At 39.0% G+C, this 72,089-nt stretch overlaps 2 protein-coding genes and 1 pseudogene across 4 annotated transcripts in view; all 3 read right to left on the bottom strand.

Moving 5' to 3' along the window:
• ACAP2 (ArfGAP with coiled-coil, ankyrin repeat and PH domains 2) overlaps positions 1-13,618 on the bottom strand; it is a 119,346-nt gene extending 105,728 nt beyond the window's left edge. For 2 of the 3 annotated variants that reach the window (XM_016200028.2, XM_087818225.1), the window contains exon 1: positions 13,404-13,614. In XM_016200028.2, coding sequence (XP_016055514.1) covers positions 13,404-13,456 — 53 coding nt within the window. In that variant the 5' untranslated portion in view covers positions 13,457-13,614. Of the gene's footprint in view, positions 1-13,403 lie in introns of all 3 variants that reach the window. The other variant, XM_087818226.1, reaches the window with a different exon arrangement.
• A 30,369-nt stretch (positions 13,619-43,987) lies between these two features.
• Positions 43,988-69,733, bottom strand: PPP1R2 (protein phosphatase 1 regulatory inhibitor subunit 2). Its single transcript, XM_016200025.2, has 6 exons — positions 69,311-69,733; positions 56,303-56,410; positions 53,300-53,377; positions 52,726-52,817; positions 48,296-48,463; positions 43,988-45,849 (listed from the first exon to the last, which is right to left on the bottom strand). The coding sequence occupies exons 1-6, from the start codon at positions 69,433-69,435 to the stop codon at positions 45,803-45,805; spliced, it is 618 nt and encodes a 205-aa protein (XP_016055511.1). The 5' UTR covers positions 69,436-69,733; the 3' UTR covers positions 43,988-45,802.
• LOC148092906 (U6atac minor spliceosomal RNA) lies at positions 52,174-52,289 on the bottom strand (annotated as a pseudogene).
• Positions 69,734-72,089: the final 2,356 nt, after the last annotated feature.

The raw sequence follows: 72,089 nt of genomic DNA, 5'->3' as shown, positions 1-72,089 counted from the left end.
AGTGGGTTGAGCACATCCATCCACACGAAGAAGGTGAGTCACCTCAACTCCACAGGGACAGAAGCTCGTGCACTTGGGACTCTCCCAGACCTCACCCTATGTATCTTTTCATCTGACTGTTCATCCACATACTTTATCACATCCTTTAATAAACTGGTAAACATAGGTGTTTCCCTGAGTTCTGTGAGCAAATTATACTTGGACCTGAGGAGGGGTCGTGGAAACCTACGATCTATATAGCTGGTCAGAGTCACAGGTAATAATCTGAATTTATAACTGGCATCTGAAGTGGGAGTGGGGAAGGGCAGGCTTATGGGACTGAGCCCTTAACCTGTGAGATCCAAAGCTATCTCTGAGTAGACAGTGTCAGAATTTAGTTAAATTATAGCTAGTGTGGGAGACTTGTTTGTTTTGTGGGGGGAAACTCACACATTTGGTGACCAGAAGTGGAGTGTTCTGTGTGATAGTAAAGGAGGCATTCAGGGAAGAGAGACATAGTAGGGCAGAACTGAGATTTTCCCTACACAGGAGGAGAAAAACAGTTTTTATTTTATAGACATTATTTGCGCATTTGGAAAATTTTGAACATGTGATTACTGTGTTATAAGTGTGGTTATAAAGGAGAATGTCCTTATTTTTAGCAGATGCATGCCGAACTTTCAAATGATTCAGAAAAAAAATGTACTTGCTGTGTGTATATATACATGGGTGTATATGTGTGTGTAAAATACAGCAAACAAATGTGCCAAAATATTATCTGGTGAATCTTAGGTGAAAGTTAGATAAGTGTTCATTGTACAATCCTTTCAACTTTTCTGTAAGTTGTGGGGGGCAGAGGAGAAAGGAGAAGAATGTATTGCCTCCTTTCCCACTATTATGTTTAGGATTTTTTAACCATTGGGTTTTTCCCCCACCCATTTTGCTTACTCTGTGTTTTGTGCTTTTGTTTGTTTGCTTTTTCTTTTTTGTTTTTTACTGATAGCACTGCTTGTTGTAAATAAAACTTTAAAACTAAAGGCCAAAAAGCATGCTCCCTTTTGCCAGATAAAATATATTAGTCTCTCCAGACATTTTTATTTTTTTTTAGCTGTTTCTGGATTATTTTTTTTAGTTGTGCTTTTTGTTTTTTTTGTTTTTTTTAATTTATCTTTATTGATTTCAGAGAGAGGAAAGAAGAGGGAAAGAGAGATAGAAACATCAATGATGAGAAAGTCATTGATTGAGCCCGCAACCGGGCATATGCCCTGACCAGGAATCGAACCCCGATCGCCTGGATCCCAGGTCAACGTTCAACCGGGGAGCCACGCCCGGCCGCGCTCTCCAGACATTTTAACACATAACTATTTTGACATATGCAGTGTTATATTATACATTCTAAATTATACTCTGTATCTCACTTTTCACATAATATATCATGGACATTATCCCCACAAACTGAGACCTACAGAGTCATGTGCCACTTAACAATAGGAATATGTTTTGAGAGATGCGTTGTTAGGCAATTTCATCCTGTGAACATCATAGAGTGCACTTAAACTAGATGGAATAGCCTACTACACACCTAGGTTATATGGTATAACCTATTGCTCCTAGATTATAAACCTATACAGCATGTTACTATACAAAACAACCTATGATTACGTCAAGCACAAAAGAAAATGCAACCCAGAGATGCAGTAAATATGAGATGTATGAGGCTGCTGCCAGTGTAACATAGCATATGATTTTACAGCAAACTTTGTTTTTATAAGTAGAAAGAATACACTCTAAAATAACAATAAAGAGTACAGTGTATAAATATATAAACCAGTAATAGTCATTTATTACCATTATCGAGTATTATGTACTATGCTGTATGTGCTATACTTTTAGACAACAGTGCAGTTACTTTGTTTACACCAGCATCACCGCAAACAGGTGAGTAATACACTACGGCATTAGGATGGCTGCAGTGTCACTAGGTGTTAGGAATTTTTCAGCTCTATTATAATCTTATAGGACCACCCTTGTACATGAGGTCCGTCATTGACCAAATGTCAATCTTAGAAAGATCCTAGTATATATTAAGTGCTTTCTAAGTGTCAGCTATCATTATATTTAATAGCTAAACAATATTGTACTTAGCCAACATTCTACTTGCACAATTTTTCGTCCATATAAGCAATCTGATAAATATCTTTGTTCACATAACTTTGCACACTCTTCCTATTATTCCTTAGGAGAAATTCCTAGATGTAAAAATGCTGAAACAAAGTAGATGTATTTTTAAATCCTACAATACTTTACTATTTTGCCTTTGAAAAAGCTATACCAAACCACACTCTTCACAACAGTATGAGGACTGTTTCCCTAAAGCTTTTCCCAACAATGAGAACTTTGACAGAGAAAAGTAACTTGCTTTAGCTTTAAATATTCAATCTTATTGCACCTTAATAACTTTCTTCATCATGATTTCCAAGGCACTTTTGGACACCATGTATAGCAGATTGTATTTTCCAAAGGGGGCCACACATGGTCTTCTGCAACACGACCTTGCCATTCTACCATCAAGATGCAGAGTCTGTTTTTCTACCTCCTTGAATCTGGGTGACCCCTGTGACTGCTCTAACACAATACAGTAGAAATAATGTTTCGCCTTTCCCAAGCTTAACCCTTAGCTGGCCTGGCAGCTTCAACTTCCTGTCTCTTAAAAATGAGCTGTCATTAAGTGTAACCACCCTAACACTAACATGGCCCAGAAAGATGAGATGCCATGTGAAGAAAGGACAGAAAAACCAAGTAGCACCAGAGCATGAGACATGTGAATGAACAAGCCCTTATGAAAGTGAATCTTCCAGCCTCAGCCACCCAATTGTCAAAACATGGATCAGAGATGAACCATCCAGCCAAGACCTTTCCAGACTCCTGACTCACCAATCATGAGCAAAATAAAATGGTTATTTTAAGTCACTAAATTTTAGGTTGGTTTTTATGAGCAATAGATAACCAGAACATGATTTAAAGTAAATAATGATAAAGCCCGGCCGGGCGTGGCTCAGCGGTTGAGCGTCGACCTGGGATCCAGGCGATCGGGGTTCGATTCCTGGTCAGGGCACATGCCCGGTTGTGGGCTTGATCAATGACTCTCTCATCATTGATGTTTCTATCTCTCTCTCTCCCTCTCCTTTCCTCTCTCTGAAATCAATAAAGATATATTTAAAAAAAAAAAAAAAGAAAAAAGTAAATAATGATAAAAATTTTAAGATCATATATCTGCAAATCAATGTGTATTTCAAAGGTTACCTTAGAAAAACACAATTATTCCAATGATTTTGGAATTGCTAAAAGCATCTTAAGAACAATTATTTTATAATCACTTAAAGGTCCTTTCTTATACATATATTTTCAGATATCTCATTCTGAGTCAGGTGGTTCAGGGACAATAGTTTCAAAAAGACTGTATTAGATTTTCTAAGTAGACAGTCAACTGAAAAATTAAGAATTTATCGAGGAGACAGGATATGAAACCTTTTTTACTTTTGTATACAACTATGACAAGCATTAATTCTCTGAATAGTTCAGTTTATAAAATTAAATATAATATTTCCTGAGAAACCTCATATATAAATATTCTGGTACCCTAGAAATAGACTAGTCATGGAATCTCAAGAATGATGACAACTACCCAAGAGGACCTAAAGATTTTGGTTTGACTTAGTTACAATTAAGTCCTCACTTAACATCATCAATAGGTTCTTGAAACTGCAACTTTAAGTGAAATGTATCACAAAACCAATTTTACCAGAAGTTAACTGATAACAAGAGTTAAGTTCCTACAGCATATTTTTGGTCACAAAAACACTGAACTTTTAAATAAAGACTCAAAACACTTCTAATTAAACACTGAAATAAATGTGAGCTGTACATGCATTTAAGAAAGATGGATAATCGGGTGATCACTTCATAAGTTATAAAAATGTCTAATCATGGGGTTGTACACCTGAAACTAACATAATATTGTCTGTTAACCATAATTTAAAAATAAAAAATACTTTTTAAAAAAGAAAGATGAATGAAAATAAGTAAGATCATTATTTTCGAACCTGCTTATTCCAGTTCAGGGTCACAGGTGGCCAGAGCCTATCCCAGCATCTCGGCGCAAGGCAGGAATCAACCCTGGAGAGGGCACCCTTTTATCACAGGGTGCACTCAAACACACCCACACCAACTCAGACTAGGACAACTGAGTCATGTAAATTCACCTCACGTGCACATCTTTGGGCAGTGGAAGGAAACCAGAGTAAACCCATACAGACATGGGGAGAACATTCAAACTCCAAACTGACACCAACAGGGAATCATGGTTTTTCCCCTCATCAACGCTATTACAAATCCACATTGAATGAATCAATGTTATTTAAGGATCTGCTATACTACGTTATGAAAGAAAATTTAAACACGCCCTAGCAGCTGTTTCGTATTAGTTACAGTTTTGAAATTCATCAGTAATATAACAGGAAAATTCCTAAAATAAAAGTTATAGTATGATATGTGAAAATGAAGAATGTATGACTATTTCATGAAAGTATTTTTTGGCTCTAAAAGTCTATACCTGAACTATTATGTGCGAGGAATTGCGCTGAGAATGAAAGGATACAAGGATACAAAGACACTTGTGGTCTCTGTACCAAAGAGTTTATAATCTGAAAGGAAGAATGGAATGGTATCATATATGTTTGTAAGGTAAAATTACAAAAAGCTAAACAGAACTGCCAATTCAATTTAACAGCGTCACTTGGGCATCTACTTAAGTACAAAAACAGAACTCTTAATTTTTAACAAAAACCTTTTCTTCCCTTGCCTTCCCCTTATTAGTAAATAATACCTCATCTACCCAGTTGCTAAAACCAAAAATGTTTTTTTTCTTCTCTATAAAAATTCAATAGCAAATCTTATTGATTCTACCACAAAAATTATCTCCACTATCTTCCTAGTCATCCCCTGCCTGGCCAAGCCAAATAAGTAGTTTCCTGTAATGGCTTCCTTAACTGGTCTTTCCACGTCCACTTCCACAGCTCTACAACCCATTTTCAAAATATTTTTTAAATATAAGCCTTATCATTTCTCACCATTGCTAAAAGCTTTCTAATGGCTTCCTATTGCACTAATCATAAAATCCAAACTTCTTACTATGGATAACTTATAAAGCCTAACATGATATGGTCCCTACCTATCTCTCTGAAGTTATCTCCTGCCATTCTTTCTCTTGCTCACTCAGCTTCAGCCACATTGGCCTTCTTTTTGTTCCTTGAAGATCAAGTTCCTTCCCACCTCAAGTCCTCTGATCTTTGATCCATCCTCAAGCTTCTCCCTCCCTCTGGTTCCACACCTATGGCACCAGTGATCAACCTTTGCATTGTTAACAGGAAAACAAACTTCACGGGATTCCTGATGCAAATGACACATTACATCACTACCTATGAGTTTTCTTGCCAAAAATGTTTAAACTGCATCTAACTAGAGGAAACATACAAATTCAGAAAGTGGGATATTCTACAAGATAATTTTTCTACACTCATCAAAAAAGTAACATAAGATTGTTAGTTATCATATTATCTATAATCCAGAAAAGTGGGGAAACAACACATCCAAACAGGAATAAGCCATAAGTGTAATGCCATAACATCTTCATAGAACATATAATGCAACCATATTTTAAAATCATACCTTCCCAGCAATATTGAAAATTTATAACGTATTATTAAATAAAAAATAGCAAAGCGCCAGGCTGGTGTGGCTCAGCAATTGAGTATCAACCTATGATCCAGGAGATCGTGGTTCGATTCCCAGTCAGGGCATATGCCTGAGTTGCAGGCCTGATCCCCAGTCGGGGACATGAAGGAAGCGGCCAATCAATGACTCTCTCTCATCCTTGACGTTTCTATCTCTCCCTCTCCTTTCCTCTCTCTGAAATCAATAAAGACATACTTTAAAAAAAAAAAAGGCAAAGCTACCAAAAATTTGCACTTTGATTATAAGAAGGTAATATGTAAATTAATGAACCTTTGGTAATGTTGCAATCCAGCTGAGTTAAGACTTTGGGGGATGTTAGAATGGGGTAAATATATTTTGCAGGTGGAACAGAGGTGAATCTTTGGGAACCAGAGGGTGGAATGCAGTAGACAGAATAATGGCTGCCCAAGGATGTTTACATTCTAATCCCCAGAATTTGTGAATGCCTTAGGTGAATTAAGGCAGTAGACAGAATTAAGGTTGATAATCATCTGATCTTGAAATAGGGAGATTATCCTGGAATTATCTGAATAGGCCCAATGTACCCATAAGTGAAAGAGGGAAACAAAACAGAGGTTACAGTCATTGCTGGCTTTGAAGGTAAAAAAGCCAAGGAATGTGAGCAGCCCCTTTAAACTAGAGAAGGCAAAAAATAAAAGATTCTCCCCTGGGCATGCTCTAGACAGGAGTGTGTCCTCACAACACCTTGATTTTAGCTGAGTGAGACTATGTTGAAACTCTGACCTCCAGAACCGTAAGATAATAACTTTGCATTGTTTTAGGCCACTAAACTTAGGATAACTTGTTATAGCAGCAGTAGAAAACTAATAAAAGCTATTCCATGACTAGAGTAAGCTGATCATCTGCTATTCTATCTACCTAACAAAGGAAAGAGTGAACTCTCTCTCTGGAGAAAGACAGCATCATCCAGGGCATCTACAATTTTTCATATATAATGTACAGCATTAAATAAAAAACTGGGCCCACCAAAAGAACTTAAAAAAAAAAAAAAAAGAAGAAGCAAATAAGAATAGATCCACAGATAATCTAGATTTTAGAGAAGGACTAAAAGTGGTCATACTCATGAAGCTACAGAAAACATGCAAGAAACAGATAAAAAGTTAGCAATTTCCACAAAAGAACAAGAATCTATAATGTCTTGACTTCTGGTCAAGATGGGGGCATAGGTAAATGCGGCACTCACGTCCTCTTGCAATCACATCAAAATTAAAACTGAACTACAGAGCAACCATTATTCAGAACTGCCTGAAATTTGGCTGAATGGAAGTCCTACAACTAGGGAATTAAAGAAGAAGCCACGTGGAGACTGGCAGGAGAGACGGAGACACAGAACAGAAGGGTCCCACACCTCTGTGTGGAGGGTAAAAACTGAAAGGGTATCAGGCGGGTCCCAAACCCATGTGTGGAGGGTAAAAACTGAGAGGGTATCTCAGCTGCAGAGGTGCCCCAAGGAGCAAGGGGTCCCAGCCCCACACCAGGCCCCCAGCCCAGGGCTCCAGGGCCAGGAAGAGAAGTCCCCATAATTTCTGGCCATAAAAACCAATGAGGGCTGAGGCTGAGGGAGACAGAGGGCTGCTGGAGTCCCAGGCAGTTCCTCCACACAGGGAGTTACTCAGACTCACTCCCTCTGAAATCTACCGCCAGGGCAGCAGCTAGAAAAGCACCAGAGGCATACAAGGAACTGAACTGTCCAACATTAGGGCAAGAACTGGGGGAGCAGCTTTCGCCCAAACAGAAAAGCTAACAGAGGTCATTGTTCCTTTGATGAGCCCTCCCCCCACAACAGAGCCACAGACAGATACAGTATCTGAGACTCCATCAACCTGGCTTACCCAGCTGATTCCCTGAGGCCCTGCCCCACACAACTTTCAGGCCCACCCAAGCTGTGTCCAGTTGCTTTTCTATATAAATGGCCTGTCTTGGCTCATACTTCAGATTTTCCTAACATCTCTCAAACAAGCAACATCTGGCCTCACTGTGCCCTGTACCTCTCACTAAGTGGCCCGAGGCCCAGCACTAGCAGCAGCAGGCCCTGGTTCATAGCTTGGCCTTACCTGGGCACCTCCAGCCCAGCAGAAGTAGCAGCCATCTGCAGATCACCTTGTAGCTCATGCCAGGTAGCCCAGGGGAGAACAGATGGCAGTTGACCTCGGCCTGCAAGTCCTGGAAGGCCCAAGAGCCAGCACAGCCAGTAGATAGCTTCAGACCACGTCGAAGCATCACCCCCAACCACCTTCACAAGTGACACACTCAAGGGGCACTGAGTGGGCACCAGAGCCCAGCTAAAGTAAGTTCTGCTCTGTGGGGTGGGCTCATGCACAGATGATCCTTCACGGTGGTCAGAGGTTGGTGGTCGGTGGTCGCAGCCAGTCCTTGCAACTGATCAACCAGAGGGTAAATCCCTCCCATAGACATGCCAATAGCAATCAGGGTGCAACTACAACAGGAAGGTATATACAGCCTCTGGGATTGGGGATAAGGGGCACCTCAGGAGCTCATCTTGTAATCTTATAGGAAGACAAGAACCCACACACAACCAGCTGGCCCTAGGCAGACCCGTGAAGGGCCAGGTCCCCTTCTGATAACATAATGAAGAATAATTTACAAGGAATCAACAGCAGAGTAGATGAAGCCAAGAATAAAATCAGCAATTTGGAATATAAGGAAGAAAAAAACACCCAATGAGAACAGCAAAATGAAAAAAATCCAAAATAATGAAGACAGTATAAGGAGCCTCTAGGACAACTTCAAACATACCAACATTTGCATCATGGGGGTGCTGGAAGGAGAACGAGAGCAAGAAATTGAAAACCTATTTGAAAAAACAATGACAGTAAACTTCCCTAACCTGGTGAAGGAAATAGACATACAAGTCCAGGAAATGCAGAGTCCCAAAAAAGATGAACTCAATGAGGTCCACACGAAGGCACACCATAATTAAAATGCAAAAAGTTAAAGACCAAGAGAATGTTAAAAGCAGCAAGAGAAAAGCAGTTACTTACCTACAAAGGAGCTCCCATAGACTATCAGCTGATTTCTCAACAGTAATGTTGCAGGCCAGCAGAATTGGCAAGAAATAATCAAAGTGATGAAATGCAAGGACCTATAGCCCTGGCCGGGTAGCTCAGTTAGTTAGAACATCGTCCTAACTAACTTCTTCATCCTGATACACCAAAGTTGAGGGTTCAATCCCTGGTCAGGGCACATACAAGGATCAACCAATGAATGCATAGATAAGCAGAACAAAAAATCAATGTATCTCTCCCCCACTTTCATCTCTCTCTAAAATCAATAAAAAATAAATCTTTACAAAAAGAAAAGCAAGGATCTACAACCAAGATTACCCAGCAAAGCTATAATTTAGAATGGAAGAACAGATAAAGAACATCTCAGACAAAAAAAAGCTAAAGGAGTTCAATAACACTAAACTATTATATGAAATGTTAAAGGGTCTTCTTTAAGAAGGAAAAAAAAAAAGATAAAAAATATAACAAGGATCATATCTGAAATATAACCTCCAAAAAACAACCTTCAGAATAGTGTACAATAAACATTGTTAAGGATAAAAAATAAATGTATCCAATAAGGACTGAAGTGTTTGAAGGCTCGCTAATGCCGTTTTTATTTTTGAGTATTGTTTGGACCAAAAATCTTTCACAATTCAGAAAGCACTAAGTAATCCAACTTTGTTTCAAGCAAAATCTTCACTTTCTAGTGAACCATGATTATATAAAGGAAAAGCAAAATTTTTATTAAAATTTTATAATATTTTAAAAAGCAACCCCACATACAACTTATTGCCCAAACAAGTTCAAACTTCTTCAACAAAGGTTTGTCAGAATGGAAACTCTCTGCCCTGGCCAGTGTTGCTCAGTAGTTAGAGCCTCTGCCTGAGCACCAAAGGGTCTCGACTTTAATTCAGGTCAAGGGCACATACCTGGATTGCAGATTCATCCCCATCCCAATGGGCACGTGCTGTAGGCAACCAATCAATGTGTCTCTCTCACAATGATGATTCTCTCTTTCTCTCTCCCCCTTTTTCCCTCCTTCCCTCAGCCCTCCTTCGCTCCCTCCCACTCTCTCTAAAAATCAGTGGGAAAAAATTTAAAAAAGGAAATTTCCCACCTTAAAAAAGTACACTTAGACACATTTACTTTCTTGTAGATTGTTAGATGACAAAACGTTTGCCCAGCCAGCATGGCTCAGTGATTGAGCATCAGCCTATGACCCAGGAGATCAAGGCTCAATTCCCTATCAGGGTACATGCCCATGTTGAGGGCTCCATCCCCAGTAGGGGGTGTGCAGGAGGCAGCCAATCAATGATTCTCTCTCATCGTTAATGTTTCTTTCTCTCTCTCTCTCTCTCTCTCTCTCTCTCTCTCTCTCTCTCTCCCCCTCTCCCTTCCTTTCTCTGAAATCAATAAAGACATATTAAAACAAAAACAACAACAAAAACACTTTAACCTTTAGAAGGGTTTTTTTAAAAAACTAAAAAGGCAACCCAAAATTACAATGAAATATGCCTTTCAATCTAAAGAGAAACAAAAAAGGTCTTTGGAATGTAAAGTAACTATTAACTTTATTCAAATGAATAAAGACAATGTTACAATTGCAAGATCCTTCTCCCCCTATTTTAACCAGTCCTCCTCTGGTTTTCCTTATCAATTTAACAGGAAAATTAATGTTTAAAGCTAGAACACTGGTGAAATTTTTCTTCAACAAGATCTGCCTTTTGCATTAATTCTAAAACACCCAAGGCAGTTATGTCCACATTCCAGACTTAAATGCCACAAGATTCTTTTGTGAATTAAAAAAAATAGGTATTAACTTAAAACCAGCACAACATATCAGGACACTACAAGGAATACACAGGGCAGCTGCCTTCCTATCAAAAAACAAGCTCAGCCCTCATAAATCTTCTGTTGTTATGGAAGTTTCAATACATCATTCATAAAAATGCATAATACTCTCAAAAATCAATTTTCTCTTACACATAAGCATGTGAAAATAAAGACTTCTGAAATACTCTTTTCAAATGCTATAGAAATCTACTTAGTAATGGGATTATAGAAAAACTTTTAAAAATTAGGAATGTGAATGATGAGACCTTTATTTCTTGGCATTCTTCCCTCTATTGCAAACCTAATCTAGTCTCAAAAATATATACAAGATATTGGAGTTCTTTGAATTTTGGTTTTTCTTCCCAAATTGCAGCCAACAATAATTGGAATACTGGAAATAACTCTTGAAAATCTCAAATATCTTAATTAAAATAAAATACTATATTCAAATTTAACAAAACTTCACTATAATATTCCATATAACTTAATCAGTATCTTTACCTTTTATTTTATATTCAATGATTCCTTTATGTCAAAAGCAAAGATATGCCCTGGCCTGTGTGGCTCAGTTGGTTGGAGCATCATCTCGTGCACCAAAAGATCAAAGGTTCAATTCCCGGTCCCAGCACATACCTGGGTTTCAGCTTCCATCCCTAGTCAGGGCAAGTGCAGGAGGCAACCGATCAATGTATCTCTCTCACATCCATGTTTCTCTCTCTCTTTCTCTCTCTCCCCCTTCCTTCCTTTCTAAAATCAGTAAAATAAAAGATACATGGTTTGTGACCAACACCAGTGGCTAGCTTTCCAAGTCACTTCTCTCAACTTTTTTTTAAAAAAATCAAATTTAAAATGTGGAAGAAATTGCACACAAAGCCATATTCTCTAGGAGAAAAATGCTGTGATTATTGCATTAAAAAAAAAAAATAGCTGACTCATATTAATAAAAATTTCACAAAAAGCAGAACTTTATGAGGTACACTTTAAAAATTTCATTTGCCACACAGTCCTGGAATCTAACCTGTAAAGCTCTCCTACACAATCCATCTGTGTCTCCAGAGTCCTTCAATTCACACAGAACACGAGTGTTTCAAAAACTTATACCAACAACAGCAGTCAAACCAGGTGCAGCTTTTTGCAAGCAATAGCCCTAAACTCCAAATAAAATTAACAAGACCCTGGCGGAGTAGATACAGTTGGTCAGATATGCCTAGATTGGGGTTGGATCCTCCCTCAGGGCACATACAAGAATCAACCGATGAACTCATGCAACAAGCTATAGTTTCTTTCTCTCCCTCCCTCCCTCCCTTCCTCTTTCTCTCCCTAAAATTAATTTTAAAAATTTTTTTAAGTAACAACAAAACAAAAATCAAAAGTTCAAAACCAGAAAGTGTTCTTAAATTTTCTCTTAGAAGTAGGAGTTCCTTAGTTTTACAATACTTTGCTTTTCAGTGAAAAAAGAACGGGAAATGTAATTAACAGTGATAAGGATGAGAACAGTTAGTTCCCAGGCAGAGGATGCAAGAATTTACAACGCAGGCTCGACCTAGAGATATATCTCTCTCTTACACACACACACACACACACACACACACACACACACACACACACACACACACACACACCCCACCACCCCACCCCCCCCCCCCCCAATGCTCTGGGAAGCTTTCAAGAAATGTCACTACCTACTGAAAGTTTTAAGGCCTTATTTTTTTTTTTAAGGCCTACGGACAGTCCTAGTCCTGTAAATGCACTGTAAAATACAACCTAGCAAGCTGCATTCTCCAAGACAATTCAAGAGTTTCCTACGACGCCCGAAGCGGAAAGAGCATGTACTCTGGCCACCCTCGGGGCTGCCGCCTGGCACCCAGGAGGGAGGGCAGCCCATGAGAATGCGAACGCCACCGCGTCAGTTGATGTGACGGATCCGCTGGGCGCATCCCACTGTGATCCGGGGCCCTCCCGGGCCGACGCTGCTGGAAGCGGAACATAACCGCAAACTTCAGAGTCCTCCTATTTCCGTTCTCAAAACAGAATGCCCTGTTTTCTCCTACACCTCATCCCTCAACCCAATACCCCCCGACAGCGGTGCCCCCTTCAAAAAAAACCTTAAGTGGACAGCAAAGCAGAGAGTCTCCGATCAGAGTCAATAGAACGTGTTCGGTCAAAGCGCTCCAACCCCCGACTCCGGTGCAAATCACCCGCCAGCGCCTTCCTGAGCCCCTGCGGCTGGGGGTAAGCAAGCAACAGAAGTGGGCGTCCCAGTCCCCCCCCCCCACTTCCTCCCCGGGGTAAGAGGAGCGGAAAAACGCAAAGAGGAACTAGGTGAACTGCAAGGGTGCCCTGCAAGCTCTCTTCAAGATGGGGTGGGGTGGGGGTGGAAACGACGGAGCGGAAGGAAGGGGAAAGGATGAGCTACAAGAAGAAGGGGACGAGAGCGCGCGCCAGAAAAGGGCACGAGTCTTCGCGTACGCGGTGCACCCCAGTCCTCGGAGTAGAGCGGGTGCGCCCGGCCTCTGGATCGCTTCGCCCCGGGCAGAGGGCGAAGGGGGATGAGGAGGCAATGTCCTCCTCCCGGCCAGCCTCGCAGCTCAGGAAGGATCGGTCAGAGCCGCAGTGCCTTCGCCGGGTCGGGAGCGGCGACAACAGCCGCTCGCCCCGTCGAAAGGCGCGGGCTGCGGGGCCCACAGCGCGTTCAGCGGGCGGGCTTTCACGGCCCCACCACCGGGAGAGGCAACCCCGGCGTGACGCCGGCCCGGCCGCGCCAGTTACCTGAAACGGGGCGAATCCTTCAGACACTCCTCGAAATCTACCGTCATCTTCATCTGCCTTTGCCTCCGCCTCGCCTCGGCGGCGGCGCTGGAGGAGCCTAAGGAGCCGCGGGAGTGGCTGCGCTGGGTACCCAGACGGCTACGGCAGGCGCACGGCAGGGACTAGCGCTACGCTGAGGTGAGCAGGGCGCCTGGCCCGAGGGTCATAGCAGCCGCGAAGACCGCGGCCGCAGCGACTGCTAGTCAGGCCCCAGTCCGGCCCCTCTTCCTCCCACCCCCAGCACAGCGCCGGCCTCAGGGAAACGGCCGGGGAGTGACAGCCTCCGCCAGCCAGCCACAAACCCAGCGGCCAATGGGCGGGGCTTCCGGCAGCACCGCCTGCGGGCGCCCAGGCAACGCACCTGAGCGACGATCGCGCGACCCAATGAGCAGAGGGACCGTGAATGCCTTCTAGCCACATGCGTTCCGGAGGGCCAACCCGGATGCACTGGCGTCGTTAGGCGGGACGAAGCGGTTGCTGGGAGGCCAGCAGCTGAGCCTCCTTGGGAAGGAAGTCACGTGTCCGCGCGCCGCGCTTCCCTAGGAGCCCCGCCTCTTTTCCAGCTTCTCCAGCCCCGCCCTGCTGAGCTGCCAACGCGGGGGAGCCGCCTCCTGCAGGTCTGAGCAAGGAGAGTTGCTTTTTAAAGAGCTTTGGGAGAAATCTGAAGAGGTTGGAAGAAATTATAAAAGGAAGATATAGGTTAAGCCATCGATTCCTTTCAGTTTAAAGAAAACGAGGTCAGGAAAGGAGCGAGGGTAAAAGTTAATGATAAAATCCGTCTTCCAGTGATTGGCTTCATTGCTTAATAATTTGGAAATATCTCCCATGTATATATTTTTCTATAGCCAGAGCCTGCTTCCTGAAGGAGCTGGCATTTAGGGTGGGCATGGAAAGATAAGGATTCAGACAGGCATGAGAGGTAGGGCGTTGCGTGTGGAGGAACCGTTCTCGAAACCACAGAAGACGTTCCTCCCTACCGACGCCTTTCTCTCGGTAGCCTTCGCCAGTTCTAAGCTGATAGGGTTCTGAAAAGCAGACTCACTCCAACTTGCAACACTTGCACCATAGATACATTATATTTAAATGTATATATTTTAAACCGAACCTAAAAAGCATAGGCGTATCCATAAACATGCACGCCTAGGGTGTTCTAACAGCGCAGTGGCTCTGAGCAAGAGTCTGGAGGCAAACTCCCTGGATTTACCTCTTCGCTTTCTCACTGTAAAAGGTAACACCACTGATCCAAAAAAATTGCCCTGAGGCTGAAATAGATAAGACCTCTAAAGGTACTAAAGACAGTGCCACATAGTACTCATTCAATAAATGTTGACTCTTACCATAATTGTACCACCTTTTTCTTCGGTGCCATAATCAGTGGTTAGGTTTAAGCCTTCTCACTTCCACTGCCTAAAGTCTTATATAACCCTTTGACCATCTGGCTAACTATAGAGCATGAGGGTTTGTTGCTTTTCATAACCTATGGTTATATCTTGTTCTCTTTAGCACTTTTAGGAATTAACAGTATAATTTTGAGACATTTCAAAGAATACACAAGCTTTATAAATATGTCTTCTTTGGTTATAAACTTGGTTTCTCTTTTTTAATTGAATTGCATATTCCTGGAATCCACACAGCTTCTCTTGATAACTAGAAACTATTGACAGTTAAAGGTTGTGCCCTCAGACACTTTAATCAATCAAGCCAGCCTCTTCTAGATTTGTAACTTCTATTGCAAATTTAGAAATAGAGTTGGCCAATTCTACATTTAATTGCGTTCTTGATGTATAACAATTAATCTGTATATACAATAACTTATTGTTTCAGTGCTTCAACACAGTGTAACCTTTTGGAAGATGCCTAAAGTGACACTTTGGGATTCAAATTAAAATTCAACTGCATGACACTATCAATGCAACTAAGCTAATTACCAAATAAACATTTTTCTGTGGATGGCATTAAATTTACATAAACCCATTTAATGATAGCAATTTCACAATTTTTTTTTCTCTGCCCCATGGTAAAGCAAGATGTCAATGGTAAGATATGTCCTAAATTAAGAAATATTGCCCTGGCCGGTGGCTTATTTGGGTGGGGCATCATCCCATACACCAAAAGATTTTGGGTTCAATTCTGTAAGGGCACATACCCAGGTTGCAGGTTCGATCGCTGGTCAGGGTAAGAACAGGAGGCAACCAATCTCTCTCCCTCTCTCTCTTTCTTTCTCTCTCAAATCAATAAAAATATACCCTCTAGTGAGGATTTTTAAAAAGAAGAAGAAATATTAAAAGTGGGGCAGGGTGGGAATCCCAAAATGCCGCAGGTCATAAATATAAGTTTCAGAGCCACTCTGCAACTTCTGCCATATATTTCTCTTTTAAAAAATATGTTTTTATTGATTTCAGGGAGAGGAAGGGAGAGAAAGAGAGAAACATCAATGATGAGAGTCATTGATAAGCCCCTCACTGGGGATGGACCCCGCAACACCAGCATGTTCCCTCACCAGAAATTGAACCATGACCTGGTTCATAGGTCAGTGCTCAACCACTGAGCCACGCTGGCCAGGCGGCTATATATTTCTTTTCTTTTTTTTCTTTTTAATATATCTTTACTGATTTCCAAGAGAGGAAGGGGGGGAGAGAGAGAGAGACGGAGAGAAAGAGAGAGAGAGAAATCAATGATGAGTCACTGTTCAGCTGCCTCCTGCATGCCCCCGACTGGGGATCAAGCCCACAACCTGGGCATGTGCCCTGACCCAAAATCGAACCATAATCTCCTAGATCATAGGTCGATGCTCAACCGCTGAGCCACACCAGCCAGGCTGCTCTGTATTTCTTGATGTATCCTTTTAACCTATGTTCCTGGAGCTTATCCCTTTCATCTGTCTCCCAATCCTCAGATCCCAGGAGGAAATCTGATTAGCCCAACTGATTTCTTCAGGACAAGTCACCCAGTGTTGTGGCAAGCCCCGTAGTGGGGTGGGATCCCTGGAATTAATCATTTGTACAGGAATGGGGGTAGGGATGGGAGCTGCAGACAGCTGACTAGTAGAAAAGGTGGTGTCCGTAAAAGAGGATGTTGATGGTTGGGCCCCATAAAACACATCTATTAAACTTTCACATTCATCTAGGACTTTGGCCTCTGACTCACAATCCTCACCCCAACTCCTACCATTAGTTAAGGTGATTTCAACCTTCATTTGTTCTTTCATTCAATAATATCCAGTGAGCATGTACTCTGGCCAGACCCTATAGTAGGTTCGGAGGTTTATGAATGAAATAAACAGCGTTTCCTTTCTAGAGCTTTCAAACCAGAGAGGGAAACATATGATAAGTCCTGGGTGAGGAGTATGCACAGGGAGCTAGTCATACTCTGACAGTCATTTCTCCTGAGGAAGGAAATAGGGTTCTCATATCCCTATAAATATGAGGAATCTTGAAAAGTAAGATCCAACAGAAGGTGAAGAAGGTCTTTCCAAGGACCTTTCATAACAGGGAACTATGTGACTAAAGAAGTAAACAGTGACCAGATACAAAGCGACTTGCCTGCCATGCTAATTAATTTGTATCTTAAGGCAATGGGAAACCATTAGAAGAACTGAGGCCTGGAAGTGATGGGATCTAATTTGAATTTTAAGGATAGTGAAGCAAAGGGGTGGGGCTATCAGGACTGAGACTAAATGCTGTAAGCAACTTTGAAGTTTTCAACCAAGGCGATTTCAATCAAGAGATAGTTAAGAAATACAAATGAAAGAATCTGCTAGCCAACTGAATGTAAGGAAAGAAAAGGAAAAAAGACCCAACTTTAGGGTGACTCCCTGCTTTAGGTTGGGGTGACTGGTGGAAGGTGGTGCCATTCACATAAAGAAAACATTTATCTCTGTGTCTCAAAATATATCTCTTCCATAAGTCCTTAAGTGTCACCCAGAACATTCCATTCACAAGCTCAACCTTGAATGTTTCACATCTCCAAACCCCCAGTACTTTTTATCTCTCAGGCTATTGATATCTGTCTGTTTTGCCTTCCTCCCCCACTTAAACAACACTCTCTGACATGCCTCCGTACCTCTCCCTAGGTCGTTCCCTGGCAATGCCACATACCCAGCACTGGGTCGACCCAAAGATTTCCTTTATATTCCCCACTCCTAGTTGCTGAGCAATACTAGAGACAGTTCATATCTTAGAGCAGTTGGAGTCATTGGAAAACCTTCAGCAGGGGAGTATGATGTGATCTATTTGTATTTTAAAGGGGGCCGGATAGGTGAGAGTTGAAGGCTTTTAAGTCTGAGGCTCCATATCACTGTATTCAATGATATAAGACCTGGATACTCCGTACTCAGGGTTTTCAACTGTCTTTGTATTATTTATCTGTGGCCAAAACTCTAGAGCGCTTGAAACAGTGGTTGTTTCCAAACCTTGCCACCCAGCCTCTCATGATCTGTAGATAATTTTGACTCTTCACAAAGAAGATAGGAGGCCTTAGGTAGGAACACTCTTCCTAGCCCCACACACACACTCACCTGTTTCCTTCCTAGCCCAGCGATCTCAGAGGAAAGCAAGCCTCCTCCTTGTTCTCTGGACCTCGCCCCTTTCATTCTCTGAGAATGGCTCTATCAATTTTCCACTCTTTCTAGGCATCTTCAACCTGTGTCTCAAATGACCTTTCTTTTTCTCTTTGAAGAAAAGGAAAAGATGTAACACCAAAGAGGATCATTCTGTTGTAAGAAAAACTATTTGAGTAAGGGGGGGGGGGAGGGTTCATGATCAGATAGGATGGTTTTGCCCAGAACCAGATGGCTGGCTATCCATGGACCTTGAGAAGGATCTGGAACCAGAGCCTGTAAAGCCTGGATGCTCCCTCACCTCTGGCCTTTCCACACATGTGCTTTGTTCTTCTGCACACCTGAAGTTCATTTCATCTCCCCCTCCAGACTCAGCTTCCAAGAGTACCTAACCAACAAGAGAGAAAGGGTTTTCACTCTTGACCCAAATTCTAAATGTTTTGGGGGAAGCATTGGCCCACCTTGGATGATGTGCCCTAGCAAGAGCCAAGTGACTATAGCCAAGGGGTCAGCCATGTAAAACATAGCTTCCAGAAGCCTGCTCCTATGACCATGTGGATCAGGGATTAGTTAGCATAGAAGGGGAACTTATGAGTTGGATAAATTCCCCTTTGGCTATTGCCAAGTCTCCCTCCATTGCTTTCTGTCTAAGACTGAAGAGCGTAGTCTCCACAATTTTCCCTCCTATTCAGTTCACTATCCACTGCATTGTTCTCTACTCCCCACCCAGCCCCACAACTGTTCTCAGTAAGGTAACTTTCCAATTGCCAAACCAAAGGACACTTCTCAGTACTTGGTTTTCCTGACATCTTTTCAGCACTGGACACTGTTAACAACTATTTTTACATTGAAAACTCACAGTTCTCTCCTGCTTAAAATTCTTCAAGGTTTAATATCACCTAAATCTATGGTTTTTAAATTTTCCTTATCTTGGAACCCCCCCCCCCTTTTTCTTAAAAAAGAAAAAAAATTTTTCACCAATGCCCACCATCAAATGGACAAAATTGGAGCTGGTGTGGTTGCAACAGTGGTGGGAGACCCAGTGCCTGGCCACCTGGCCCCACTCCCTATTCCCAGGTGCCTCACCAGTGGATTCCAAGAAACACTCATGGCTCCACTGAGTATACTCTGAAAACCACAGATCTGTAGGATAAACTCCAAATTCCTTAATTTCATAACTGCCAACCTTTCCTACCTTCTTTGTTGCCAGTCTCTCTGCTGCAGATGGGTTCATCCATACATGAAGGAATTCTCACTGCTTCTGTGCGCTTCTTTCTCAGGCCTACCTTGGTACATGATGTTTCCTCTCCCTGAATGGACCTCCTCCCTTTGTGTTCCTGGTGAGCTCCCATTCATTATTTAAAACTTGGCTTAAATGGAATCTCTTCAGGTACTTGCCTATCACAGTGACATGACTTTTCCTTTGTGTTCTGGTTGCTCTGTCACCCGTTGCACAGAAGTCTGTTAGAATAGAGTTCAGTTCAGTATTATAATTTGAGATTTTTATGACCATAGTCTCCTCAGACCTGGAACTTTTGGGTGGTGACAGTATGTTCTTTTCATTTTTGTAGTTCTAGAACTAGCCCAGTGCCTGACATTTACTGTCTGATAAATGGTGAATACATGTATTTTTTTCTCCTGAAGTGATATTTTCCTATTCAAATCCTCATGATTACTTCTGTACATGTATGTATTTCCCCATCAGATTATAAGCTCAGATAATGATACTTGTATGTTAGGGTGATTGTGACAATTAAGTAAGATATACAAAAACTGGCAAACAATGCCTGACTTATTGATAGTTTTCATCCTGGCTGTATAACAGAACCCCCGTAGAGTTTTTCTGTGTTTTGGGGTTTGTTTATGTGTTTGTTTCAGTATAGGTTCATGAGCCCAACCTATTAAATCAGATTTCCATAGGTGAGGCCTGGGCAGAAGTCCCACAGATGATTCTGATGCCCAGCCTTCATAATTGAAACTAATTACTAGCTAATGTTCATTTTGTAACTCCAGGACCTGGCACAGAGACCAGCAATGTAGTAGGTGCTCACTAAATATAGGTTGAGTTGAAATTGAAGTATATAATGTTTTCAACATTCAAATCATAACATTAAAAAAATATATATATATCTAGCAAGCCAAGAATTTGAGGTAAAAAGGTAGATTTAGGGGCCCAGACCACAACTTGATTCTCAGTCCCTTACTGTTGAGTCTCTACTTCAGTAAACCCTCTGCTGCTCTCCCTTCCTTCCACCCCCTTCCCACCTTCCTGCATTTAGTACATAGAAAGACTTACTCTCTGCCCAACTACAATCTCCATAGATCCAAAACACCAAGGTTTCTAAACGATGGCTTCCTAAGTTCTTGATTTGGCTATGGTCTATGCTGAGAGCTTTCCTAGGGTCTCCCTCTCTCCATAATCACCATATTTAATTGAACTTCAGATCCTGTTAACTGTTTCCCATATAATAGCTCTTGAATTTGTGCCCACCTTCCAAATCTCAATGCCACTGCTTTGGTTCAGGGCTTCACTACCTCTTGCCTGGATTATTCCAAACAACATCCTAACTGGTCTCCTTGCCTGTTATGGACTGAGTTGTGTTTCCACCCAATTTAACACCCAGTACCTGAGAATGTGAATGTATTTAGAGATAGGGCCTGTAAGAAGGTAATTAAGGTTAAATGAGGTCATAAGGATGGGGCTGTAATCTAATATGACTGGTGCCTTTTGAGAAGAGAAAGAGCTATCAGGATGCAAGTGCACACAGAGGAAAGGCCATGTGAAGACACAGATAGAAGGCAGACATCCACAAGCCCAGGAATGAAGCCTAAGAGAAACCAAACCTGCCAACACCTTGATCTTGGACTTTCAGCTTCCAGAACCATAAGAAAATAAATTTCTGTTGTTTAAATCTTACCCAGCTTATGGTATTTTGTTATGGCAGTCCTAGTAAACTAAAAATACACTGCCACAATGTCACCCACTCCAATTTATTCTCCGTACTACTAACAATTATCTTTCTAAAAAGCTAATCTGGTTACATGACTCCCTGGCTCAAAATACTGTGATATCTTACATTGCTTTCTTGGTACAGCACATAGGAGATGCTCTGGCCTTTCTCAGCAGCACCATCTTTTATTCTTGTACCAGCATTTCCAAAACTCCAGTCATACACATCATATCAGTCATGGTCTTTAAGTTTAACAAGCAATAGAAACCAACTCCGGCTAGTTTAAGCAAGAAAGGAATTCCTTACAATGCTGTGAGGTGTTGTATTAGTCTGCTCAAGCTGCCATAACAAAACACCACACACTGTGTGGCTTAAACAACAGAGATTTATTTTCTTGACTAGAAGTCCAAGATCAAGGTGCCAGCAAGGTTGGCTTCTAGTGAGAGCTCTCCCCTTGGCTGCAGATGGCACCTTCTCCCTGTGTCCTCATGTGGCCTTTCCTCTGCGCACATGGAGAGAGGGAGAAACAGAACAAGCTTTCTGGCGTTTCTTATTACAACACAAAATTCTATCTGATCAGGGTCTCACTCTTATAACCACATTTACCCCTAATTACTTCCTGATGTCCCATCTCTAAATACAGCCACACTGGGATCAGGGCTTCAACATATAGATTTTAGGGGGACAGAAACATTCCGTTCTTAAGAGCATTCATAGAAGCTTTATTCATAACAGCCAAAAACAGAGCACAACCCAAATACCAATCAGCAGGTAAAATGATGAATACAGGCGGTTCCCGACTACAATGGTTCAACTTAGGATTTTTGACCTTAAAATGGTGCGAAAGCGATATACATACATTCCATAGGAACTTGCTTCAAATTCTGAATTTTGCTCTTTTCCCAGGCTAGCGATACGCGGCACCACACTCCCCGCGATGCTGGGCTGTGGCCATGAGCCCAGCTCCCGGCAGCCCCGAGACCAGGAGGGTGGGCGACTGACACTCTACCGCGTACTGTGTTCCAGCACCTTTTGGATATTGTGTTTTTTTGTGGTTTTGTACTCCATCACATCTGCAAAATGCCCATCTGTGTCTCCTGCTGCTGGGGAGAAGGCGAGTACTCGTGAGATAAACTCAAGATGATTGCCCAGCTGCAGGCCAGTGTCTGTGCTCTGAGCATGGCGAAGGTCAGCTGGACCAAGCTATGTTGTGCAGTAGGTTAGTTTTGTATTTTTTGGACTTTATATATAAATGATATAATACTATATTTATTCTCCTATAACTTTTTTTTCTTCTTTTTTAGCTCATAATCATGTTTGTGAAATTCACCCATATTAAATAAAGCCTGTAGTTCTAGATCATTCATTTTCACTGCTATATGAATATTCTTCCTAAAATTTTTAAAATTGATTTTAGAGAGAGGGAAAGAGAGAAATATTGATTTGTTGTTGAGAGAGAGAGAAACATCAATTTGTCGTTGAGAGAGAGAGAGAGAAACATCAATTTGTTTCCATCCACCCATGCATTTACTGGCTGCCTCCTGCACGTGCCCTGACCGGGGATCGAACCAGGAACCTTGGTGTACGGGGATGAGCTACCCAGCCAGGGCTGAATATTCTTTATTTATTCTCCTATGAACATATGCGTTGTTCATAGTTCTTTCTTTTCAGAAACAATGATGCTATGAGCATTCTTGTCCATGTCTCCCTGTATGCATTTACAGGAGCATCTCCAGGGCCTACACCCAGGAGTGGAATTACTGAGCCATGGGGTTTGCATATCCTCAACTTTGTAAGGTAGAGGTAACTTGTTTGCCAGGTGTTAAACAACTTTGTATTTATTGCCTCCACCCTGTATGAGCTCCTATTACTTCATATCCTCCCTAATACTTGGTGCTGTCAGGTTTTTAATTCTTGCCAATCTAATGGTATAAAAAGCATCTCACTGGACACACACACACACACACATAATTTCCCTGGTTATTAATGAGGTTGAACATCTTTCCATATGCTTATTGGTTATTTATAGCGCCTCTTTTGTGAAATGTCTATTCACGTCTTTTGTCCAATTTTTTAAAAATATCACTGGAGAGTATTATGCTAAGCTAAATAAGCCAGTCAGAAAAAGACAAGTATCACATGATCTTGCTTATATGTGGAATCTAATGAAAATAAACTGATAAACAAAACAGATCCACACACATTGAAACATGCAACAGACTGATGCATTTCAGAGGGAAGGAGGGGAGGGCAGGAACAGATTAATCAAAAAACTTATATGCATAGCCAATGGACAAAGGATAGTGGGGGGAGGGCTTGGGGCGGGAGCAGGAGAAAAAGGGGAACATTTGTAATACTTTCAACAATAAAGATTAAACCTATTAAAAATTAACTTTTTTGCCTTTTTATTGAATTTATTGGGGTGACATTGGTTAATAAGATTGTATAGGTTTCAGGGGTACAATCTATAATACATCATCTGTATATTGTACTGTGTGTTCGCCACCCCAAGTCAAGTCTCCTTCCATCACTATTTATCTCCCCTTTACCCTCTTGTACCTCCCCCCACACCCTTCTTTTTCCCATTTTTTTATTAGAGTCATTTTTTCTTTATGTCTAGATATCAGTCTTTTTTCAATTATATGTGTTACAAATATCTTCTGGTTATGGATATTCTTCTTTTTTGTGGGATCTTTTGATAAACAGAAGTAATTGACTTTAATGTAGTCAAATCTATATTTTCCTTTATGATTTGTGCTGCTTGTGTCTGCAGGAATTCTTCCATACCCTGAGATTCTGAAGACATTCTTTTATAGAATCTTCTAAGTTTTGTTTCTCATGCAAGTCTTTAGGCCCACATGGACTCAATTTTTGTGAATGGTATGAGATAGCTACCTTTAAAGATATAGTATATTGATAACTAATTGTCCCATTGCCTCAGTGCTGTGCATTGAAAAGCCCACCTAATAGCTCACTTTTTGTTTGTTTACACATCTATCTCCCCCTCCTAGCCCACAAATATTTAGAAGCAACGATGGTGTCTTATTTTTTATGTATCTACTCAGTGCCTAACATAGTACCTTGCACCGTAAACATTCACTACATATATTGTTGGGATTGTTTTTGTGTTCTTAAGCCATAACACCATAGACCACCTGAGCTAGAAAGAACCTAAAAACATTGTTTTGTCCAGCTCCTTTATTTTACTTGTGTGGAAATGGAGGCACAGCAAGAGTAATCTGTGTACTTAGGAGATCACGTGGGGATTCAGTGCCAGAGCCAGGGCTCAGCACACTATTTGCTATTTCTCCTAAGAGTCCAGACATCAAATCTAGCTCCACTTACCATGGTCATCCAGCACCTGAACAAAATCATGGCCTGGTCAGCAAGTATGGAGGGGACACTGGTGCCTGCCACAATGGATAAGAAAAGGATAGGGCATATATACCTATGCATGTTTGCTACAATGTTGTTTCTAGAGAAAAAGAGGATATAGCCTAAATTTTTACCAATATGTTAGTTAAGTCACAATATATCCATATGGTAGAACATCATGTAATATAATTTCTTAGAAAAAAAAGGAAATAAGTTCAATGTTAGCAATAACTATTTGTTTCTTTACTCCTTTATGCAATCGCTCCTTTTAAAAATAAACATGCATTTATATTTTATAATTGGAAAAAAAATTTTTTTGCACCTGTTATTACAAGAAAAGTGGATCCTGGAGAGTTTCAAATTTTGTCTGTTTACTTTATTTATATCCTGCATATCTCATGAATTAAAAAAAATAAATAATAAGGCAGTTAAAATGAAATTTTTTAAAAATGAAAACCTTATGGGGAAGAGAGTAAAAAGTTATGCCAACAACCAGTTTTTTGTTTTTGTTTGTTTGTTTGTTTGTTTTACAAGATTAAAAATACACTGTTGTGTTGTTCTAATTAACTGAGAAAAGAACTCATACCAGTATGTCAGGAAAGAGAAATATTTTCCTGAGTTCCAAGAGGAATTTAGACAAGCTTAATTTCTATTCCTATTACCTATTAGCCAACTAACGTGCACTGCCACTCAAACCTCTCTTTAATGCTGAACCCGTGGCTTTGAAAGTGCTTACACACAGGAGGTGGTATTATCACAAGGACATTTTGGTACCTCCTTTTAGTGGCATCAAAACATATACCCTATTTTCTTTGCTTTTATTATTTTTAAGAAAACTTGGTATTCCTCAATAAGAAAATGAAGGTTTAACCCAGCCGAGAGTGGCTCAGCGGTTAAGGGTCGACCTAGGATCCAGGCGATCGGGGTTCAGTTCCCGGGCAGGGCACATGCCCAGGTTGCGGCTGCAGCCGATCAATGACTCTCTCATCATTGAGGTTTCTCTCTCTCTCTCCCTCTCCCTTCCTCTCTCTGAAATCAATAAAGATATATTTTTTAAAAAAAGAAAGAAAATGAAGGTTTGATCCAAATATTAGGGAACTTTAGTTTTGTTGCTATTGTTTAGGATTTAAATGCTTCAAACGTTTGCACATGCAGTACAGGGTAGGCTGATGCCAGGGGCGCTCAAGTCCTGGGCGTCCCTGCTTCTCTCCTTAACTGCCGAGGGCCACCCACAGCCCGCAGCATGGACACACTGCTTTTCTTCTGAATCTCTCTTTTCCCTTCAGCTGCCTCTACACTCTTGGCAGAAGTGCTAGGGAAGCAGACAGCAATAGAAATAAATCTGTCTTCCTTTTCCTCTTCTTTCTCCATGTGATAAAGTTGGTACTGACAGATTAAATCAAGCTATTAACTTGTGTCATTGAAATTAAAAACATTTATTTTTTATCAATAGTAGGAATACAGCCAAATATATCCCTTAATAGAAAAGCTAAGAAGCTACCTACCCCAACTATATGCTAAAATGTTCTGTAGATGCCTCGTTTCTTAATCTCTCGTAATGACAAGATGGCTTCTGGTTGTTAAAAAGGTGGGCGGGGAGGGGGTCAGGGGGAAAGATGATTAATTCTACTTATTTATTAGTTCCTGTCCTACATCATGGTACAGAGCTACCTTACAATATGATTTTTTTTTAAAATGTCTTTTGGACACAGACAATAGAGCGGTGAAGGCCTGGGAAAGGGTGGGAACTGGGTGGAGGGGGGCAGTGGGGGGAAAAATTGGGAGAGGGGAACATCTGTAATACTCTCAACAATAAAGATTTTTTAAAAAAAGAGGTTTTGTTTCACCAGAGGGAAGTAAGTATTCATTGTGATGTTGACATTACTAATAACTATTTGCACCAAAACAATACTTGCCAAAATGCTGTAAATCCAGAGCTACATATTCAAAACACTCACTGTATGTGCTATGGGAATGCAAGGGAAAGGGTGATGTTGTAAGTTAGTAAAAACAGCCAGAACAAGGAATGAACTGTTAGAAAAGGGGCAGAGTCCTGGAGTACAAGGGGTTGGCCTCCCACCCCCACCCTGGGGCCCCAGTGCCTCAAAGTATGATGCTGTTCAATGCACTGTGCTTTCTACATGATTGGTCACAAGACAGCTAAATTCAAAGAACAGAAATTGTCCAGCTCCCCAGGTCCCAGCCATCACTATTCTAGTTCCTCATAGTTCTGACTCCCAGCTTTCTTACCTCTAGAACATTTAGAGCAAAACTAGTAGGTGGGCTAGTGTCAGTCGCATGCTGCCACTCACAAAAGGGGTGGAAGCACCACTCGCATTGGTTACATTGCTCTACACATATAATTAGCCAGAGTCAACCCTCCCCTCCACCCATGGAGCAGCTGGCCTGCCAGGCAAATTCTGGCAAAGAAGTTCTGCAGAGATGATAATCGGGCATGTGGGGACCTCCAATATTCTGATGTGCATACCAGCCCTCACAGCTCTCCTCAGCTGATTCCATAATTGGCAGCCGAAAGGGGGCAGGGTGGGCAGGGGGACTGCACTGAGCTGTTGGCAGCTTGTGGATGTGACTCTCAAAGGCAGCGGAGGTGGGTGGCACTGTGGAGATAACAACTCACACCTCCCATTCTCCCTCCCACTCCTGAGCTTGGAAACACAAGGTACTGTGGGATCCGGACTCAGCCTCCTGCAGCTGTTCTGCTATGGCTTGTGCTTTGCCAACTGCTTCCTTGGGGCTGTCCTTTAAGGAGTGGTTGGGGTTTGCCTTTTAACTCACTATGTATCAGCAAGACATTTGGCCACACACCCAAACAGGGAGGATTTCCTGCAGATAGAGTCATAATTTTACAAAGTCATGAGAACCTTAAAGATTCTGGGAGAGACTCACCCAGGGTGACACTGCTAGCCTGCAGAACAAGAATTAGAACAGGTCCCATGAAACAGTCTCTCAAACTCGTGAAACCATATTTGATCCATGGTCAGAAATATACTTTATAAGCTCACCAATGCGTGCAAGCATAACATACAGGTATGTGAGGATAAATATATCCACATATGTAATTAAAACAGAAATGACACGCAGTATTACCCTTCCCAAATGCTATGCTCCATTTTTATTACTGCTTCCTAAAAGCTGTTTTTGACCCACAAAATTGGTCTATGATCACATAAGCAAAGACTCCTTGTGTTATTTCATACTGAACCATCTAACTCACTTTGAACTACATAGGAAACATTTCTGAAAATAAGAGTAATCATCACTCTTCGTTCAAAAAAGGTCTCATTTCATGTAAAGCCCGTTTCAGGAGATAGTTCCTTTCCCTGCTAGTCATCCTGCACACGCGCACGCCTGGCTGAGGCAAGGCTTCCAAAACGTAACTTGTCAAGTGAGCCCAGTGCGTGAAACTCTTCAGCGGCCCCTGGTTGCCAGTGCTAATGATAGCTAACACGCCATGCTTACCGTGTGCCGGGTCGTCTTCTAACACTTTACATATGTCCCCCCCATTTATTTATCCCTTATAGCTCTAAAGGGAGGGGTATTTCCATGCCTATCTCACAAAGATGGTGAGCGACCAGCTCAAAGACCCACCGCTAGTAAGAGGCAGGGCTAGGGTTTGAGCCCAAGCGGCTGTCTAGTTCTCTTGGTCACCACGCCACAGTTAACAGTGAATCCAACGGCTTAAAATAGCCTCCCAACCGCATCAGGATGCCTCTGTATGCTCCAGCCTGCTGGACGGGTGTATGACCGCACACGTGCTGTTCCCATGTCTAAGAGGAGTCCAGCATTTGGTTCACTCCTGCACAAGCTTCACTCCAGGTCTTCCCCCGCTCCCTCACACTGTCTTAGATGTCCCCACTGTGTTCCCATAGCATTCTCTCTTTCCCTCCTTCCCCCTCTGCCCCCTCATTCATCCATTCAATTCATTGATAAATATTTACTGAGCATTTACTCCATGCAAGGAGACATAGTAGCAACAGTGACCAAGTCCTTGCCCTTATGAGCTCATATTTTCCAAAAAGGGGTAGGGAATAGTAAACAAATGATTCAATAATTTGTCAGGTGGCGATAAGTGTTAATGAGAAAAATAGAGTGGATGGGGTGTGCACGGGACAAGGGGCATGTGCCTGTTTTCTATTGGGTCGATAGGAAAGGGCTCATTAAGGAGGTGACATCTCAGAGGAGGTCAAAGGCAATGAGAGACAGTATGTGGATTTCTGGAGGAGGAACAGTCCAGTGCAAAGACTCCAGCTGGAGAGAGTGCTGGGAGGGCTCAAGGACAACAAGGAGGCCAGTGTGGCTGGAGCAGAGTGAGCCAGAGGGCACCAGAAGGAAGCAAGTTCAGAGAGCCACAGGGGGACAGAGGCGTGGAGCCTTCCTTGCAGGTCACTTCATCTTTTACCCAGTGTGAAGAGGGGAGCCACTGGAGGGTTCTGAACCGAGAGTAAAACAGTAGTTTCCTATTACTGCTGTAACAAATCACCACAATTTAGTGGTATGGCCAGGGCCGCATTTCTTCTGGAGGCTCTAAGGGAGAAGCTGTTTTGCCTTGTTGAGCTTCTAGAGGCCCTCTTTTTCCATCTTCAAAGCCAACCATGTACATTTCTGTGACCATTCTTTTGTAGTCACATCTCCTCTGACCACAGCCAGGAAAGGTTACCCACTTTTAAGAATTTGTATAATTAGTTTGGGCCCACCTGAATAATCCAGAAAAATCTCTGCATCTCAAGGGCCTTCAACACATATGCAAAATCCCTTGGTCATGTGGCATATTAATAGGTTCCAGAGATGGGGACATAGGCATTTTGGGGGGAGGGTACTATTCTGCCTACAACAAATGATCTGACCAGGATCACCCCACGTGCTTTGTGGGGAATAAACTGTGGGGGGCAAGGGTGAGAGCAGGGTGCCCAGGTCGGCAGCTGTTGGAGAAATCCGGGAGAGAGTGGATCAAGGCCTCGGCCAGGGTGCTGGCGGTAGAGGCGGTGAGATGTGGTTGAATTCTGGATGTTTCGTGATGGTAGAGACGACATATCTGCTGATGGACTGGATGTGGGATGTGAGAGGAGAGGAATCAAGGATAACTCCAAGGTTGGTCAGCCCCCTCTTAGAGCACTTGATGTATGTTGTGTTTACTTAACTCTATTAGACTAAAAGTTCTGGGGGAGAAGGGCTCCAGTCTGGCTGTTCATTGTTGTATTCTCACATCCATGAATGCATAGAAATACAGCTCAGAATCCTACTTATTGAGCCATTACTATGTGTCAGGCACTTTATGTAATCTCACTTAATCATCAGGACAGCCTTGTGAGGTCGGCACATTTTTTTTTGTTACTCCTCAGCCAAGGATATTTTTTCCATTGATTTTTAGCGAGAGTGGAAGAGAGGGAGGGGGAGAGAGAAAAACATCGATTTGCAAGAATTATGTCAATTGGTTGTCTCCTGCACAAACCCTGACCAGGGCCAGGGAGTGAACCTCGCAACCCAGGTACGTGCCCTTGCCTGGGAGTCAAACCGGGGACCAGTCAGTGCGTGGGCCCACCCTCTAACCGCTGAGCCACACCAGCCAGGGCGGTGGGCACTATTATTATTCCCATTTACTAAGTGAGGAAACTGGGGCCTGGAGAGATTGAACGACTTATATCGGTAAATAGAAGAGTGGAATTCAAATCCATATTAAATAAGTGAATTAATTCATTCAAATTAAGCAAAGGCTTGGGTTTAGCTAAATATTCTGACCATATGTGAGACAGGAGATGCAGAAAAGGACACAGGTTTATAAATGTTTGTTTTAGCCACAGAAAAATCATATCAAGAAACAGCAAAAGTTAGAGCCTTGAGAATTCTCGAGAGTCAACCTGTGGTTTGGTTGCTGCGATGAGTGATGTACACAGTAATTTCAGAAAGATTTTGTAACCACTCTAGAGGCAAAGAAGAGAAAAGCAGATGACATCAGGCAGACCGCAGTGGTAGTGAACAATGCCCAGGTCTGAGGGGGAGGGAGGGATTTTAGCCTTACTTTAGTCCCAACCACTTACTAGCCAATCCATTTGAGGTGTTTATTTCACCTTCCTGAGACCATTTCAGCTATAACAAGGACATAATATTTTCTGCCTTATCTACCTCATTGACTCTTAGGAGAAACTAAATGTATAGGGTGTTCCAAAAAAATGTATATGCACACCTTGAATAATTATAAAGGCAGTGTTTATTAAAATATAGTTCATTTTCAAAATTGAGCTATCGGCTAAGGCGTATGTACATTTTTTGGGACACCCTGTATTCATTCAATAAAGACACACCACCTACTATGTGTGTAGGCACTGCTCTAGGCACCAGGCGCACGTCATGAACCAACAGACCACATTCTTACCTTTGTGGAGTTTGCATTCTAGCAGAAGGCGAGACAGACACAAACAGGAACATATAACTAGGTAATTTCAAGAGTCATAAATGCTATGAAGAAAAATAAAACAAGACAGATTATAGAGTGATCAGGGAGGAGGTAACACTGGATAGAGACTGTAGAAGAGAACAAGCTATACAGTAATCTGAAGAAAGGGCCATTTAGGCATAGTGGACAGCATTTGTTAAATTCCAGAAGTCATCGCTTCTCAGCCTTTTGGCTAAGATCAAGTGAAGTTCCAGAGGTCAGAATGAACTTGGGGTTCTTATCTGAGGAATAACAAAAGTAAGGGGGGAGAGTGGTGGATGATGCTGGAGAGGTAGGCAGGGGCCAGGTCATGTATAGCCTTGCAGGCCATGGCAGGCATCGAGCTTGGATTTCATTATGCATGTGGTAAGAAGATAGAAGCAAAAGTATGCAATGAGCAACACAAACAGTAGATGAAGGGGGTGTAACATGGATTTAGGGAGCAGCACGGCACACCTGTTAAGGAGAGGATGGGCTTTCTAGAGACCGCCTGGGTTGGAATCTTGGATGCACTGCACACTGTGTGGCCTTGGACAGGTTACTTAATGTCTCAGTATCTCAATTTCCCTATGTGTGATATAATGAATATAGTCATAATAACAGCACCTACCACATTAGGGTTGTTTTGAAGAGTAAATAAGATACTAGATATATAACCCTTAGAACTTCTGGAACAAAAGGTCTCAATAAATGCTAGCCATTATTACTACTAGTTACCAAGCTGTACAACTAGTTGAGTTCACTAATATAACTTCTCTAATCTAGAATATGAATTTATTTTTTAAACAAATTTTACATATTAAGAAAAACATTTCTAAACAGAAAAACTAAATATATATTTCTTATAAAATATTGTGGAATTCAGACAACAAATGAAATTAGCCTCCTCCCAAAGTTCTGAATGATATACAAGTACTTAAATATAAAGGGTTTAAATAAGCAGTGAAGGGCTTGATCTGTGCATTGTCCCTTCCTTCACAGAGACCAGCCCTCCCTCATCCCTAGTGACTCTTCTTGGTCAGTCTAGTCCTGGTGAGGAGTGAAAATGAGAGCCAGGTCACACTTGGCCATCTGCATCCCTGCCCCTTTCCAACGTGCACACACAGTGATTGTTCCAAGAAGGAAAAGCATAAAACCCAGTCTGGGCCAAATCAGAGTCCTCCTTGGGATTTCTGCCAAACTGTAGGGGAAAGACTCTCTCTCTCACCCTAAGCCTCTAAGAATGCTGTAGAACAAGTACCAGCAGCCAACTCTACCGCCAGGTGGAGAGAATGAGGCCACCACAGAGAGGAGAGTCAAAATGTGCAGACAGCCTGGCCGAGAATTCAGCCACAACTAATGTCAGATCTACTTCTGTTATAGGAGCCATGACTTCCTGTTCTGATTAAGAATTTGGTTTCTGTCACTTGCACCAAAAGTGACACTTTTGCTATACATTCTATGAGAGACACTGCTTTTCTAAGATATCTGTAATAGTCTGTAATACAACACCTATAATGCTTTTAAGAATTTGACAAATTTTAAAAAAACAATACTGATGTTACATAATGGAAAAAGATGACAGTTAAAAATCTATTTTAAGGTTAGCTGATAAATAAGGCACAGGCTTCGTCAGTATTGTTGATAACCCATGTTTTCAAATCTAGACCTCATGCTCGTAGTGAAGGCACTTTAGGAATGACCTAGGTCATGTCAAGCTTTCACTGTATTTGTTACTATTCAGGAGAAGTGTTTTTAATCCCAGTAAAACCTAATACATGTAGAACCATGGCAGTGTTATTTCTGCCATCTGTGTAATAATAAAACGGCATCATCTGTTTTCAATAGTGTAATGTCCACAAATTCATCGTAGTTCATATTTTTATTATTTCTCCTTTACTTTTACAATATTTAGCAAAACCTACTTTTTGCTGTTTGAATGTAGGAAGGAAATTGGAGTAAATGTGTAACTGAAACAAACCAGGTTAAGAACAGAGCTGTTCTAAAACCCAGCTGCCAACCAGCTTCAGTTACCTACCTTACTTAATCTGTTCCTTTGGAATTATATAGCAGTCAAAAACAAATTCTCTTAGAAACTGGATCAAGATGCATGTGGTATGGATTTTTTAAAAAGCTATTAAATAAGTCTGCCCATATCAATAAATAGCTTAAAAGGAAAGAGGCAGAAGAAAAAATCCCTGGGAATTTTGAAAACTTGGCAGAGAGATTTATCATTTGGGTTATGTAAGAAGTTATCCTGATAATAAACAAACACACTGAAAAAGTCCTTGGGTAAATCACAGCATATTTTACCACCACTTGAAAAGTATGTAAAAATATTATTTTTAACCTTTCTAAATTCAGGCACCCAGTGCCTTCCAGAAGCTGTTTTTGGTGATGGTACAGTGTTCTGATTCCCTGAGTAAAACTGACAAATCTGCTAATAGCAACATTTTTATTTCCATGGACCCACATCACTGAAAAATATTAAATATCATTGTGTCTTTCTGCTAATCGGCATTTGGAAGCAGACAGCTGTTTAAGCCAAACCTACTCCGGTCCTCCGAGAGACAGACTATGTCATCACCATTCCCTACCCCCTTTGATTATTCTAAGGCCTTGCACAAGGCGGGTAAACTCGGCTCAATCTAAATTGAATAGATGTGTCTGTGGCAGTCTAAATTCATGTTGGAACCTGCATATAGATAATACTTCGGCAATCCTGCAGTTTGCTTGGTGTCCAAGATCTAGAGAAAAGAGGAAGGAAGAGCAGTGCAACTGTATTTATTTTTTTGCATCCAATAGAAGAACAGGTTCAAGGCATTAGAATCTAAGCAACCTTTCTTTTTGATCCCCCCACCTTTATCCAGCTGTAAATTGACCCTGGGCTCTATGATTACAGATTGGAATCATATACTAGTGCTTCACTAGTCAATATACCTCAAGGCTCAAGAATAATTAAACATTTGTCATGCACCTTTGTATGTGTTAGAAAATATAAGAAAGATATCGTTAGTCCAGGGGAAGAAAATACAGGTACACAATTATAACATAGAGCAGAGCAAGATAAGGGAGAAATAAGCATGGTGTACTAGGGAATCAGAGGGGGAAAAATCACATATGAAAAAGTTCAATGAAAGAGTTGGAACTTGACCAAAAAAAAGAAAGGATCATGATGATAGAGGGTTGATTAAAAAAAAGGAGGGAAGAAAGCAAGAGCTATGTTAGAGAAAAAAGAGCAGCCTAGCTTCACGCAAACCCAGGGACATACAGTGGGTAGGAATACGGCTGGAGAGGTGGACCAGCACCACAGCATAAAGGACCTAAGAGCAAACTGAGTTTCAATTTTATCCTGCAGGTGTAAGGAGCTTCTAAACCAGGAATATTGTAATATATGATTACATTTGTTTTAGGAGGCAATTAACATCCAGGAACAGGATGGACATAGATTAGCAAGGGTGACAGAGGAGGGGCTGAAGGAATGAGACTTGTTGGAGGGTGGGTAATAAAGGATCAGAGTGAGAACAGAGAAGTTATATAAAGGACAGATTTACTGAGAAGCTATAAAAAGGCCAGATTCATGTGTTATTTTGAAGGTAATATTGGCAGCTTAGTAATTTATAAGATGTAAGGGTGAAGGCAAAGAGGACATAAAAAATGACTTAGCATGGTAAGGTGACAGGAGACACTGCTCCACAATTACGGCATCGTTTGGTAGGAAAATTTTATGTTTAGTTTTGTACATATGGAGTTCAAACAAAAGAATGTAAACTTAAAATCTGCTTTTTCTCAGACATCATTTTGAAAAATTTTGCTTTGACCACTGAGTTCCAAAATTAGCTCCAAGCTGTCTAGCTCTGTGCTCAAGTGTCTTGTTTTGGGGCACTGGAATATCCCTTCTCTAAGACCTACCACTTTTACTGTCCAAAATTTCATTTAACAAAAAATAGGGGGTGGTAATTGTAAATGTTTTTCTCAATAGCCTTTTGTTTTCTTTTTGTAGATATTTTAATTTTTATTATAACTAAATTTTGGATCAAATAACTTTTGTTAATAAGATGTGTGAACAAAGAACCATAAAGCTTGGGGTTCTAACTTAATATATACCAAAGCCTCAGACTCTAAAAATGATTTTTCAGTTGTGCCATCTGTTTAGAGACTAATGGTTTAAAAATAGATGATCTTTTGAAGGAACATGACATGAAAATAATGAAAAATATTAACATAGACCTCACAAACCCACACTATCAAAAACAATGATGTTCTTTGGACATTGCATTAAAAAAACACGGTGAGAAGAGCTTAATAAACATTATGTGTATATTATAATGTGCACTGATAAGGAGGTAGCTACTTTAAAGAACAGTAAAGCAGGGTTATTGATTACTTTCATAGGTTTCTTTTCAAAATGTTATTGCTGATGATTTTTAAACTGTATTTAGTAACATGTGCATTCATACCTATATACAAAAGGTGAAATTCCCCTTTCTAGCTCTTAAATACAAAGGAACTTCTAAAATACAATAAGCATACAAATCTGTTTAACCTTATCTATCGTTCTACCTCCATTTTCCCTTTTACAACTAAACTTCTTAAGCAAGCTGCCTACACATGCAGTATGTCTCCACGTCTTCCCCTCATTCCTCTGCCCTGTAATATGGCTTCTACCTTCACATGGCCAATGAAGTTAATTCTCATCAAGGTCATCATGATCTAAGTGACCCTAAATCTAATGAAGACTTTGTCATGTTAGCCCTCTTGTTTGGGGGAATTAGATGAGTTAATTCACATAATAGACTTAATAGAGTATTTAAAATATTTAAGATATGTCCCAAACTCATCTTTTATACACACACACACACACACACACACAATATATATATATATATATAGTCCTCACAGGAAATCAAACCGGCAACCTGGGTATGTGCTGACTGGCAATTGAACCCGCAACATTTTGGTGTACGGGATGACACTCCAACCAAGCCACCCAGCCAGGGCCAAACTCATCTTTTATTGATCTATCAGCATCCTCTGACTATAAGTAAATGAAACAAATGGGTCTCTTCATCTTTTAAAATAACTGAAAAGTAATCACATTTTTTACTCACATTTACAACTAATTCAGAAAAATATCTACAAGCATAATAAGGTAAAGTATGCCCTTCCATTTCAATTCTTCAGAAGAATCTCACCAACATATGTAATTTTCTGGAATCTGGACAGAAGAGAAATCTTTGTTCAAAGTATTCAAGGTCTGGTTCTCAAAATTCACAGAACTTTTTTGACTCATGTTCTAGTTTGGGCACAGAACCTGACAACTGACACCCTTCCAAAAGTGTAAAGACCTTCCTAAAACAGGTAGGGCTGGGCGTGGTTCAAGGAGTGTTACATAACAACCCATTCACCCTGGCGTGAGCTCTTCAGCAATTACAGCCAGAAACAAAGACAGGAAGCTGGAAATGAAAAGAGCTTTCTTGGCATCAAGGAAAACAGTCACAAAGCCAACCTCCAGAAACTGGTAACTATCCTCAGATGTCTTACTTTTGAAAAAGGCCAGCATGTAAGGCCTGGGGAAAAGCCCTTCAATGGGTTCTTGAGGGCAAGGCTGTATTTCAGACAGTACAATAACCAATGTTCAGAAGAACAAACTGGGAAGGATTACGTCTGGGGTCCTTGGTTTGTGACTATTGGAAAATGCACCATTCTTTAGCAAGATTTATATCCAAAATGCTGAAAAGTCAGACATTTGGTACGAGGGTTGTTTTGAGAATTTTACTTGGGTGAGATTTTCAGACGATCCTGAATAACGGGTTCTTAACTCCTTCTACGCTGAAAAAACATATAACCACCAAGCCAAGACAGGCCATAGCTGTTCAATCTGAGGAGGGATTTACTCTGAAAGTAAGGAATTGGGGAAACTTGATTCTAGTCTTTCCTCTGCCAAAAACCAGTTGGGTAATCTTGACTTCTCTTTTCCTGCGTTGCCCTTTTTGAAAAACAAGGACATTAGGCTACTTGATTTCTAAAATCCTTTCCAGTTCTAGAATTCAAACATTAAGTATATAAAGATGCTACAGGGCAATGGGAAGGAAAAGGTAAATCATATTATAACAATTATTTTCCCTTTATTCACCCAACCAACATTTACTGAGACTTCTATTGAGTTGGCCCGTGCAAAGCTCTAAAAGTACTGGAGTAAGTAAAAGAACTCCTGCCTTCATGGAACTTTCTATTTAGTGAAGAAGTCAGGCAATAGCCAATAAAATAAAATAAACAAGAGGCTGAGAATAAAAGGAAAGGCATCTTTTTAAAATAGGGTGGGCAGGGAATGGTACCTCTGGAAAAGTGATGTCTGAACCTAAATAATGAGAACTATATGAATTAATGAAGAGCATTTCAGGCAGAGGAACTTACTAGTATCTAGTCTCTAAAAAAGGGAAAAAACTCTGTGAATTGGAGAAACTGGAAAAAAAAGGTATGATTATAATGATAACATAGGAGAGTGGTACAAGATTTGAAGAGGTGGGTGGTGGCCAGTACTTCTGTAAGCCATTCTAAGTAACCTGGACTCATCCTTAGGTGTGGCAGGGAAGTCGCTGAGGGCTTTAAGGAGGGCAGCGACACCTGCCGTCACGGAGAATGGACTGGAAAAGAACATAATGGGGGTAGGGAAGTCACTGAGGAGTCTGTGACAGGAACACGGGTCAAGTGTAATGGCGGCTTGACTGGGACACTGGAGTAGGGATTGGAGAAGGGAGAGACTTAGCATACATCACGTAGGTAGAGTCAAAAAGGTTTAGCCCCACCGGCGTGGAGCGTTGACCTATGAACCAGGGAGTCACAGTTTGATTCCTGGTCAGGGCACATGCCCAGGTTGCGTGTGGAGGAGGCAGCCGACCAGTGACTCACGTCATTGATGTTTCTCTCTCTCTTCCCTTCCTCTCTCTGTAATCAATAAAAAAAATAAAAAGGTTTACTACTGGGCTGTTTTTGCATGTTTGAAAGAACAAAAGCAATCAACACTGAGAAAGAATATTATACTGTTACTGATTTGGGGAGAATGTTTTGAGTGTGGGATAGAACGTTAAGAATAGTGGAGGGAAAACAGAGGTCAGTTTTGGACATGGTGTTTGATATCTGTGAGACATCTTATGTGAGCAGTGGACATCCTGAACCCTCTGGTCTGCCTATCTTGTTTTGATTTTGGTCACAGTAATTACACATCTTTTTTCTAAGAACTACCTTTTTATGCACATTGCCCAGCAAATACGTAGGCATATAGTTGGTGCTTAATAAATGTTTAATCATGTTCTCAAAAATAAATATCTTTCCCCCCAAACCTTACATTTTCCAGTTTGCCCTAATCCAAATCATAAAATTCCAGATGACTCTAGTCTAGGTCTACAGAACAATGCTTGAAACTTAGAATCTAAGAGTGAAGCTATTCTGGATCCAATTCACTGTGCAATCTGGCCAATTGTGTGTTTTCCCTAAGGCTGCTTTTAAAATTCCTAGATTGAATTCCATACTTTGTGATTTACCAGGCAAAACTTGAGACACTCCAACTTGGGGAAGTGGGCACCAATTTGCTTGTCAAAATTACCACTTAACCAGAACACATTTCCTGAGTTTCAAACTTGAATGGGACTCCCATAATTGTGGTCTTGACCCAGACCCTCTCCCTACCCCAATAAAATTATTTAGGGATTACTAAAATGGCAGCAGCAGCTTAACTGGCAACAATCCACAAATATGCTTCAAGTTCAACTTCTGAAAGCCAACATTTTGGATTACGGTGTTTTTAAAAAATCATTTGATAGTTCTGATTTCTGTGGGATCTATTTCGCCTAGTAACAATTTTGTGGTAGATGGCTAAAGAGATCTTGTTTTTTAGGGAAACTACATAAAAATCTGTTAAGTAGCAGTCTTGGTAATTATAATTAGCCCAGCCTTCCCCACCAGAAAGGCCCCCACAGAATGGGGAGACGGTAAGTGTATTGCTTACTTCTTCCTTGCTCCCCCAAAGCAGTATTCTCTGCTATGTACATGAAAGTTTGAAAATCCCTAAAGGCAGGGAGAGTCTTCACATCACCCAATTAGCTTGCGATCCTGCCCTACTATAAAATGTTTTTCACTTGGGCATTCATACGTGGGGCGATGAAAATATATTGTATTTTAAATAATTCCTTATGTAACAGATACTCAAGATACCAGGGAGTGCAACTAAACAAGAGTATAATTAAACTTTCTTCTTCCTAAGTTTGTGTGGCCTATCATTGGTAATAATTTTTCAAGTTTTATCAGACCAAGGCACGCTGCAAAGCTGCTTATAATTTCCTTTGCCTAAAAGTCAGGTCAAATGATGTTAAGATACAAAAGACCAGCCTGCACAACCCTCTTCTATTTCTAGTCAACACTCTGTCATCAACCCAAAAAGAACTGAACAGAGAACAGAAATTTTTTTATTTTATTTTATTATTGTTTAAAATATTACAGATGTCCCTTTTTCTCCCCAATGTCCCGTTCCACCCCGTTCCTCCCCCCTCCCGTCCCTCTCCCCACCATTGTCCGTGTCCTTGGGTTGTGTATATATACACGTAAATTCTTTGGTTACTCTCTCCCCCTCCACCCACCCGCCCTCCTCCATCCCTCTGACATTCGTGAGTCTCATCTATGCTTCCTTCCATGTCATTGAATCTATTCTGTTCATCAGTTTATTGAGTTCTTTAGATTCCACCTAAGCGAGATCATGTGATGTTTGTCTTTCGCTGCCTGGCTTATTTCACTTAGCATAATATTCTCCAGGTCCATCCATACTGTCCCAAAGGGTACAAGATTCTCCTTCTTTACAGCTGCATAGTACTCCATGGTGTAAATGTCCCACAGCTTTTTTATCCACTCATCACCTGATGGGCACTTGGGCTGTTTCCAGATCTTAGCTATTGTAAACTGTGCTGCTATGAACATTGGGGTGCATATATCCTTTCTGATGAATGTTTCAGGATTCTTAGGATACATTCCTAGGAGTGGAATCACTGGGTCGAGCGGCAGCTCCATTTTTAATCTTTTGAGGAACCTCCATACTGTTTTCCATAGTGGCTGCACCAGTCTGCATTCCCACCAGCAGTGCACTAGGGCTCCCCTTTCTCCACACCCTCGCCAGCACATGCTGTTTGTTGATTTGTTGATGGAGCCATTCTGACAAGTGTGAAGTGATACCTCACTGTGGTTTTAATTTGCATCTCTCTGATGATTAGCGACGTAGAGCATTTTCTCGTGTGTCTCTTGGTCAACCGTATGTCCTCTTTGGAGAAGTGTCTTAAGTCCTTTGCCCATTTCTTAATTGGGTTGTTTGTCTTCCTCTTGCCGAGTGCTATGAGTTCTTTGTACACTTTGGAAATTAGCCCCTTATCAGATACATCCTTGGCAAATATGTTTTCCCAGACCGTGGGGTTCCTTTGTATTTTGAGGCTGTTTTCTTTTGCTGTGCAGACGCTTTTTAGTTTGATGTAGTCCCATATGTTTATTTTTTCCTGTTTCTCTTGCCCTAGGAGATGTATCAGTGAAAAGTCCACTACGTGGGATGTCTGTGACTTGACTGCCTATGTTTTCTTCCAGGATTTTTATGGTTTCGTGACTTACATTTAAGTCTTTTATCCATTTATTTTTGTGTATGGTGGAAGTTGGTGGTCTAGTTTCATTCTTTTGCATGTATCTGTCCAATTTTCCCAGCACCACTTACTGAAGAGACTGTCCTTACTCCATTGGATACTCTTGCGCCTCCTTTGTCAAATATTAACTGACCATAATGGCATGGGTCTATTTCTGGGGTCTCTGTTCTGTTCCATTGATCTATATGCCTGTTGTTGTACCAATACCAGGCCGTTTTGATTACAGTGGCTTTGTGAGAACAGAAATTTATAGGCGTTCTCTTCCAATTCCAGTAACTGCTATTGGTAATACAACTGAAATGCTTAACATTCACTTGGCAGATTTCACTGAGAAAAACTTCAGGTTGGGCAGTTGAGTTAAAAATCATGACTAAATACTTGCCAATTCCACCCTCACTTACCTACTCACAGAATTACCTCCCCCAAATAATTCCTCAAATAAAAGAGTAGGTGAGTCAAATCCGCATTTCAAGTATAGGAGTCAAACCCCTCACCCTGAAAACACTTTGGCTGGGGTAGTAACTAAGGCTTGGGGCTGTAATCCAGACCAGGGAGACTTGCTATCTGCCCTTTTATTTTTCCAATGAGCAGCAGATGCGCTCGTCAGCTAGTTATGCAAAAATTGATGGGGAGGACAAGGCATTTTGGAAAACTGCTTAAAGCAGCACTTCTTTGAGCAATATAGGCATACCTTGGAGATACTGTGGATTTGGTTTCAGGCCACTGCAATACATCGAGTCACACAAACTTTTTTGGTTTCCCAGTGATGGTGGAGGGTCTAGCCTTTAATTTGTAAAAACCGCAGTATCTGCAAAGGGCAATAAAACAAGGTATGCCTGTAGTCTTATCAATACTAAACCACAGCAGCTCATACAACCACACTTTCATCTGTCCTGGATATGTATTTTAGTTTTTTGAGTAAGTTACCAAGAACTTAGGTCTCAATGCTTGGCAAGTTATGTACAACCCATAAATATTGTGCAGTTGTTTCTACCATGCCTTCCCTCTTTCAATGGTAAACTGTCATCCTCTTTTAGAAGGAAGTTAAACTTTCATGAGATATTGGAGACCCTGGTCTATCTCCCCTATTCCTATTTGGGATGCTACCTGAGGAAAAAGAGTGGGGTGATTATGGTGAAATATGTTTCAAAACTGCCAGGTTAAACCAAGTTTTAAACACATTCTTTATGCAGGATATTTCAAGCTGTTTAATATGATGATGTGTGCTATTATAAACCGTCAAGGGGATAGGAGAATAAAGCATATAGTATGTGTAAAGCTTATTGCTCATGGAATCCTTTTCATGGAACACGCTTTGGGACTGAGGGTGTCATGGAATTCAGCAGTGATGTTCTTCAATAATAAAATAAAATGGTATAAATGGATTTTTAAAGAATAACTTTAGCCCAGCTGGTGTGGCTCAGTGGTTGGGCACCAAGAGGTCACTGGTTTGATTCCTGGTCGGGGCTCGATCCCCAGTTGGGGGGTCCTATGGGAGGCAGCCTATCGATATTGATTCACTCCCATCGATGTTTCTATCTCTAGCTCCCTTCCTCTCTAAAATCAATGAAAACATACTTTAAAAAAATAAGTTGAAGATTAAAGCAAAGTGCCATTTTTCCATAAACTTTTCTTTACATTTTGCTCTTTAAATTGGTACCCTAAACACATTGTAATAAAATAGTGATGCCTAGCCGGTGTGGCTCAGTTGGTTGAACGTCTTCCATGCACCAAAGGTAACTGGTTCAATTCCGGGTCAGGGCACATGCCCAGGTTGTGAGCTCGATCCCCAGTAGGGGGTGTGCAGAAGGCAGCCAACTGATGTCTCTCTCACATTGATGTTTCTCTCCCCTCTCCCTTCCTCTCTCTCTAAAGTCAATAAAAATATATTTAAAAAAATAAAATACAGTGATAGGACATAACTGTTTTTATAAGCTAGTTTGATATTTATGAAAAAAATCATGCTCTGAGTTTAGAACATCCTGCTTAGAAACAAACTTGCAGAATGAAACCAAATTACATGCATTTAGACATCTCCAGTCACTGAATATTTGTGCTTTTGAGACTTTTCCTAAATGGAATAATCCTCAATTTCCAAATTTTCCCATTAAAAATACAAAAACACAAATACCTAAAAAATGTTACTTCTAAAGCAAAGAATGTCAATCAAGAATCCAAATAAAGTTTAATTTGTAAGGTGTTAACTTTTAAAATGAATTTTCTATGTCAAAGAAAGCATGGATAAAGAGCATGAAATTTATAGTTAGGTCTGGAATTGAATCCTGTAATTCAGCATGTATGAGACTGAAAAACTTGGCCAAGGGCATTTTCCTCATTTACAAAGTGCTGGTAAGAATAACTGCTTGTCCTGGCTGGGTAGCTCAGTTGGTTAGAGTGTTATCCAATACGCCAAGGTTGTGGGTTCGACCCCCCAGTCAGGGCATATACAAAAACCAAAGAATGCATATATAAGTGGAACAAGAAATCAATATATTTTTTTCTCTTTCTCAAATCAAGTAATAAAAATTTTAAAAAAAAGGAGTAACTGCTTTACATGATTGGTTTGATTATATACTAGAGACCTAGCAAAATGCTGGGCAAGAGCAAATAAAAGGCTCCCAATAAATTGTATCTCTTGTTATTATTTCTATCACAATTGAACAAACTATCCTACCATAATGTAGTCTAAAATCCTCTCCTGGTATCCAGGACACTTGGCCAATGGAACATGATCCTGAGATGGCTGGGTAGGGAAAAAAGTAAAATCCATAGACAGGCAATTGTCATTACTGTATTTTATTACAAGATGTTTAGTGTACCAATTTAAAGGGAAAAATGTAAACAAAATAAAAGTCTAGGGAAAAACTGGCACTTCGCTTTAATCTTCAATTTAAAGTTACTCTTACTTTAACAATCCCATTTACACCATTTAATTTTATTATTAGGTTTTAAAGATCACTGCTGAATTTCAAACTAAAAAATGAATGAACAGAAATGATGACACCAAAGAGTTAAGCAGAAGAAGTGATACTGATTAAAGAGCTGAATGTAAAATCTACCTTGGCTAGAAGTAAACATTGACAGAGAACTTTCTATAAAGGAAAATCGAACTTGAATCATAAAGGTTCATTTTCTATATAGTCCAATACCATGTTAATTAGGAACTCATGATTTGATGAAAACAGTTTTACTTAGTTACATTCAACTACCTAAAATCCTACTGGGCATGCTATTTGCCATCTCTTATTCCCCTGAGATAACTACGTTTCTTAAAACAAGATATGAGAGTTTGCCTGTGATTGAAGTCTCAAGAAATAGTCTGTAGAAAACACCAAAAGAATCAGTTGTTAAAGGTCTTACCTTTTTTCACTGTACAGCAGCTTTTCCTACAAATGAGTGTGTGGATACTTTCTAAGAACTCAAAATGAGAAAACGAAAAACAAGTCTGTGTACATGAACATATGTACAAACATATGTATAAGCTTAAATCCCCTCAAATGGGTTTAAATAGGTAAAAATACCTCAATATTCTAAATTCAAAAAGCAGAGATAAACAGTTTTGTGTTATTAACATGTTATAGTTAGAATACTATACCTGCAGTTCAGAAGTGCTTTGATTGGATTCCATTTAAAAAAAAAAAAAGACATTCAAAATAATAAAAACATTCTTCTAACAACAAATAATTTTCCCACTTAAAAAAATGTTTTTATTGATTTTTTAAAGAGGAAGGAAGGAAGAGGGAGAGAAACATTGATGTGAGAGACAAACATTGATCAGTTGCCTCCCCTAAGCATTCCAACTGGAGATTGAACTGGTAACCTAGGTACGTGCCCTGACCGGAAATTGAACCTGGATGACACTCAACCAACTGAGCCACACCAGCCAGGGCTCTCCCACTTTTTATTTATTTTGACATATTGATATTTCCATAAACTTTTATGTGGAAGATAAGCGGTTCAATAAAAGCCATTTCATATATACAATATACAGAAATTATTTAAAAGTCTGTTCATATAATGGATTCTTTGGGTACTAACAAAAAATTAAGATACAAATAATTGACTAAAAATGAAACTATCACTAAACCAAGAAACACAGGAACTGTACTTCATTTCAGGGGGGAAAAAATCTCAATCTTACTGGGTTAGAAGAATAAAGTACATTTGTCATAGTATACATTATCATATTCCCTTAAAGCAGAGATTAAAGTTTTAAATTAAAAAATGTTCAGCATTACCTCTGTCTATACATTTAGGAACTATCATATCATCACTGGCTACACACAATTCTCTCATCATGCAAAAAAACCTTGGTTGATTTTTAAGGTCTATTTAAGTCAAACAATAAACTAGTAATAGCAAATTAATTAGCAAGCTGTAAATCAGAGTGGTGTAGAAATTCTGCAGTTGAATTGTATTTCCTGTCTATAGTACTGCTGCTATTAAATCTATTTTCTCTACGTATTTGAAGAAAAAAATAGGCATTGATAGTCAAAATAAGATTTTCATTGATGCAACAAATGATAGAGTATGTGAGAGAAGGAAGAGTTCCTAATGTCACGACAATCTTTATGATCCTTTATAAAGGTAAAGGATTATTGTGTGCATATATGTGGGAAGGAGTAAGAAATAAAGGCAGGTGGTTAAGACAGGCATATAAAGGGAATGCTGAGACTATATTAGAATTATATTTGTTAAAAAAAAACTGATCTGAAGTCTGCCAATTGAGTGTACAAAAAAAGAGCAGACACTAGTGCAAGTTTAACCTGATAATTTATTTGTGAATAAAGCTAGTTTTGGTGAGAAAAAAGTTTAATCCTTTCCTTGGAAACATAAAGAAACTCAAAAGGAATTTTAAAGGTAGTAGGCCAGAAAATGCAAGTAATTCTTATCATCCTTTTCCATTAAACAAGTAAATCAAGTTGAGATGTGTGTTAAAATACTTTTCAGACTGAATATTTAGCAGCCTATATAATCTGTTGTTTCAATTGGATTTTGATTAAAAATTTTTTTTTTATGAGTTATCACATCTAGAATGAAGAAAATAAATTACATCCCCTCCCCTTCCCAAGATATTGTTTAACCTCTAAAGCATAAAAAGCTATATAATATCTTATACAAATTAACCAGTGTTCTTAAAAAAGTAACGCAGTTTGGGGCTGATGATATTATGCTGTATTTGTGGTGAAGTACTAGGCACAAGAATATACATATCAATTAGGCATTTTCAGTCTAATTAGTCTCTAAAGTTATTTAATTCTTGGCAACATTGGTGTGCATTTTGGTACTTAAGTCATGAATTGTAGAGAACAAGAAGCAGTATAGTATAGTAACAGGATTTGTATCGACAATTAGTGTTGAACAAATCTCTTCTATGAACTCTGTGATTTGTTTTGCAGCTGGTCACCTGTAGTAGATCCTGCAAAGATAAAAGGAAAAAAAAAATCAACATAATTTGCTTGTTATGTATTGTCAACCTTGAAACTCCCTGAGCTAAAGTTTCCTTCCACTGCCATTGATGATTAACAAATAAAAGGGTCTAAAAAACAAATAAGGTATATTTCATGTAGGCAAATTAGTCTGAGATGAAACAATCTGCATACCCCCAAAATATTCTAAAGACCAGAATTGGAGTCTTGACTTGGTGATACGACAAATAGGTTTCAGACTGAACATTTCTGTGACTAAATCACAAGTGGATAACTGAGTTTATTACAACTCAAATACCCAAAGCTATAAAAAGATTTGCATTTATGGTATCAAAACTATAAAATATATCCTCAGAGTCTAAACATGCCACTTTTCTTTTTTTAAAAACAGTAATAAAACAGAGGTCGGGGAGATGAAGGAGAACAATGTTAAAAAATAATGGGTTCCATAAAAGCTGGAAATTTTAAAAGCTGATAAGATTTTTTTTAAAGAACAAAAAAGGGTAGAGAATAAATGAGGAACTTTCTTCCCCATGCCATATTATGTAATATTTTTTATCCTTGTGGACTTTATGAAGCTAAGTAGAATATACTCCTATGTATGTAGTACTTCATCTTCAATGAAGAAAAACCAGGCACTGAGCTAATGCAAATTTTAATCATTACCTTTAAACAAAAAAATTTTTTTATGTACTAAGTGTGAAATCTAATGTCTTACAAGTAGAGACAGACAAAAAGCCAGAGTTATTTTTCAAAAAGCTGTGGCTTAAAAAAAGAAATCCCTTTAACCTTTTGCACAGTGTTGCTTGTGCAAATTCCCAGAGTCAAATAAGGTAACTATCCCCAGTGCTTGGTCAGAGTCATTAAGAATTGATATTGAAAGTCTAAGTAGAAACTGATAAAAACTTATAACGAAAGAAACATTCATTTTGAATACATCAAAATAAATCACTGAGATATAGGTAAATGGGGAACAAAGACCAATTAGGAGATAGGCCAACTGAAAATGAATAATAAATTTTAAAAGAGACATGTAACGATAATTATTCAATATAAAGCTTATTCAAGTTAAATCTAAGTTAAACAGACTATGATGCATAAAATGGAAATGAAATGCTGTATAAAGTAAACAGTATTGCTCTGGCCGGGTAGCTCAGTTGGTTAGAGCATTGTCCCAATACGCCAAGGTTTGGGGTTTGATCCCCAGTCAGGGCACATACAGGAAGGAATCAAATTAGTGAATACATAAATAAGTGGAACAACAAATTAATGTGTTTGCCTCTCCTTTCCATTCTCTAAAATCAATAAATAAAAATTTTAAAAAATAACAGAAAACAAACTGTATGAAAAGTTAAAGCCTAATCTGTATCAAAAAATACTGTAATATTTTAATTATAATGAGACAGTTATCAGGTTCTATCACAGAATCAATCATATTTCATATATGCTCACTGAAACGATACAATATTTATTTTCCTAAGACTTAGCCATCCAAGGCACAACAAATAGTTACATTTTCCACTGAAAAGCATCAGTTTGCAAGTACAAAGAGTAGGTAACCAGGCACAACATCATTAGTGATGTAGAAGATTCACCTTCATGGAATACCAAAACAACAGTTTATTAAAAATAAATAAATAAAATCTACTTCCTATGACTTATCAAGAGTTGATAGGCTGCAGGGGCAGATTGTCTGAGACTTAAAAAAACAAAACAAACCCTGGCCAGCGTGGTTCCGTGGTTAGAGCATTGGCCCATGAACTGAAGGGTCACAGGTTAGATTCTTGGTCAAAGGCACGTACCTGGGTTGCAGGTTTGATCCCCAACCCTGGTCAGGACACGTGAGGGAGGCAACCAAACAAGAGATACATGTTTCTTTTATTCTCTCCCTCTCTCTCCTCTCTTTCTCCCCACCCCCCCTCCATTCTCTCTAAAAATCAATGGAAAAAATATCCTCAGGTGAGGATTAAGAAAAAAAAAAAAAAAAAATTAGTCAAATAACCTGTCAATCTAACAGTCAAAAGAATCAACACTGCAAAGATATACTTTGCACCCAAAGGGATGTTAAAACAAATCTTCCATATTAAACTCATTTCTTTAAAAAAGTTTAAACCTTAATTTAGATTATTAAAGATCAAACAGGATCTAAAATGTTAAAAACAAAATATAGCTTAATATGAAGACAAACATCATTGCTTAAAATCAAGTACATTTAAACACATAGCCATATAATATAACATATGGTCTTAAATCAACCCTGGGCATAAAAACTATTATTTTTGAGATTGGCCACAGGGGTTTCAATTTTAGAAACTTTTGGCATAACTGAATGCCAGCAAAAATATTCTGGGGTTCTTCAAGTTTAAAGCAAAATAAAATCTACTACTCAGGCACAAAGGATCACGAGAGTCTCAGGAATATTCCGAAACATCTAACCTTGACTTGATTCTTCTGTATTCATGCTTTCTCCTGCTGCAGTCTCTGACATTTCTTCATCTTCATCATCCTCATGTAGGTCCTTTGAAATTAATTGCCTAGCTAATTTAATATTCAGTCCTTCATTGTAGTGAAGCTTCCTTTTCATTTCGAACTGTCGCTTTTTTTCTATAAAATACAAAAAATAGGCTTAGGAAATCCTTCGCTCAAGGACTGGCCAACTATAGCCTATGTCTGTTAGTAAATATTACTGGAACACAGTCATGCTCGTTTGTTTTTGTAATGCTTAAGGTTGCTTTTGTGCTCAAAGGCAGAGTTGAACAGCTTCAATAGAGACCATAAGGTCCACAAAATGGAAAACATTTACTTTTTAGCCTTTACAGAGAAAGTTTGTCAGCCTCTGCTTTAGACAGGTCAAGTACGTCTTAAATGGAATACAGGAATAAAGCCATTAGTTGTTCTACCTGTGAAGAAAATTCAAAGATACAGAAAAACTTTCCAGAAAGAGTTGAATGGGGAAACAAAGCAAGCTATAATACTCTGTGTGTATACTGATAGTCTTAGTAGAAATTGATAAATATTACATACAAATATTATATACAAAGCCTGCATGTATGTGAGTAAATAAGACTAAGTAATTAACAATGGTTAATTCTGGGTCAAGAAACTATAGGATAATTTTAATATTTTCAACTTTTCTATTTTCATAATTAAGAAAAAATTTCTTTAAAAAATTCTTATTATTAAGAAATTGCCATGATTTAAAATGTTGCTGGCTAATAATACCACCTCATGCCCAGAGTAATTTTAAGAAAAGCCTGTTGTTATAGTGAAGTAATTCTGGACTATTCTCTCATTTATATTCTTCACCACGGAAACATTAAACTAGCAGCAAATAAACATAGCTGATCATATTTAATAGAAGAAATAATTCTAAGATTTTAAAATTTCTTACACCAGTAAATTAAAAAACAAAAAGGGGTTTGATATGAAATTGCCAACTATTTATTTTGTCAAACAAGAGAGAGCTGAAACTAATTCACCATAGTTTTACTATGGTATTGATAAAAATATTTTAATGCCAAAAAGGCAGAGAGAAATAGAAATCTCTCAGAAAACAGCTATTCAAAGTACTTTCTCAATGTCCTCTAATTCCAAGTTTTTATCATTATGTATATGTATATTTATGTTTTAAAAACAGGCATTTATAGTTCATATCACCACTTATCAATCACTTTCAGAAAAGTTCTGAGACCAAGATCCATTTCAGCATCCCATAAAAATATTGACAGGTATCTTTCTTCTTCTCTGCTTATAGATTACTTTGTGATTCGTTTTACTCTTTCAGAGTATCATACTGTAAAGAGGAATGAAATTAAGGGGTGGAGAAAAAGACCATTAAAAAGACCAAGTCCTCACAACTAAATTTTCAGTTATGCCTTTAAGTATTCAAATGATGTAGTACAAGGCAATATAAACAAAACAAAAGGTTCTAATTGCCTCCAATACCAGATAAACTTACTAAAAGGGTAAAACTTTTCTCATTACAAAGTAACCCAATTTCATGGGAAACACTTAAAAAAAAATCACTCTTAATTTCCTCACTCAGAAACTACCATTAGTATTTTATGACTTCAGATTTTTTCCTAAAAAAATGTAGTTTTTATAAAAACCAACCTTATATTGTTTATGCTGCTTTTCCCTCTCATTAGGATGAACATAAGGTCCCAGTTTGCCTAGAGAAGTCTTAGTTTATGCCTAGTGTCTGATGGAATTGTAATAATGGCTTTTTCTTTCAATCTTAAAATGATGCAGAATTTAGACAATAAAGTATATAAAGATAGTAAAATTCTGCCATGTACATGGCAGATTTATATTATTTTAAAATGTCTATAAAGTATGAGTTACAATTTTATCCCCTATTCTTAGTCAAAGATTCCTGATTTCCCCCTTTATATTTTCAATGTTTTTTTATGATGTAACACACATACATTTTTGTGTATTTGTTTTATTATTTTCTCAATTATTAACTAGTGTGGTTTCAAGTTGTGCCACATCACTGTTTAGTGAGTCACAAACAGCATTTAAAAAAAGAAATAAAACAGAACTGAAACATATCACATATAATAAAGGTGACTACTCTTTTGTGAAATTTTACTTTTGTAATTTTATGTACACATGTGTACTAAGTGGGACTTGGTTAAAAATGTTTTAAAAACAGAATAAACACTGGGAAACTGGATTACTAAATCAAAAGATTTTTCTTTTAAAGTTTTCATTTTTCATGCCCACCAACAGTATATGAGTAACCTATTTCTCCACATTCAGACCAAAAGAGATATTGTCATTCTTTTTCATCTTTGTTGATCTGAAAGAAAGGTACCATGACACTTTTAATTTGTAGTTTCTTATTCCCAGGAGCTGATATTACAGTATTTCTGTGTGAACTATATTTATAGTCTAAGAAAATTATTTCTTTTTACTTCTAAGAGATAAACTTACTTGTTATAGATATATTCTAGTTTTGGAATACTTAAAATCTATTATATAATTTAAAAACATGCAATGTATTCACTTCATAGAAAGCTGCTAATACAAGTGGTCTTGATCTTCTTTGAATATATTCATTTTATCTATAATCCTTGCATGACAGAGCAACATAGTGCAGAGTACAAGGGCTTTCAGGGTTCAGGCCCAGCTGTAATAATAATGAACTAACCACATGGACTAGACAAGTGAATTATCCTTTTTATACTTTCTTTTACTATCTTACAAAATAAAGAATATACCAATTATTTTAAGTTAATAGTTAATATTTACTGAGCACTTATAATATGCCAAGAACCAGTGTTAAATGCTTTAAATTCTTTATCTAATACTCACCAATGGTTCTCAATATTTCTTTAGCTCCCAATTTAGAAATGAGGAAATAGAGGCTCAGAGAAATTAAGCAAATGAGACAAGTGGCATACCTGGAGTATAAACTTAGATCTGTCTGGCTCCACAGCCTCGATTCTTGAAATCGAGGGGGAAACAGTTGTATCTTGTTATGGTATCAGTTACAAGACAATTTTTTCTAAAAATTTCTAAAAAAGTTTTTCTAAAAACAAACAAGGATTTTCAGACATGTAATTTGTTTAAAAGCAATAAACATCTATATGTACATACGGATCAGCAACTCAACTCTATTCGTGGGAACTGAACATGTGAAATTGCCAACTACTCAGTGGGTTCCCCCTGCTGGCTAATTCCTAGAAGTACAATTTGAGGAAAAAACCCTTAATGAAAATTGTCAATACAGGTTAATAATAAATTCCCTGTTCTTAATAGACAATATTTTCAGAGAATAATGAAGAAACAAGATCTAGAGACAATTTCTATTTGAAACCCTTTTCAAGGGCCTTTTGGGGTATACTTTGGGAATATGTAAGTCAGGAAGTCACTGAGGACTGAAAAAATATAATACACTTGAGATTATGCTACTGGTAAAGTTTCTCGCTTGTACAACAATTAGGCTCAGATCATCATAATTTCGTTGAATAAGCTATATTCTAAATATGTGAGGAAGAAATGGCAAATTATACCTTAGCAGCTACCTATGACAAAGATTCCAAACTTCTTTTACAATATAGGTCGTCCCCATATTTCAAAGGTCCAAGTACACTACTAACTCTCTTTTGTTTTTCTGTGAGTGTGTTTTTCTTGCATCTTTTTTTCCTCACACACAGGCTTGTGGGTTTTTTTCCTTTTAAAAATAGTTAAAAATAAACTATATAAACAATTTTTAATTCTTAAGATTATACATTCATATCGTTCAAAAAGCAAGGTGAAATATCTTCCCTTCTCTCCTTACCTCCACAGACAACCACTGTTACTTGGAAAAACAGAAACAATGAATAGGTAGCAATACCTTAACTGTGTATGTGCTGTATGGACTACAAGGGCCTTTTCCATCCTTATTGACAGGCCATCTTTATCTCCTTTCCTACGACACTATCGTTCTTCGTACTATGGAACCTAAGAAAAATCTTCACACTATGTCTGACTATCTTGGATCATTAAGTTTCACCACTGTCTTAAAACAGAAAAACCACAAGGAACTATAAAAATTAGCTTTTATTTCAATTTTAAAACCATCCAAACACTCAATGCCTCTAAAAGCATTTATTTAATAAATATTTACTGAGCATCTACTCTATGCCAGGCACTAAAAAAGTACAAAGGTAATATTTTCCCAAATTCTTGAAATCAAGGGGGAAACGGCTGTTACACAATAGAACCACACAAGTAGAATCTGAATTTTAAAATGTTGCTCCCTAATCTCCCACCATCCACTTTCTGAAAAGGAATACCACTTAACAATCTTCCAAATAATGGGTTATTTTAGCAAAAATTATTAGTATAATGCTGAAAGCAGAAAAGGAAATTACCTTGTTCTTCAGGTGAGAGGTCACTGTCATCTTCACTGCTTTCTTGATCATGAACCTGATACTTTGGCTCAGAGCCTTCAGCAGCAGCTAATCTAAACAATCATTTGCAAAGAAATCAACACTGTGATATTCTTGTATTAGTTGAGTGGCTTCAACTTTTGAGTCTCATCAAAAAACATCTAAAGATCATTATACTAGCCATAGTGTAGTACTATGATGAGAAAAATAAAAAGCAAGAGAGTAAGCATGGGTGTAGAAACCAATACACAACAAGGAGAGTGGAGGATGACAAATCAAGGAATAACAAAGAAATAGAGCTTTCATTTAGAAATTCACTTATTTTTGCCTTTGTCACTTTCATCTTTAAAACCCAGGAGGCAGGATATTAAAAAAACAAAAAACCACAATTGGTGTACTAGGCTCTGCTACCAACTGCATACCTTGATTTTAATCTAGAAAAAAGACTATAAAAGTTCATATGAAAAATCCAGATATACTTAGCACATGCCTTTAACTCTGCATAATTAAATACAGCATAAGTGAAAACGCTTTACAGTCAGTCATCAGTACTTACTTCTCAGCTAACTTATCTGGTGTCAGGGCTTCAGTGGTTTCTGAATCACTAAATGCATCTTCATCATCACCTATCATACTAGGACAACAAACAGATTATAATTAATAACTGAACTATAAATTTTTAAGCAGAAAAATAAGGTAGACATAATTCTACTGACTTACTTAAATTATCAACATATTTATAGCTCTGTTGTCATCTCTGAAGCCTCACTTTAGTTTCAATTCAATGCAAATATTTTATTTATTTATTTATTTTTTATTTTTTTAAAATATATCTTTATTGATTTCAGACAGAGGAAAGAAGAGGGAGACAGACAGACAGAAACATCAATGATGAGAGAATCATTGATCAAGCCCACAACCCGGGCATGTGCCCTGACCAGGAATCGAACCCTGATCGCCTGGATCCCAGGTCGACGCTCAACCGCTGAGCCACGCCTGGCTGGGCCAATGCAAATATTTTAAAGTAAATGATCAAAAAAAAAAAAAAAAAAGGCACTACTGCAACCATGAAGATAAATATTGAAAAACTTAAACCATCTGAAAAAAATACTTCGATTATTCCACTCAGTGTGTGTGGTGGTGGTGTTTTTTGGGGGGGAGGGCACACACGAATAATGCAAAAAAAACCCCCAAACCCCTCACTGTCTGATTTTAGAGTATGTACTGGTAAATCAACCTGGAGACAAAGGATCTATGCAGACATAAAGTTAGGTAAAATTACAAAATTGGACCCTAGAGATCTCATTCAGGAAGTTTAAAAGCTATTTAGCTTTCCCAATCTACCCTCTAATGAAAAATTTGCTCCCCACTTATTTGCATTCTCAAGCCACTGAAAGATGTATAAAACAGAATTTAGCTACACACACACACACACACACACACACACACACACACACACACACACACACAAACTACTGATTTATACCTTTCCTGGTTAGTTAAGGAGGCAAGTTACGTAAGTGCTATAGTTTAAATGATGCTCTTTTTTCCAAAGGAAGTTGAAATAAACTCATTTACATTAATGAATATAATTAAGCAGAGTAGGATAAAATAATCAATTTGTAGAACTGTTCTACAGAAAATTCTAGGTTATAGAATTTCAAGTGAATTATATATTTGTGTATATGTGTATACATATAAAAACATATCTATATGGAAGTATATACTCACACACATATATATATATATATACAGGGTGGGGCAAAAGTAGGTTTACAGTTATGAGTATGCAAAACAGTTTACTCTTACATTATTATTTATTGTGTTATTTTCCATACAAACAACTATAAACGTACTTTTGCCCCACTCTGTATATACATAAAAGCAATAACTTTTTGTTACACTAGTATATGAGACTCTTAGGTAGCATAACATGATCTTTACATAAAAAGCATCTTTAAAAAAACACCTCTTTAAGAAAAAAAAGCTGGTAAAACTGGGTAAATTGATAAAGCTGGTAAACTGATAAAAGCTGAACTGAACACATATATCTGTATAGACATATAGCCTCAATCATTTAAGGACCAAATAACTTTAAAGACTCTCAAAGGAAGAGTACGGGTAAGGTAAAGAGAGAAAAAAAAGCAGCATCAAATATCTACCATTCTGATTTATTATATGTTAAATATAAAACCTAAAAATAATAATACAGCTATTTTTTTGAACCATGTTAGATCTAAATTCTTTCAAGATAGTTATCTCCAACCAACAACATATGTAAGATATCTACTTTTAAAAAAAAAATTTTATTTTTCAATTAGAGTTTACTTTCAATATTATTTTATATTGGTTTCAGGTGTAGAGCATAGTGGTCAGAAAATCATACTTTATGAAGTGTTCCCCCTGAAATTTCCAGTACCCACCTGGCACCATACATATTGACTATATTCCCTGTGAAAGAGGTGAAGGGATTAAGAGGAAACTGGTAGTTATAAAATAATCTACTACTTTTGCTGAAAAGAAGCAAGCCCTGACTTTGGCTTCTGGTACAATAAAAGTTTTAAGCTATGTTTTAAAGTATATCTATTATTAAGAGAAAAGGAAAAGTTAAAAATATAAACTTTTCATAAATGATGTCTACTTCTTCCCTCAAGTTTACTAGTATTAGAGTTTCAGTATCTGCACTTATTTCATTATTTCTTTCTACCCTTGGCACAATCTTCATGTTCATTCTTTTTACTGTTTTTGCTATTATCATCAAGTTATCTCAACTTAGCTTCTTCCAAAGATTTCATCCACTGATTTAAAACAGAATTTCTTAACTCTATTTTAACAGTAACTTCTGGATTTATGTCATACTTCAATGACAAAATATTTCAGTCCTGAAAATCTTTATTTTTTTTCAATATAAGTAAGGCATGATCTGAATTAGGTATTTCTACTTATTTAGAACTTCACCTCAAAATGCTTATTGGTACATTATTTTTGTCTTTATACTAATCACTGCCACACATTATTATTTTAAAATTCATTTAAAAATTCTGGAAGACTCAAAATTGACAATAATCACAATGAATCATATAAACTACAATATTATATACATGAAAAATAGGGACATCAAATAGTAGTAATGACCACTTGTCTTGGAATGGGTTAAAAAAGTAGTTAACATCTGTGAAGTTATCATTTTCTGCAAAGAGGCTGAGTAAGCCCTTCATTTCTATTTTGGAAGCAAACAAGCCCAATCATTTTCCTTTTTATAAACAGATTATTTTAAGGAAGGCAAAAGTCAATAGCTTGTGTGCATCATTAGCAGCTAGAAATCACTGAGTTGCAAAAAATAAACAATTACTGCAAAAATTATAATATACAAAATAGATCCCACAATTTTAAAGTTACATATTAGTCATAGTATTACACAAAGATATACAGCTGGGTTACTAATTAGTGCTAGAGTAACAAATATAAAAACAAATTCAAATCAGCTGTTATGTAGAAGTTCGTATCAAATGCAAAATGTAAACAAGTCAAAAAAGGAATGATGTCTACAAAACATTACCCATGGTATGGAGTACTTGGTTCATCTATTTTCATTAAACCATAGTCTTTGTCTGCTGGATGATACGTTGCCAGGATGTTCATTTCATCCCACTTCTGGGATTTTTTACTAAAATTAAAAAGAAAAAAAATTTCCTCAATGTAATGAAGGATAAAAATATGCACATTTAAAATTCACAAACATCTAAACCCCACATTTCAGTTTCTAGTTGACTGCTAACTTCTATTTCTACAGCTACTTTATTAGAATAGAAACTGACTTAGGATAAAAACCGTAAGTAATTAAAATAAAAACTCAGTAAATGTTTTATAAAATACTTAGTGCCCACATACTAAAAAATTATTATTCAGAATCTTCATCAGGCATTCAAAACACTATATGACATGCTTAAGTCTTCACCTGGTCTACAGAATTAAAACAGTAAAAATTGAAATTTATACATTGTTTGATCTCAACAGTTAAGGATTTTTATACCTATATATTAGTTAATAGTGTGACTTTTTTAAAAAAATAAGAGGAATATTTCTTTGGCTTAATTTTTTTCAGATATCCATAGCAATCAAAAGAATCAGGCTAACTCTCCCTCCCAGGAGCATGCCCAGGCTCCCCCTCTTCTTTCCCCACAGGTGTGCATCTCCTAAACTCTAACCCTAAAGGACCCTGCGAGGCTTGCAATCAGGGCAGCAATGGGCAGCTGTAGTTCGCCCCCGGCAAACCCCCTGAACCTTTCCCTAAGGCCCCCTATTCACAGAGTTTTTAGTGAACCAAAGCAGCCCCGCCTAGGCTCATTTTCTCAGCCCTTCCTTGTTTCATTGTCACCAGCTTTAATAAACGTCCTCTAACGTTCAAATAAATAATTTTAAAAAATAAGAACATTAAATGAGTGGGGAAATCTAATTAAATTCATATACCACTAAATAAAGATTTAGGTTGCAAAAAAATAAAATTATAGCTTAGTTTTTTTAATCTAGAAAAATAAGGCTTTGCTCAGAAATGGAATACAGCAGTCCCCCTTATCTGCAGGTTACAAGTTCGAATGCTTGAAATTGCAGATAACATTGAACCCTATATATACTATGTCTTTTTCTGTATATAAAGTTTAACTTATAAATTAGGCACAGTAAGAAATTAATAATAATAATAATAGCACAATTATAATATACACCAATAAAAGTTATGTGAATGTGGTCTCTCTCAAAATATTGTATTCATCACCTTTCTTGTGATGATGTGAGATGGTACAGAACCTACATGGTAAGCTGAACTGAGGTGAACGAACGACGTAGGCATTGTAATATAGCATTAGGCCTGTATAAGGGTTGCTTGAATAAAAGCACTGTGCTACCTGAACAGTTGATCTGATAACCAAATGGCTATTAAATGCCTTTAGCCAGGTAGCTTATACAATGTGGATATGCTGGACAAAGAGATGATTCACACTGAGATTTCATCATGATACTCAGAACTGTGGACAATTTAAAATTTATGAATTGGGATCACTGGGTCAAATGGTAGTTCTGTATTTAACTTTCTGAGGAAACTCCATACTGTTTTTCACAGTGGCTGCACCAGTCTGCATTCTCACCAGAAGCGTACTAGGGTTCCCTTTTCTCCACATCCCTGCCAGCACTTGTCACTTGTTGATTTGTTGATGGAGCCATTCTGACAGGTATGAGGTAATACCTCATTGTGGTTTTAATTTGCATCTCTCTGAAGACTAGTGACTTTGAACATTTTTTCATGTCTCTTGGCCATCTGTATGTCCACTTTGTAGAAATGTCTATTTAGGTCCTTTGCTTATTTTGTAAATTGGATTGTCTTCCTTTTAAGTTGTATGAGTTCCTTATGTATTTTCATATTAACATCTTATCAGATGTATCGACAAACATGTTCTCCCATACAGTGGGCTCTCCATTTTGTTGATGGTTTCTTTTGCTGTGCAAAAAATTTTCAGTTTGTTGTAGTCCCATTTATTTTTTCTTTTGTTTCCCTTGCCAGAGGAGATATGTCAGAAAAAATATTGCTACAAGAAATGTCTGAGATTTTACTGCCTACGTTTTCTTCTAAGAGTTTTATGGTTTCAAGTCCTATATTTAAGTCTTTAATCCATTTTGAATTTATTTTTGCATATAGTGTAAGAAGGTGGTCTAATTTTTTTTAGTATTCATTTGTCCAATTTCTCCAACATTATTTATTGAACAGACTGTCTATACCCCACTGTATGTTCTTGCCTCTTTTGTCATATGTTAATTGATCATATAGGTATGGGTTTATTTCTGGACTCTCTATTCTGTTTTATTGATCTATGTGTGTTTTTATGCCAGTACCCTGCTGTTTTATTATAGCCTTTTAGTATCATTTGATATCAGCTATCATAATACCTCCAACTTTGTTCTTTTCCCTAAGATTGCTGTGGCTATTCAGTCCATATAAATTTTTGGATTGTTATAGTCTGTCAAAAAAACCTTTGGTATTTTGATAGGAATTGCATTGAATCTATAGATTGCTTTGCATAGTATGGACATTTTAATGTTAATTCTTCTTATCTATGAACACAGTATATGCTTCCATTTATTTGTATCTTCTTCAATTTCTTTCTTCAGTCTTATAATTTTTGGTTTTACATCCTTGGTTAAATTTATTCCTGGGTATTTTACTTTTCTGATGCAATTATAAATGGGATTGTTTTCTTAGTTTCCTTTTCTGATGCTTCATTATTGGTATATAAAAATGCAACCAATTTCTGAATATTAATTTTGCATCCTGCTACTTTACTCAATTCATTTATCAATTCTAGTAGCTTTTTGGTGGAATCTTTAAGATTCTCTGCATACAGTATCATGTTATCTGCAAATAATGATAGTTTTACTTCTTTTCCAATTTGGATGCCTTTTATTTTTTCTTCTTGTCTGAGTGCTGTGGCTAGGACTTCCAGGACTATGTTGAATAAGAGTGGTAAAAGCTGACATCCCTGTCTTGTTCCTGATCTTAAGGGAAATAATTTTAGTTTTTCCCCACTGAGTACAATGTTAGCTGTGGGTTTGTCATATATGGATTTTATTATGCTGAGGAATGTTCCCTTTACCCCCACTTTGCTAAGAGTTTTTATCATAAATGGATGCTGGATTTTGTCAAATTCTTTTTCTGAATCTAATGATATAACCATATGATTTTTATCCTTCATTTTGTTTATGGGCTGCATCACCTTATTTGATTTGCAGATATTATACCAACCTTGCATTCCAGGAATAATCCCACTTGATCGTGATGGTGTATAATTTCTTTAATGTATTGCTGAATTTAGCTTGCTAATATTTTGTTGAGGATTTTTGCATCTGTGTTCATCAGGGATATTGGCCTGTAATTTTCCTTTTTTGGAATTTCCTTATCTGGTTTTGGAACCAGGATAATGCTAACCTCATAAAATGAAGTTGGGAGTCTTCTCTCCTCATGAATTTTTTGGTATAGTTTGAGAAGGATAGGTGTTACTTTTCTTTGAATGTTTGATAAAATCTACTTGTGAAGCTATCCAGTCCAGGACTTTTGCTTGTTGGGAGTTTTTTATTACTGCTTTGATTTTGTTTGTTGTAACTGGTCTGTTTCAGTCTTAGAAGACTGTATGTTTCTAGGAATTTACCCATTTCTCTCAGATTGTCAAATTTTTTAGCATATAGTTGTTTGTATCCATGTAATATTTTTGGATTGCAAGAAACTGAAACTGTGGATAAGGGGGGACTACACATGGGATATTTCTACTTAAGAGAAACAGAAATGCTTTATAAGTGCTTTATCAACACTTGTTAATATCAACAAAATAGTCAACAAAATATTTGTAAAACTACCAAGGTGTTCAATAATTAATGCCTTAATTACAAATCCTTATATACTCATTAAAAAGGACATCAAAGATCTGTCAGCTGACAATATTTTGTCACATATGCAGTTTATCACTTGGTTATATACCTGAAAATACTACTACTTTAAAAAGAATCAATGTAAATTTTACACAGATTAAAATCATACCTCCTGCATTTGATCCACACTGTTGAGGTTTAATTGTAAATAATTTCAGCTTTCCTAAATCTATCAATACCCCCAATCCTGAAATTCTCTTGAAGAGTGATATACTTAAATTATATTATTATATTCACTTCTCTATGCTCTGAGTCACCTTAAAAATTATATGTGTCCACTCACGGCAGGTGAGCCTGACTTAAGTTCTCTTCCTTTCTACCCCTAAAGGGCTCCACAGAGTCCCCATTTCAGACTAAGCAATTTTTGTCCTTCATATTGTTATTGTGGTAAACTATACATAAGATAAAATTTACCACTTTAACCATCTTTAAGTGTACAGTTCTATGGCATTAAGTACATTCACATTGTTGTGCAACCATCACCACCATCCATATCCATAACTTTTTCATCTTCCCCAAGAAAAATCCTATACTCATTGAACACTAACTTCTCATTCTCCCCTCCCCCCAGCCTCTGGCAATCACCATTCAATTTTCTGTCTCTGAATTTGACTACTCTAGGTCCCTCATGTAAGTGGACTCATACAGTATCTGTCCTTTTGTGACTAGTTTATTTCACTTACTGTCTTAAAAGTTCAACTATGTTGTGGCATTGTCAAAATTTCTTTCCCTGATAATATTCCACTGTACACTGTAGTACTTTTAACTACAACTTCCTTTAAAGATTACTTACCCTTTGTTTTATTAAGAAACAAAGGTTGGCCAAGACATATACTCCACAGGTGACTGAAACTACAACCCCCTTCCCCTCCAAAACAGTTATAAATTGCCTAATGTCTCTCTTCAGTTCTATTATCTACGAATTTCTGTAAATTTAGACAGCAAATGATTAGGTCTGCTCATGGTCATATTCTACATAAAGTCAAAATCTTAAAAGTGTCAAAATAGTCAAAATCTTAAAAGCGCATAAGAAGATTAAAATTAAGACATATGGGTCATTAATGTTAAGCACAGAAACAAGATTTCTTTTTAAAGAACTTCTATTCACTCAGCATGAAACTCAAGTGAATTTTCAACTTAGCAAATTTAAATTTTGCTAGTATAAAAAACACTTGAACTATTGAACTAGACTGCGTAAAAACTTTGCTTTATACTTACGTCTTTAGATGCCTAGTTTCCAACTGTCTTATCAGTAATAAGTTAGTTGGTCTTGTGGCAGGAAAAAAACCCACACACACAAAAAAAAACAAAAAAGCTTTAACTGGGAGACAGATATTTAAGGTTCAAGTTCCAGTTACCCTTCACTAGTCCTGTGGTTACTGGCAAGTCCAACAAACATCCTCTCTTGGGCTATATTTACTCCACATGGAAATTATAATAAAATGGAGTTTTAATAGTGGTCTTTCTTACTACATAGAATTGTTGAATCAACTGGAATAATGTCCATGAAATCAAATTATAAAAGCACCATACAAATATAAGGAGTTTTAATGATCTCAAAATCTAAAGTTTTGGGTTAAAAATCCTGAAACCAGATCTCACTTAGTACTATAGAGAATGGTTTGAGATAAGGCACTTGGAAAAAATAATTAATGCTTTTGTACAGAATGTCTTCTACTTTTGCCCTGCAGGGCTCAATATTTAAGATCTGCCACAGTATGAGGTTTCTAAAAAGTAATCAGCTTTCTATTTGATTAAATCTACAGTTTCAGGCATTTTATTTTGCTAAACAGTTCTGTTAGCTACAAATTTCTGTAAGTTTAGACAGCAAATGATTAGGTCTACTCATGGTCATATTCTATATAAAACTTACAGTGAAAAGAGATACACTTCTCTAAAGATTTTAGACAGCAGAAATGATCAAGAAGCTTTGATTAGAAGGATAATGAAAAAAAAGGATACAAGTTTTAAGATAAGTTGATTAATTTTGTGAAGAAAGCAATTCAAAAAGCAACAAAGGGGAGACCCATGATCCGGTAATTAAATGTTCCTTCCTGATAGACAATGCCTCTGAAATGACAGCCAGAGTTAAGTTAGAATTAGAAACAGAAAAGCACAGCTAAAAGTTTCATTAAATCTATATAGATAGTCCTATTAAGATTTCCTATTAAGGATATCATAAAGAAAACTAGCTCATCTCTATGTAAAGTTCAAAAGCAGGAAAAACTAAAGTGTGTAGGGCAGGAGGCACTTCTGAAGTAATGGAAATATTCTTTTATTTTTTTTTACCTCGATGGTGGTTACAGAGGTGTTAGCTTTACAATAATTTCTTTCTTTTTTTATATAAAGGACCATGACTTTTTAAAAAAACATTTTTATTGATTTCAGAGAGAGGAAGGGAGCAGGAGAGAGAGATAGAAACATCAATGATGAGAAAAAGAATCACTGATCGCTGCCTCCTGCACTCCCTCCCACCAGGGATCAAGCCAGAAACTGGGGCATGTGCCCTGACCAGGAATCGAACCTCCAGGTTCATAGGTCGATACTCAACCGCTGAGCCACACCAGTTGGGCTATAATAATTTCTTAAGCTTCCAAATATACTTTTCTGTATGTGTATGAAATATTTAAAAACAAAAACATATTAACGACAGTGTTGGGTGCTTCCTAATCTCAAAGTAAAACAAGTTATTTTCTGACAGGACAACAAGATGGCGGCATAGGTAACCGCGATACCGGCCGCCTCCCACAACCATATCAAAATTACAACTAAAATACAGAACAAACATCACTCAGAACCTCCTAAAATCTAGCTGAACAGAAGTCCTACAACTAGGGAACGGAAAAAGCAAAGCATCAAGATGGGTAGAAGGGGTGGAGACGAGGATCAGGCTGAATCACTGGGCCTCGGGCCCACACCCAGGTGCCGTGGTTTAAAACCAGGAGGGATATCTCAGCAGCTGACGTTTCCTGGAGGAGGTTTCCCGGAGGAGTGAGTGGTCCCAGCCCACATCAGGCCCCCAGCCCAGGGTTCCAGGGTGGAAAGAGAAGGTCCCACAACTCCGGTCTGTGAAAACCAGTGGGGATTGTGGCTGAGGGACAGGGAGGCTGCAGGAGTCCCAGGCAGCTCCTCTTAAAGGGACCGCGCACAGACTCACTAAGATGTGCTCCCTCTGAGCTCCAGCACCAGGCAGCCAGCTTGACAGGAACCTGGGACATTCAAGGAGAAACTAACTTGCCTGAAATCAGAGCAAGAGGTGGAGGGGTAGCTTTCTCCAGACAGAAGAGCTGGCAGAGGCCATTGTTCCTTTGATGAGACCTACCCCCCAACAGAGCTGGCAAGCAGACGCCATATTTGAATCTCCAGTACCTGACTCACACCTTTGGCCCCGCCCCTCCCTACTTGCAGGCTCATCCAAGCCATTTTCAGTGGCTTTTCCATGCAAGTGGCCTCTCTAGCCTCATGCTTAGGACTTTCCAAAAATCTCTCAAACAAGCAGCAGCTGGCCTCAGTGTGCCCCATACCTTGATAAGTGGTCCCAAGCCTGGCACTAGTGGCAGCCTGCTCTGGTTCATAGCTTGTCCTCTCCTGGGCACCTCCAAGCCCAGCACAAGTAGCAGCTTGCTGTGTAGCTCATGCTGGGTGGCCCTGGGCAAGGCACAGGCAGAGGCAGACTGTGCACCTCCTGGGAGGACCGAGAGACAGTGCACCTGGTGGTCACTGGATTACAACCTTACCACATCCACGAGTGACACACTCACGGGGTACACTCAGTGAACACCAAAGATCCACTGAAGTAAATCCTGCTTCAGAGGGGTGTCTCCAGCACAACAGCTCCTTGGTTGTAGTTGCAGCTGGTCCTCACAGCCGATTGGCCTGGGGGCCAATTCCTCCAGGTGACGCCAACAGCAACCTAGGCTCAACTACAATACGACAGTACATGCAGCCCACAGAGGGAACTATCTAGAAGGCCCAGCTCAGGTGACTGGGGAAGTTGAGCCACTGGGCGCTCAACTACACAAAGCCACTCTACAAATTACAAGAGACATAGCAGCTCTACCTAATACATAGAAACAAACACCTGGAAGCAGCTAAAATGTGGAGGCAAAGAAACATGTCACAAAGGAAAGAACAGAAGAAATCTCCAGAAAAGGAACTATATGAAACAGAGCCAAGCAAGCTACTAGATACAGAGTTCAGAATAATGGTTACAAGGATGCTCAAGGATCTTAGTAAGACTATTAAGGAAACTAGTGAGATCATCAATGACATAATAAAGTGCCAATCAGAAATGAAGGATACACGAACTGAAATGACGAATAATTAACAGGGAATCAACAGTAAAGGACGCTGAGAATGAATCAATCAGCAATCTGGAATATGAGGAAACAAAAAACACCCAATCAGAAGAGCAAAAAGAAAAAAGAATCCAGAAATATGAAGACAGTGTAAGGAGTCTCTGGGATTTCAAGCGGCCCAACATTCATATTATTGGGATGCCAGAAAGAGAAGAAAGAGAGCAAAAAATTGAAAACCTATTTGAAAAAATAATGACAGAAAACTTCCCCTACCTGGGGAGGGAAACAGACTTACAAGTCCAGGAAGCACAGAGGGTTCCAAACAAGAGGAACCCAAAGAGGCCCACAGCAAGACACATCATAATTAAAATGCCAAAGGTTAAAAACAAAGAGAGAATCTTAAAAGCAGCAAGAGAAAAGCAATTAGTCACCTACAAGGGAGCACTCATACGACTGTCAACTGATTTCTCAACAGAAACTTTGCAGGCCAGAAGGGAGTTGGCAAGAAACATTCAAAGTGATGAAAAGCAAGAACCTATACCAAGATTGCTCTACCCAGCAAAGTTATCATTTAGAACTGAAGGTCAGATAAAGATAAGAAAAAACTAGAGTGCATCACCACCAGACCAGTACTACATAAAATGTTGAAGGGTCTTCTTTAAGAAGAAGCTAATGAACAAAATAATCTGACAAACTAAATAGATCCAGACACATTGAAGAACGCAACAGATGGTCATATCTCAGAGGGAAGAGGGAAGGGGGGTAGACAGTGGGAAGATATTAACCAAAGAAGTTATATGCATAACCCATGGACACAGACAATAATGGGGTGAAGGCCTGGGGAGGGGGTGGGAGTAAGGTGGAGGGAGTTAATGGGGGGAAAATGGGATACCTGTAATACTTTCAACAATAAAGATAAATTTAAAAAATAAATAAACAAGTTATTTTCTAAATGATGTTGACAATATTGAATTAAAAATGACAATTTGTTATCGTTACTACATAGGAGAGAAGAATGAAGATGGATCTTTGGAGTTTAAAAGGTATCTCCAATGTGGGTGGGGGGGCCAAATACCTTGTAAATCTGTTTTGTGAGCTAATTATAGAAAAATGTCGGACACAAACAGAAATGATGTTTTCCTAAAATTAAGGATACAGTTTAAAAATTATAATCCCTAATCCATTAACCCATTAACAATTTTGATTTTTAACAATTATATTCTTTCCACTGTGTATGTATGAAAAAATACGTAAGCTTTCCGTATATATAAAAATACACATACTGTTGTGTATATAAAATGATACAGCATTTATAAAATACATATACATAGTGATATAAAACCTATCAGTATTTTTATTTTATCATAATAAGCTACTTGTGTTTTCTAGTCTTTACCTTTTTTTCAATCCTTACCTGAGGATATGTTTTTATTGATTTGAGAGAGAGAAAAAAGTGGGGAAGGGAGGAAGGAAGGGAGGAGAGGAGACAGAGGGAGAAAGAGGGAGAGAAGGAGGAGAGAAACATTGGTTGAGGTAGGAGGACTGGTGTGTGCAGGAAAAAGAAACTACCATTGCATTTAACACGATAAAGGCACCAATAAAAAGTATGATTATTTAGGGTTCTGTATTTGCAAATAAGGGTACTTGCTGAAATTCACCTGTAACTTCAAAATAAATATTCAGAGGCATTTTCTCAGTCTCCCAAAGAGATGGCAAAGCAGGGAATATTCTGAGTTGCTCAATGCACATTCCCAGCTGAGGTTAAACAAGGAAATGCTTTTAGGTTCTTGTTTCAGCTCTCATACTGTAAGTGTGTGTCCTTTAGGCAGAATATTTAGTACCATGTTATTTGCTTTTTGCACTTTTTGTTGGTGAATTTGCTGTTTAAAATGGCTCCTAAGTGTAGTGCTGAAGTTCTGTCTAGTGTTCCCAAATGCAAGAAGGCTGTGATGTGCCTTAATGAGAAAATATGTGTTAGATAATTTCATTCAGGCATGCGTGATAGTGCTGTTGGCCATGTGTTCGATGTTAATGAAATAACAATATATATTAAATAAGGTGTCTTTAACAGCAACAAAAATTTTAAAAAGTTATATACTGATTGGTTGATAAAAAGGTGACCAGAGGTTTGCAGACACCTGACTTTGTATTTCACCTGGGAGCAATGATTCAGTATTCACTAATTCAGTGTTTGTGGTGCCTTTATAGAACATAACTATTGAAAATAACCAGAATTGACTTACATCCCTGGTCATTTTTATATTAATATAAGATTCTTTAGCATTATACTCTATTCCAACATTTAAAGTTAGACCACTACATTACACTTAATTAGTTTCTGAATTTTAAGTGCACTGTAAATGAGTATTTTCACTCTTTTTATATAAGAGGAAGAATATTGGTTGTATTTAAATTAAAATTATACATTACGAAAAACTTGTTTCAAATGTGTTCAAGTATACCTTTATTGTTTTTGCTCAAAGAGGCTCTCATAAAGTCACTAATATTGTTTGCATGAGCTGTGACATAAATACATAATAATGTATATTGCACAGTTGACCCTTGAACAATGCTGGGGTTGAGGTGCCAACTCCCCCAAAACTTAACTACTAACAGCTTACTGTGACCAGAAGCCTTACCGATAACATAAACAGTTGATTAAGTATTTTGTATGTTATATGTACTACATATTATATTCTTAAAGTAGTTAGAGAAAAGAAAATGTTATTTAGAAAATCATAAGGAAAATACTGTACCCACATATAAGTGGGCCCATGCAGTTTAAATCCATGTTGTTCAAGGGTTACTGCATTACCAATAGAATCAGTTTCTTTGCTTTACAGTCATATAACACTGATTATTACTTCAAGCAAAACATCATGAACCTCAATGAATTAGGGCCTGGTAGCTTCATTTAAAAACAAGACAACCACCCTCTAACTAGACAAGTCAATTAAAGTCATCCGCCTTGTAAAAGGCTCCTTTTGAATGAAATCTGCCCTGATAGCAACTCCTATAGAAGGAGTAGCCCTATATAGGTGAGTCAGTTTAATACAGTGGCTTTCGAGGTAGGATGATCAGGAGGTAAACCCCAATTATACAGAGGCCAACCTGTACATAGAGTGGGGCCACAGGACTTTATGGCAGTTCAAAGTTGAGAATAAGCAGAAGCTAAGAAAACAGAGAAATACAGAAGAAAATTATAAACCACTTAGTAGCCAAATAAAAAGCTTACACTGGAGGACAGCTAAAAATATAAATGCCAGTGAGAACTGTACTCCTGCTGCATTAGAGCCTTGTATAGTTTGTATTGACTTTTTAAACTATCGTGGTCTTCCTATTATAGCTATGTTCTAGTGAGATTCTGCTCTTTAAATCCCATTACCTACAACCATCAACCACCACCCCATCCCCCTCTGAAGTGGCTTATCCCAAACAGACACTGGAAAATTGTGTTACAGAATGTAAGAGTGAAGCATTCAAGAGTCAGGGTGGGGGAGTTGCTAGACACACTAAGGTCTTTTCCAACACCAAAGGTCATGAGTCTCTGTGATCCTACTTATGTTTTCTTCAAGGTAACACAAATCCAGATAAATTTACTATCACCAAGAAGTAGCTCCTCTTATAGACCTAAAATGGTCCTTTAAACAGGTGTGCCCTAGTTCCAACACTCTTAAGTTTTCCTCAACATCCTTATTTTAGCTTTATGACTTCACAGATTTCAGTGTTTTCTTAAGCCTCATTTCCAAAATGTCAAGTCCTTATAGTTTTAGTATTTTACACCAAGCATCCTAGCACTGCCATCCCAGTGGAATACTTTACACTACGTATACTGTATTCCGGTATTTTTCATTGAGCATTGCTCCTTGGGTATCTTTCTCTGTACATATACGCCTATCTCATTCTTTTTAAAAGGCTAGTATGTTGTTCCATTATACAAATGTGCCATAATTAATAGTTCACCAGTCTTATTAGTGGACCTTGGGTTGCTTCCAATTATTTACTATTACCACACAATGCTATGGGTCAATATCTTTTTACATGCAAGAGTATGCAAGAGTAGCTAAATTATCATTGAATTATTTTAAGTTGTTACTTTCAGAACTAAGTTTAAATATGTCTTGAAAGAAGAACAAAGACTAGAAAGCACTCAAACTGTCCCTGCAGATGCAAATATAATTAGCAATAAGTACTTTTCCATTAACTATAGATAAAAGACTTGGAAATTTTTGGTTCCTCCTAGGTGCAGAGATAATGACAAACCAGGACCGTAGAGTTTTGTGGCATGATGCTTTTGATAATGTTCACGTAAAAAAAAAAAAGACAATTTTAAAAATGAAGAAATTGTCTCTTTTTTTGAAACTAGAGTTCCCAAGCCAGGAAAATACTTTAATTATTGAAGAATTTTCGATACCTCGGATACGAGGTTAAGAAATAACAAAAGCTTAACAGGTGAAGCTTTGAAACTTCAATTTGATTCTTTAATGTTCTCAATATCCGAAAGTTCAAAGGTGCTGTGTGTTTTAAGAATATTATATATGCGTATATACTTTTTAAAAAAAACAAACATGTAGCTCCTGCCTTCTTTAAAATGCCTCCACCCTCCGCCGAGCCACAGGACGGAGACCCGAGCGGCGCCAAAGCCGCATCCACGCAGCCTCCCCGCCCGCCTGCTCACCCGCCCGCGCTCGGGGTCCGGGGTCCGGGGTCCGGGGTCCGGGTCGGTAACCTCCGGGAGGCCGAGCGGCTTCCCAGGGCGACCCCGGCGACGAGCGGCCGTCCCCCGAAACTCTCACCTCAGTTCTTCTTCGACGCTCTTGCCGGGCTGCGGTTCGGCCGAGGCTACCACAGAGGAAGTCGTAGAGGTCTTGTTCTTCAGGATCCCCTTTATGGGCCGGTGCGAAGCCGTCGAGGCCGCCATTGCCCGCCCCTCCGGCGGTAGGCTCAGTGTCGCTGCTAGCGGTCGAGGCCAGGAAGGAAAGGGATAGACGCGAGCCGAGACTCGCCAGGCAGCCGCCGAGCCCGCTTGGGGCTAAAGCGGCCGCACCTGCTGTCGCGGAGACAGCTACCGGCGTCGTTTTCACGACACAACGACCCTGACGCTTTGGCGTCCAGCAGACGCCGCGCGACTGGCGGTTCTACGCGCGACCCTGGCCACCCGCACTTTACCCGCAGCCCGCGGAGAGAAGCCGGCCTACGGCCCCAGAGCCGGAGCGACGCCGACGCCGAAGCCAAGCGGGCCCGCCCTCTCGCGATATCTAGCGTGGGGGCGGGGCCGGGAGGGACGGGGCGGAGTCAGAACAAAGCCAACCTTCTCGCCCCGCCCCCTCCTGGCCCTCTCCGTGGGCTGGCGGTACCTTTGGCGCAGGGAGCGCAGGGGTTGCTTCGGAGAACCTTTGGAGAGGTTCCTGGCTTGCCTCTGTGCAGAGCTGTACATCTCTCCAAACACCCTCATCCCCGCCACCTTATGAGGTCTATATTGTTATTTCTGTATCTTACAGATGGGAAAACTGAGGCTCAAAGGTGACAGCATTCCTCAAAGATATTAGTTGACTTTCAGAGAAATGTCTTCTCTTTTCTTCCATTTAACCCGCATAAAAAGTTTAACTCTTCGTTATAAAGTTGTGGAATAGCAGCATTGAAAAGACCCTTAGAGGTGTATTATAAAACCATACAATACTGACTTTTATGAGATCATAGACTATCAGCATTGAAATAGTCTAGAAATAAATTTTGGAGAAATTGAAGGACACGGGAAATGACTTGATCACTACTGTCACACAAGCCCATTCATATGAGTGGTCACAGAACATGAGACTTCTGTCTTCTAGTCTAATGTTTCCACATTTTACCACATTCTCCCTCTGTGTTGATAATTCTGTATAAGATATTACTCGCAGAAGTTCCTTATAATTGTGGTTTATAATATGTTTCCCCCAAATCCAAGGAATTCATTTAAGGTGAATTCATTCATTTATGTGTGCAATACTAGGTGAAATAGGCCAGAAGCCTTGGAAGATTTCTAGGTCTTTGTGAGAGTCTCAAAGAAGAAAAACAAAAAACAAAACCCTCATGCACACACCCAAGTTTTTCTGTGTCTGGATGTAAATAAAAGATCCCAGGGAGGACTTTGATAAGAGAGAAGGAAAGAGCTCAAGGCTCTAGAGTGTCAGGATGTGTGGATGTCCGGGTTGGGGGTGGTGTGGGTGTCGTCATGAGGGAAAGTGGTTCTACGGAGTATAGGGAAGGGCAGAATTTCGAAGCCCTGGGAACAATTTTAGAAAGAAGCTGTGTCTAAAGTCAAGCAAGGGCCAGCAGGGGGAGTGGTGTCCGCTCTAGCCACCTGGCCTTTCATGCAGTGTCAGGACTGGAATTGTACAGATGGTAAAAGAGGAGGTCTCAGCCATTAAGCAAGTTGCCTCCTGTTATGTGTTGAATTGTGTCCCCCTAAAATTAAGCTATGTTGAAGTCCTAACTCCCAACACCTCAGAATGTAACCTTATTTGGAAATAGGGTAGTTGCAAATCAAATGAGTTTAAATTAATATGAGGTCATACTGAAGTAGGGTGGGCCCCTAATCCAATATGACTAGTGTCCCTATAAGAAGGTGGACATGTGGAGACAGATGGAGAGGACTCCATGTAATGACAGAGGACTGGAGGAATGCATCTACAGGCCAAGGAATGCCTGGGCTACCCAAGGCTGGGAATGGCATGAAACAGATTCTCCTTTAGGACTCTCATAAGGAACCAGTTCTGCTAATACCTTATTTTTGACTGTGAGACATTAAATTTCCATTGTTTAAAGCCACCCAGTTTGTTGTATTTTGTTATGGTAGCCCTATACACCTCCTCTCCTTCTACTCCTACCCCCAGTCCCCAACTTCCTCATCACTAGGCTTTTTCCCACCACTCTTTCCTGATCAGGCCAAGCAGAGCAGACTAGTCCACCCAGAACTGACCCCTCAGCAGACCAGCCCCCTGCGAACTCACAAACTACTAGGTCTGGAAAGGGCCTTGTCAGTCCCACCAGGTAGCTATCCAGTCCCTTCTCCAACAACCCCAGTGGCCAGGAGCTCACCACCCCACAACACAGCTCATTTTATCTTTGGACAGCTCTGACTAAGAAAGCTCTTCCTTAGAAGGAGCTGATACCTGGTTTCCAGCAATGTCTGGCCCCTGGTGTAGTGGGTAGGAGGAGAGAATGTGGGTGAGGAAAGGGTTATTTCTATATTACCCCAATGGCAGTGATCTCACTCAAGTCTCCTATTTCTGGACCCCTAAATCTCATCTCCCTTAACACTGCATCTGTGCCTCAAGGAGCAACATTTAGTTCATTGTCTTTAGAACTCTGCTCCTCAGGAATGACTTCAGGGTTCCTGAAAACAATTGTTTTTTTTGCCTGGCCCCCAGGCTGTAGCTGAGTTCCTGGCATGGACCATGCTTCAAAAAAGGAATGAATGCTGAAAGGAGATAATAGAGGAGGAAGTGAACAGGCAGGACAGAAGAGCAACAACTTTGCCAGTCAGAGCTGCATGTTTTCCCTAGGGATTTCCCCAGGCAGAGGCCTTCACAG

Source organism: Miniopterus natalensis, chromosome 6 (assembly GCF_054644295.1).
Source record: "Miniopterus natalensis isolate mMinNat1 chromosome 6, mMinNat1.hap1, whole genome shotgun sequence".
NCBI classification, from domain to species: Eukaryota; Metazoa; Chordata; class Mammalia; order Chiroptera; family Miniopteridae; genus Miniopterus; species Miniopterus natalensis.
This window is presented reverse-complemented; position numbering and strand designations above follow the sequence as displayed.

Coding starts and splice junctions, on each gene's coding strand:
- PPP1R2 (XM_016200025.2), bottom strand. CDS start 69,435: ATGGCGGCCTCGACGGCTTCGCACCGGCCCATAAAGGGGATCCTGAAG. Junction 56,411..69,310: donor AGCGTCGAAGAAGAACTGAG/GTGAGAGTTTCG, acceptor TTTTAATTTTAG/TAAAAAATCCCAGAAGTGGG. Junction 52,818..53,299: donor CCAGATAAGTTAGCTGAGAA/GTAAGTACTGAT, acceptor ATGATTGTTTAG/ATTAGCTGCTGCTGAAGGCT.